General features: G+C 32.6%; 1 protein-coding gene and 1 non-coding gene across 2 annotated transcripts; one reads left to right on the top strand and one right to left on the bottom strand.

The window, feature by feature from the left end:
* The first annotated feature begins 28330 nt into the window (after window positions 1-28330).
* Trnah-gug lies at window positions 28331-28402 on the top strand. Its single transcript has one exon. It is a non-coding gene; the product is annotated as a tRNA-His (tRNA).
* A 17304-nt stretch (window positions 28403-45706) lies between these two features.
* Window positions 45707-57383, bottom strand: LOC124353022 (chromatin complexes subunit BAP18). Its single transcript, XM_046802811.1, has 4 exons — window positions 57008-57383; window positions 53640-53731; window positions 50504-50602; window positions 45707-46199 (listed from the first exon to the last, which is right to left on the bottom strand). Exons 1-4 carry the CDS (start codon window positions 57023-57025, stop codon window positions 45968-45970), a joined length of 441 nt encoding a protein of 146 aa, XP_046658767.1. The 5' UTR covers window positions 57026-57383; the 3' UTR covers window positions 45707-45967.
* Window positions 57384-72089: the final 14706 nt, after the last annotated feature.

Below are 72089 nucleotides of genomic sequence, written 5' to 3'. Positions count from 1 at the left end.
ATAGTGAAACAAAACAACAACAAGGTCCATAAAGTATCAGGAAATGTTCAGCCTTACCATTAATATGTGTGAACTAACCAATTATATACAGATTTTTTAAATTTTGTAAAATTATTTTCATTGTAAATGTGGTTAGGCAAGTTATTGTAAAGAGTAGGCACAATAAATTCCACCAGTCTCTTCCCAAAATCCGTTTTTATGTAAGGAACAATTAGTTTTTTTGTGTTTCTTAAATTTGCAGATGTAGTATTAGAGTTTACCATCATGTATTCGTCATTACCAAAGTGTCTCACGTATATCGTATATTTATAAAAATCTTGAGGGGTTAATGTATTCGCCCTACGTAGATTGCTAATATTTATATCATCTGGGCTGCGTGTAAACATCAGCTGTAGACTCCTGTTTTGAAGTTGGCAAATCTTATTCAAATGGCAATTCGCCGCTGACCCATACAGTTGTATTCCATATCTAATAATAGACTCAATTAATGCTTTATATATGGATATTTTACATTCTAAATTAATGGTGTTTTTCAATCTATAAAAACGCAGTCATACATGACAACATTTTCTTTTGAATTTTTTCAGTATGTTTTTTCCAAGTAAGACCACTGTCAATTATTATTCCTAAATAACTGCAATATTCTACCAGTTCTATTTCTTTGCAACTGCATACTGTTACTATTCCATTTGTTGAATTTCTAAAATTTGGACAGGAACACTTGTGATATTTTATTACTGGATTTATTGCTACATTTTTATTTCTCAAGTGAATGTGCATCATAACCGTCTTCTCCGAGTTCACGATCAGTTCCATGTCATGAAACCATTCACAAACCCGGCCAAAGTCGGCCTGCAACATGGATTGAGCTGTCGGCAAGCAATGATGACTTGCTACTAGTAGCAAATCATCAGCATAGGCCCATAATTTTACATGTTTTACAGTTTCAAACACTTTATTAAGGTAAATATTAAAAAGTACTGGCCCAAGATTGCTACCTTGGGGCACCCCACAAGTATTTGTTTTGTAAGTGCTAAATATGTTGGAAATTTTAACTGTAAACATCCGATTTTTCAAATAGGACTGGAACCATTGCAGCTGCAAACCAACCACCCCAATGCTTTTCAGTGTCTCAGCCATTTGCAATAATCAATTGTGTCAAATGCCTTTGACAAGTCAATAAATAGGCACAGTACGTGACATCCTTTATATAATTGTTTATTAATATATGTACCAAATACATGTAAGAGATCTTCCGCTCCTTTGCCTTTTTGAAATGCAAATTGGTTTTCATTAATTAAACTACATTCATTAAGATATTTATTTAATTTTCCGACAATGAACATCTCAGTTATTTTTTCTATGCTTGAAAGCAAGGCAATCGGACGGTAATTAATATAGGCTTCTCTGGGCCCCTTTTTGTATATTGGTCTAACTATGGAAGTTTTTAAATTTTCTGGAAATACCCCCGTCGAAATCGATATATTTATAGCTTTGGCCAGAACAGGAGCCAAGGATGCAGATATACTTTTCAGGTCTTTATACCTAATCCCGTCTATTCCTGGAGCTTTGTGCTCATTACAGTTATCAATAATACGTTTAATCTCTGTTGCAGTTGCCTTAGGTATATAGAAACTATGTTTTGCATTGTTACACGTACCAGTAAATTCTTTATTAGCACAGTGATGTTTAATTTTCATCACCCCTGTATCAAACTGATTGGCAAATCCGTTAGTTATATTTTGTACAGAGTCTGATATGGAACCCATTATTTGGTTATCGGAATTTTTATCTTTCAATCTGCCCAATAGTTTATTTACTCCATTCCATAGTTTCCTAGGGTCACTTTTAGTGTTCTGAAAATAATGTTTATAGTACTCATTTTTTCTTTTTGAAATTTCACTATTTACTCTATTTCGAAAGCAATTGTAGTTCCTCCTATAAACTAGATTTGTAGGATTCGCCTTCGATTTTCTAAATAGCCTATCTCTTTCCTTTGTCAGGTCTCTCAGGTCATTAGTCATCCACCCTTTACTTTTTCTTGTCCTATTTTTATTTTTTTTATTGTTTTGGGGTTTATTTATAACCTTACATTTATCGTATAATGCTTTCAGATTGTTGATTATATAGTTATAGGTTATATCTGAGTTCTCTATAGGCATATTTAATAAATCAATGTTACCTAATTCTAATTTCAACCTAGTTTCATTTATATTATCTATTTTGGGCAAAGATGCACTACAGTTTGTGATGGATTGCACAAATTTGAGTTTTACACCAACAGGATAGTGATCTGAAATTTTAGACCTAATAACGCCTCCAACAATTTTCTCGAAAGTAGAAACTTCTCTAATAAATATATGGTCAATGCAAGATGAACATAATATTTCACCTCTAAATTCTTCCCTAGTATCGTCGTAAATTACTCTATCCAGTCCCTTCGACAATAACATCGTTAAATAATCTAAAGCAGAATTCTCCAGGTCACCATTAATATTAATGTTTGTGTCCCCAATCATAATTATATTCCCATTATGATAAATTTTATCCAATTTAATTGATAATTCGTTCACAAAATAACCTACGCTAAAACCTGTGCTCTGAGTTGGAGGCCTATAAAGAGCTAGAATCTGCAAATTGCAACTAAAATTATTTCCGTAAGTATGTAATGACCCAGCAATGTTTTCAAATGATTCTGTATGAATGTTAAATTCGGTAAATTTAAGTTTTAAGGTATTATAAAATAAGGCTAAACCTCCTCCTCTTTTACCCACCCTACATGCACTAATTCTGCAGAAGTTATCAATGTTAAATTTGTCTATCTCAATTTCGTCACAAAATATCTCTGATAGAATCAGCACATCGAATGTATCAGAAAAGATGTTTAATTCTAACATGAGTAAATCCCAGTTTTTCTTTATGGACCTTATGTTAATGTGTACAATGGAAATACCCGTAAAATCACTATTGCTACTATTGCAACCAGAAAACCACTCACCAAAGCTATTATAGTTTGCAAAGCTTATATTACTATCTAAATCTATTTCTAAACATTGTGCCACTTGTACAAGATAGGCTAAACATATTTATTGGAGAATTTATTCGTACCTTTTTACACTCCTATCTTATTAAGATCATCTAGGCTTTTAATAACCACTATGTTTTTGTCGTTTTCATGTCTTTTAACTAGGATTTTTCCGTTCTGAAACCACACGAATTTAAAGTTGTGAACTTTAGCTCGAGCTTTAGTCTCTCTCAACAGGCCCTTGTAGAAATAACTCAAATTCTCGTTAAAGAAGATCTTATTGCCGGTATTATTTTCCGAAAGACGAGCCCTTTTCCCTTTCTTCAGCCATATGTCGCGATCAACATTTGACACAAATTGCACAATGATAGTGGGTGGTTTACCATCTAACCTTTTCTGAAGTCTATGTAGCTTATGTATTTGTTGTGAAACAAAAGGGACACCAATTTCACTCGCCAAGTCTTTTACCACTTGAGTAGTATCTTCTTTTTCTAATACTCCCCCTCTTACGGGCACTCCCTGTATTTCGAGGTTAACACGGCGACCGTATTGTTCGAGATCATTAACCCTATCAGTGAGAGCTGTAATATATATATATATATTAGATTGTATTTTGGCAGTTATACTGTTCCAAACTGAATTAGGAAGAGTGTTGGTGTTTAAATAGGTAATTCCGAGGTACGAGGATCTTTTACGGAGGCTAGGCACAGTTAAGACCTATTTACTACACCGTTCCAGAATTTTGAAGAAGTAAGGCAGCCAGCCAGCTATTACGAATAACTCCTTAGTGCGCAGATTTAAGCATCTGAAGCATGCTTTATTCGTCACCTTTGTTACAGTAAATAAGTATAACAACATTTCACTTCTATTACAGTGAATTTATTCATGGCTACTGATTCTTTTGCTCATAAAGCAAACAGAAATTTCTGAATAAACAGTTTTGTATTAATTATGTACATCAAGTTGCAGTTTGTTATATGTCATAAAATGGTTATATCCAAACTAGTTATTATTGCTCTTTTCCATATGTGTGGGTCTCTTAATGTTCACTAACTAGTTTATATAGCGGCGTTTATCACTGTTTGATACTTATTTCGAAGAGTATGGGGCCTAAATAATTAATTCCAGAGGTACGAGACCTCTCAGGGTAACTACCATAACATGACGGGACCTCGAGAGACAGATTTTCTTAATCTTGCCTCACCAAAATCGTTTATAAGATCCTTGCATGGTCAATGTCTGCTGTGTGATTAGTGTCAGAATGGGTTTACTTCACATTGGTATATTGGTTTACTAAGCGAATACGGTAAACATGTAGGAGAACATTTTTTAACCCTGAATTAGTTACCTGCCTATTTAGAACTTTCGACGTATAAAACCTTACGTAATCTATATTTAATACAGACATGATATAATTTATAGTGGTTTCTTCAAAAAGGTTTGTAGTGTATGTAATTTTTGTTGAAAACATTGTCTAAAACCTTCAAATATTATTAGTAGCATACTTGAACAATCAACAAGCTATCTAAAAATTTCCTTGCATAAAAGTCATGTTTTGATTGCAAAGGACTTCTTTATAAATGAAGATTCTCTTAAATCTGCAATAAGGACACTTGACGTCAGTGAGTGTTCAGCGGCTGAATCCTCTCCAGATTTCGAATGAGACTGAATTCTTATTAATTAAAAAGAAAGCAACTTTGCTATCCACTAATTAATGTACCTAATAAACCCGTTTGTAGTGCTTGTCTGTTATGGAGGGAATTAAAGGCTAAATGTTAATTCCTGTATCACAGAGTTTAAAGGAATACTTTTAATGAATTATGGCATATAAAAATAATGTACTGTAACAATCAAAATTTATTAATTTTACTAATTACTACTATTAATGGGTCTGCTAATTACTACTAATATCAATAGTTTTTAAATCGTAGAGGTTTTGTGTTTTGTGAATTTCCTCGAATCTGACCAGTTAGGATAATTTGTGTGATAAAAATATTGCAACTATTCTCTTTACATACTTAAAATATAAGTACATAAAATGCAAATTAATTCTCTAAAAAATATTTTTTTGATATGTAATATTATATTAAACTTATTACTTCTATTATAGTTTTTTTAATAAATTTCAATATTATACTATGAATGTGATAACATAAGCCTTTTTGGTTTAGCATGTATTTGCATTATATACGGAACTTAATTATACTGACGCCTTATGTACTAAATCTAGAATTGTTCCAAATATGCCTTTCCATTGTGGATTACATCCTCTATAGTATGGCAGGCACTAAAAAACGACATTTTATGTTCTTATTTTATTTCTTGGTGTTTCTAATTGTAAAATGTATGTTAAGTATTTATTGCATTAAATAACTTGTTTTTATTGCCTAATATGAAAAGGCTACTTTTATTGAATAATAATTATGTATATATTTTTTGTGCAACTTATACTCTATATTTGCCTTTATTTACTAAACTGTATATACTACATTAATTCCATATCTCTTTCTGCGGCCTAGTACCTACAATACCATTCCTTACTGGATTAAAATATTCACGTACAGTGACAGACCAATGAACCATTGTTTCCCGAATCAGCTGTTTACTGTAAACTCACCAACCAATCACAACGGTTGACTTATCAATTGACCACCTTGCAAGCGTAGGCACGTTTGCTCGTTATACTCTCGGTCCCGCCTGGGGCACTTATGTACTCTCTAGCCACTGCTGACCATACTTACTCTCTCCCCCATGTGTTACTCTCTCACTTAAAATATTAGTTTATTTCTATTTGTTGTACATTTACATTAACATTAAAGTCAGTGCTCTGGATTGGCAATCTCTACCAGAACGTCTCTGCTCCCGGACACCCGCGTCTAACGTGCTCTACAGGACTGGCCACAGTGTTATGAACTATTCGTTTGCGGTCGTATTGTGCGTGAGTGAATCCGTGAAGGACATCTTCCGTCTTCACGCCTGCCTACAAGACTGCTGCAGCCTATTTCCACACTTACTGATCACAACCTGGCCCTCAACAACAGCAGACTACGGTTAGGTACCTCTCATGAAAACAAAGGTAACTGTTTATTTTCTGCACTTTATTTGAATATGCACTGTCCATAAACTCATTATGTGTAACCTAGTGAACTCTTGTTAAAATCAGTGTGTTCGGCGTCTTCACTGCCTAGTGTGAAGTGGTCCTTCTTAATCGAGCCTCTAAAATATTATCTAACGGTTCTCATAACCAAAATTCATTCTTTTCATGGTCCTTAGCGAGCCGGATAATAAGAACTTTAGTCCATTGGTGAATATCAGTGCAATCTCAACTCTTATAAGCTATATACAGTGCATATTTCAAAGTGTGGTTTCAGGTTCTTTCACGATTGCAAAGTCCCGTGCATATCGATTTTCCAGTCCCCTCTCGTCATATCAGCTGTGATCATATCAGCTGTGACGTCTGATCATATCAGCTGTGGTGCTCTGTCGACTGCATTGTTTTGTTGACAAACAAGCTTTCAGACTGTTACAGCACAGGTGAACTGATTACTGTGTTTAATGGTTACCGCTTCTCAATACTTGTTGGTTATCAGCCCTACTTGTAATACTCATTATTCTAAGTAGGTTAAATATAAACAATCTTGGTTATTGACACTTTACCTTGAGCAGGACTTACACCCTTATTGCAAAATTAAATGTTTATTTTGTCAACACTATATTCTAGTCTCAGCTTAAAAAGAAAAAAAAGCTACTTACTGCTCACAATTGTTTATTATAATTTCTATTTGAACATTGCTCACGCATATGTATGCATGGTTTATGGTTACTGTCACAACACTACCATACTTTACCACTGACAGTTTACATGTAGTACGTGCTCATAATGTTTCCAGAGCCTCTGCTGCATTATAGCTGAATTTAGCTCAACAATAACCTTAATTGTTGATTATTATTTAATAACAACTTGTCTTGTTTACGTTTTTCCATAATAACAGTTTATTTTATTTTCTCAAAACAAAACTCTACTATAGGCCTATACGAGCCTACTCTACTCATTGCATTATTATTGAGTTTTTACCTCAAAAAACTAAACAATTGGTACCTGAAGATGAAATCAATGATTTCGAAATGTACATAGTAACAAAAATAAAAGTTTACAAAAAGTGTTAAAAGGTTTATTTATATTGTATCATAAATATTTTTAAATTGTGTTTCATTGTATTATATTGTTTAGATACTTCTTATTTCTTGGGGAAAATACTTCAGAGGAAAATAATTTAGTTTCTATTTTTATCACTGTCTCAGTTCAAGAGGACAATATTTTGTTTACTTTTCACCTTTGAAGTTTCACTCAAATTGATTAATTTTCTACAAACACTTTCAACATGGCGATGTCTCTTAAAGTGGCCAATGCAAAGCGAGAACACCTCTTTTCTCAGATACAAAGTATCTATGATTTAACTAAGAAGACTTCCGATCCAAATATACTTCAGCAGTTGCTTGTCAGAGCTAAATCTATTCAGAGACTTAGACAGGAATTTTCAGCGATATTAGACTTGTGCCACGAGTTGGAATTAAAAGTTGATGCCGACTATACACCTAACTATTCCGCATTAGCGAGCGTGGACGAGTTAGTTGATTACGTTTCTGCTAACGTGCTTATAATTGAGACCAAGAGACAAGCTAAAGCTAATAAAAGCGAAACTATTCCGCCTGCCTCCCCTCAAGTCAACGTCCGGCTACCGAAATTGGAATTAAAAACTTTCGACGGAGCTGCCTTGGACTTCTGTACGTTCATCAACGTTTATGAACAAGCCGTACACAATGATGTAATGAAATTTCAATATCTCTTGAGCGTATACACAATCTCCTGAGTACAATCAGAAGTAAACATACATTGTTGATTGGAAAGCCATAATTGGAATTGGTAATCAACATATTAAAGGCCGGAGTGGAAAAATACGAGTTTTGCGTTATTAACTTATTGGAATCGTCCTATAGAACAAAAACGTCGAGCGTCAGGTGACCTTTTGTGACCATGATTCAACCTCATGATGACGTCATCGGTTGCGCCGCCATCTTTGCAAACGTAAATGAAAAATAATACTGAAATGAGCAGTATTTTGATCCAAATGAACAATGTTTTTCTTAATTCGAGCTACAAATTAATTGTTATCGAAATGAGACGAGTGCCTCCGGCCATCAGCGCGGGCTTCGGCAGCACCTTGGTTTCTGCCAAAACCCGCGCTGATTTCAATGAAAGAAAAACATCCCTCGAGATAGTACCTATCAGTAAAATATCAAATTCTGGAGGGGCTGATCAGAAATATAAATTGAAATGTAATGCAAAGGCAATTATGTAAAGTGAAAAAACTTAATAAATCATGAAAAACTCTAACATAAATATATAGATGGATATTAACAGAGAACACTTGCCATTAGTGTGTTGACGGATATAGCAACAAATTTGGTTTGGCTGAACAGCAGCAACAAAAAAGTGGATTTTTAAAAATTGCAACATATAAAACTTTTTTTTACTAACGTACTTTTTTTAATTTTCCTATCGCAACGAAACAACAAAGTCTCCCGGTTTAAAAACAACACGCGACCGCAAGACGAACAAATACACACATTAAAAATTCCATGTTCAATTAAAAAGGAAATAATTTCTTTTCGGTTAAAACGTAAACTCTTTACGTGCCCTACTAAACACTCCGTCACACACAATTCACTAGGGTTGGTCGAACTAGTGGATGGTTGATTCACCTACTGAACACGATATCTTGGGAAGCACTGACTCTGCCTCTGAGAACTCAGGTAACAGATACGTTATCAGGCTGCTATCAGTCCCGGCCGCAGATAATATTCAAGTAAACAGATTATCCAGACACAACACACAAACTGAACATTAAAACATTAGAAACTTAACTACTTATGAATATACCCCCTAAAATCATGTTATTTGTTATTAAGTTCGACTCAAAGCCCACGGCATGTAAACTTGTGTCAAATCATTAAACTTGCGACAGTCATTACAGATTGGCTGCCCGTCATTTGGCAGCTGCGGGCTGTGTGTGTTGACTGTTCCATAGTTGGCAGGGTATTTGTCAACTTTTGTATTGCTCATAATTATAAATATTATAAATATATTGCACTATTTTAACTATAATCATATATACTGTATATGTTATACTATATGTTGCAATTCAAATATACCGAATAAAACCACTTAGGGTGAAAAACATATGAGTCTGTCTTATTGCCACACTAAAAAAAATACATATGTACCTCTCGGAAATTAACGTCGATCAAAAAGCGAATATTCCTGGCTCTTGTAATCCACTTATGATGTAAGGTATTTCCAGTGCCATAGTCGAGTTTCGCCTTGTCCCGATTGAGAATATATATATATATATATATATATATATATATATATATATATATATATATATATATACTTAGGACACATAAGCATATTACGGTTTTGCGGTAAATCCTATTTACTTTCTATTTATTTCCCGAGTGTTATATGTACATTATTTTTAATTAATGAAACTTTCCAAAATAATCATTTGTAAAGTTGTACGCTGTAAAGTATTATTGTTTTACAAACTTTAGTCTGGGAAAGGATTGATCGTTGAAAATTTTACTTTTCACTTCTCTGTTTTCCCTTAAGCCACTGTTAAAATGCCATGTCGCAATGGCAAGGAAGCCCACCAGTTTGGAGTACACCATAGCTTTGTTTATTAAGGTTGGTTTTAAATAATAACTCAATCTATTACATGTTATGAATACGTCACTGGTTAAAACTAGAGAAAAAATTAGATATTGACTTTGTATTTGGTATCAGCATTACACTACTAATCAAGTACTGCACAATTAATATTTTATAAAATTAAATGTAAAACGATATTTCAGTTCATTTTTGGAACTTCATCTGAAACTATCAACAGCTGTTTAGTGTAATATAATATTCCAGGTAACCTTTCTCTTCTTAAAGCATGCTCGAATATTTTACCAAAAAAATTGTGGAATTGCTCAAGCCGTTCAAGAGATTTACGCTGAATTTCAAAGAATTAAAAGCAATATATTTTGCGATTTATCTATGTACAATTATTGTTAGAAAACAATCTACAAGAATATTTATAATACATCTGTCATATTCAATTTGCGTAGTTTTCGTTGGTAAATGTGTGAAAATCAATAACTCCGCAACAGAGAGGTATTGAATATCAAAAACTATTTGAAAAGTATTTTTTAGTTACACTAATTTAAATATGTAAACAAATCATTTTCAAAATTGTAATTGCTTCATTATAACTACGGTACACAAAGGTTATAATACCGAATGCCAATTAGAGGTAGAATAGACACTGTTTACTCATATACAAATATTTGGTTTATGGATTAAATTACCAGACACCGACAGTTCATATCAAAGGCATTTCATAATTATAGGTCTCAATGTTGTTAGTAATAGGATGAGTTGACAGAATTCGCAAATTATAAGTAGGCTCATCAGGTAAATTGAATCCTAATATTTTTTATTTTGCATTTATATATTTTGGGTTCTTTTTATCTACCAAATTTACTGTTTTCTTTACCCATCAAATAGCATATCATTTTGTATTAATAACACGAAATTGAGTTTTATTTAATAAAATTTTACATGATCACTTCTAGAAGTTTACCGTAATATTAACTTGCAATAATTCCGGAGGTTTCTCGCTCAAAAGTGACATGAATACTTAATCAGTTTGCTTTTACCGAGGACTAACGTAAAGGAACTGATTCTAAGAGAAAAGTCAACTCGCTAGTTAACTTTAAGTGAGTTTATTAATTATGTGAACTGAAAATCGCTAACTTAGGGAACAAAATATGTGATTTTTTCGAGTTAAAATTCAAATCCAAGGATTTTTATAAATCTTTATAGTTGTATGCTGACACGAAAAAGAGGTTTTAATTATTTTGACTAATTGCACGAAACCAGTGCATTGTTATATACTGTTATTTAATTTTGGCGTGATAAAAAAATTACATTATTGTTTTTAAATGATTATATTTAACTAAATTTAAATTCTTGCGACTAAGATACAATGTTGCTTTTTAAAGACGTATTTTGTGTGTTTTTAATTTCGAAAATATTAACCACTGTTGCATAAATGTGTAACATAAAATCCATTAAACTATAAAAAATATATTTTCCATTTTTTATGTATCGGTGAGCCTTTTATAAGTCCTGGCCATTATTATCCTGTAAGTTCAACAGTATTAAAGTGACTTTTATCCTGAAAAAGTAAGAGTTAAAACACAGGAGACTTGCAACAAGTATTCATGAAATAGCTAGTAAATACAAGTTCTGTATATACATTGCAAAGGAAAACCAATTGTGACTATTGTGAAAGAAAAAATAAAACTGCAGACCAAAAGTTATAAATGTTCATATGCATTGACATATGAAAATTACACCAACATACGATTTTAATATCGCCTTGGTCAATTGTGTTTAACCAGATTGTTACAGTGAGGGATTCGGGCTGCCAAACACAAAAACATGTATTAGAATGATCTATATACTTGAGCAAGACGGTAGCAATGAGTCCAGTCACCATGTTCATTCAATACGAAAATTAGATCTCAAATGCTGCAATTGTAATCTTCAATATAATTAATAAAACACAAACATAATAATTAACATCGAAAAAAATATAAAAACCGTTATGTATGAATTGCAATATAATAAATGCATTTTAATATGAGTTTAAAATCCAAAATTGAATGATCACTAATATGCACTGACAACAACAAACTTATGAAACATAATATGAGAATTTTTCCAGTTCCAATGAAAATCCAAGAATAAAAATCGTATAAAAATGCCACCATTGAGTGCTAACAGTTGACAGGGAATAGATAGTTTCATTATTTTGTATAATTTTTTTATTGAATTTGTTCTAAACTGTTGCGTTGGAAACCAAACAAAACCAAAAAGTTGTAATGATGTTACTGGAATTACATATACATCATATGCAGTTTTAGCATCAATTAAGTAAGCTTAAGAACTAAAAACTCAAAATCACCAAAAGTGAAATCTTTAAAAGAAGTTTTTTTGGGTCAAAAGATAATCAAAACATAATTCGATTCTTCTTAAAATTAAAATAGATCACACGAATATAAAATACATGAACTATATTATTCCATGTACTATATAAATTACATGTCCACAGTCTATACAATAAAAACATTTGAGTATTGGATACCACTATATAATCTGTGACTCATGAAGGCAAACTAAATATAGAGCTTCAAAACAACCCTTCACGTGAGACAAAAAATATAATCAGTATAGGTAATACAGATGAAATTAAATTAAAACCTTTGAAGGAGCACAATAAAATACTTTTGGTCCAACTAAACAGTGATAAATTGTGCTCAAAGTGAGGCAGTAATTCGTAAGGAATTTTCGGAAGAAATTCAAAGAGCCCATTGTGCTTTGCGTCTTTAAACAAAAAACAAAATCCTTTGAGGAGCACAATAAAACTGTTTTGGTTAAAGTAAACAAAGATAAAGTGTACTCAAAGTGATACAATAATTCGTAAGGAATGTCAGAAGAAATTTAAAGAGCCCACTGTGCTTTGCGTCTTTAAACAAAAACAAATCCATTAAAACAAATTTCTGAATAATGTAAATGACATACTTGCTCAATCTCTAAGTACAAAATCTTGATAAAAAAATTCGGTGAGCATTGCAACATATGAAATTGCGTTATTTTAATAATTTACTACAAAGCAAATTGTAATAATATTTATCGGTTTCCACGGTTTGATTCAATGCTGACTCTTGTCTTATCAGCTAATAGCTATTAGCGATTGCGCTGAATCTCTACTTTTTACTCCATCTGTAATTGATGTATAAAATGCAAGTTCTTTTACGTAAAAACATTTAACAGATGGATTGTTTAAAATAGTATTGATTTTTTACGTGACTGTTAGTGCCTAGTACACCAAACAAATTCAAGTAAACAGACATTATTGAATAATGTATTATATTAAATATAATCCATACTCCCGAAATAATAGTTTATCGTAGCTTGTAGTAATATATTCCGAGTTTAATAGCTGATCACAATGTTTACAGTAGGAAAAGCTGACCATTTAATTGAGACGAAGTTTTAATTATATTGAGTGACTACAAATATGGACAATCACTTTCTGTTGGTCTTAAACTGTAATCAGAACTAGTAACATTTACTCGACAAACTCATAATGAATAACTTTGAAATTTAATCGCTTTACCTATGTGAGTTTCTAGATTATTGCTGAGGCACAAGTTCTTTCTCGTGATATAACATCACATACAATTTCAGCACATTTAAAAAGAATTTTTTTTTATTCATCTATCCATGCACGCAATCAAGTATAACAGAGACGTTTTAATGTTTTTTTTAATTGAACAGTAGTACAGACCGGAAATAACACACAATGGGATTGTGAAGAGGGTTTTGTGCTGGCTACGCTATGCCCCTTGTGACATTGTCTACAGGTCAGGGGAGTATTGTCAGAGCTGATAATCCCATTGACGAAAACAATGGGTGACGTAAGGGAAGGCAGAGATCAGCTGATTACAGATTCGATAATTGTCTATCACGTTCATAACAATCGGAGCAGCAAAGCTCCTAGAGCTAGCGTTAAACTAGAGTTATACTAGTAGTTCTCGGAACAGTACCAATAGACCATTCTCTATTAATTAGAAAACAGAGAGTAAGAAAATGGAATTGCTATTTTACATGCGTCTATCCTGTTTACAGAGGATTCAGCCACTTGAAGATGAATTCATCCTAGATCAATCCGGTGTGTACTGCGTTTAGTACACATAATTGGAGCATATACACAAAGACGAGCAACGTTATCTGACGTTTAACGTTTGTTATCTGCTTCAAATAAGAATGACAACTCATCCCCACTATAAGTTGGAATATCAGCGGTCATAAGTTAATTCAGTTTTTTCATTTTCCACAATGCGGATTTAATTATTTTTTTCCTTTTCTCTGAAAGGAAACAGTAATTTCTGAATATATAGGTTTGTATTAATTATGTACACCAAGTGGTAGTTTTATACGTTATAAAATGGCTATATAAAACTATTTCTTATTGCTCTTTTCCAAACGTGTTCTATCTTTCTATATATGTTTTTCATGTTCGGCAATGGATTTGCCGTAAGGTAAATAAAGACCCTTAGAGATAACAGATAACTCATCACGCAGGATAAATTGGTTTGTTAAAAACTCATACCCGGCATCTTAAAGAACATTTTGTATTTTAAGCAATAAGGAAAACATGAATTTGATGTAGTAATTCAGTAATTTGTGAAAAAAGCAAACAACGCATAGTTTTTTCATATAATTTAAGCTTTGTGATATTAATTTATTGTATATGTATAATCCATATATTTCCGCCATACAAGCGGTAACCCCATGAAAGATATTGTTTTCACAATGTTGGGCAAGCATGTGTGAAAAGAAGCTTTAAATAAAAACTTTACTAAAGTAGGTTGATTTCTCTCCGGTCCACTCACATGTAGGTATGGGAGATTGTTTTTTGGTAAATTTTACATCCGATGGAAACCTTTCCGCTAACGAAAACCTTTTACTTTTATATTTACATCTAAAGTGCTATTACGTGCTAATTACAATAGATTGGTCGATTGTCCCTAATAGTACTCTGATCCTCTCATGAAGTAAATATTGTATTACGACTGTACGTATCCAAGCAATACTTAACTAAGAATGGGAAAAGCTATACATACAATAAGTTAGAATATCTGTGGTCATAAGTTAATTATATTTCTTTTACAATCTGAGCCAAATTATTTTATTTAATGTTAAAATTGATTATTATGTTGTTATGTGTACTTAAAACCGAAAAAAACCTTACTTTAGTTGAGTATAAACCAAAGAATACTTTATTCGTCACCTCAGTTACACTAAAACAGTTTTAAAATGTTTTACTGAAACGTGGATTTTTTCATGGTTACTGATTCTTTTGCTCAGAAAGAAGAACAGAAATTTCTGAATATACAGTTTTGTAATAATTATGTACACCAAGTGGCTGTTTCTTACATATTATGAAATGGCCATATCCAAACTATTTAATATTGCTCCTTTCATTAATCCTCGCATTGTTACAGTCAGCTATGTGACTGGAGACAGAGGTGGGTTTTTACATTGGAATCTCAGACTTTTTAATAAATAACATAACCCATATAAAGCGATTTATACCCAAATATCTTTTTCTTAATCCAGAAGCGATTAAAATGCCTATTTACGCTATCCGTCTACAAGACTTTTAAACCATATACAACGTACAATTAATAGATACACGATAGACCTACTAGCGCATTCATCATAAAGGTCTTAGGTATATCTAATCTGCGTTGAAGACATTGCGTAAAGAGGGTTTCTTGAAATATAACATTAGAATACTTTTGAATAATTAGCCATTCAAAATTCTCTTACCGTAAAAGTCATGTTTCGGTTGCAAAAGACTTCTTTATAAATAAAGATTCTCCTAAAACTGTAATAAGGACACTTGACGTCACTTTGAGAGTTCATCGCGCCTCAGCGACTGAATCCTCTTCAGATTCGGAATGAGGCTGGATTCTTACTAATTACAAAGAAAACAACTTTGCTATCCATTAATTAATGACAGTAGCAAGTCCGTCTGTCTGATCTGGTCTGAATTATAAACTGAATATTAATTTCCTGTTTGAGATTTTAGGTTCATTTTTATTAATTTATTTATAGTATAAAAATAATTGTTAAAAATCAAGATTTATCATTTTAATTATTATATACAAGTAAAATAACAATGTGTTGATACATTAAGTCTGCCAGTTAGGTATTTAAGAATAAGAAGAGAGCTTAAGAATATGATTCATAATTTTTTCAAATTTGATTAGTTGATAATTGATTTCACTAAATATAGTTGCAAGTCTGTACTAAATTAAATTTTAAGTATAAAAGGAATTCATGTAAACGCTCTACACAGATATTGTTCAATAATTTAAACCTATTACTTCTATCACTAAACTTTCAATATTATACCACAAATATAGTATGAGTGTCTATGGACGAAATATTTCTTGAGATATTGTGCCACCTGATAACTCTCAAGTTTGTTTATTACGTTGTATTTGATATCCCTGTTTAAATAATACAATTTAATGCCCTATAATTATTGAACATACATTTTAGGATATTTAGGTTTATATAGTTTAATATTCTATATGTTCAAATCTTTTATTAGTGAACCGAGTTAGTTTAAAAATGATTTATTTTTAGGTTTTCTCGTTTTCATTGTGGTTTCCCATAAGACCAATATATTTAATAATGATCTGCCAATTTCCATGAAGTGACATGAACCATCGTCAACTTCGGTGTTGCACGTGTATTATGCTGGAAACTTCTAGTGTTGGATTACCTGCGTTTCTGATTATTAGAACTTTCCTCCATTCTTTTAGCACGAGGTATAGGTAGCTCTCTTACCTTCCAAACTCCGAGTCGCCTAAATCTGTGGACTGAGGAATTATTCATAAAATTTGGCTGCCCCGGAACATGCCTGCCTGCTTTGGTAGTCATCGTAAAAGGTTATCGTACCTCAATTTATTATTTAGGCCCCATACTCTTCAAAATCAGTTAAGAATTGATTGATTAAGGAAACACGTAACACACATATAATTAGTGACAATAAACCACTCTATACTAATTAACCTTTTTCGCGATAACACCTAACATGTAGATATAAAAGTACAAGGTTTCGTTAAGCGGAAATGTTTCCATCGGATGTAAAATGTACCAAAAACAATCTTCCCAACCTACATGTGAGTGGACCCGAGAGAAATCAAGCTACTTTAGTAAAGTGGACTATTTATTTAAGGGCTCTTTCCACACATGCTTCTCCATCATGGTGAAAACAACCCCTTTCATGGGGTTACCGCTTATTGGTAGAATTATATTGGTGAATTTTCAAAATTTACCGTTACTTTATTTGATTTAACTAAATATAAACTTTATATATATATATATATATATATATATATATATATATATATATATATATATAAAACATACTGTGCTGTCATAGAATATTACCTCTTTGTATTTTTAATGACATATGTTTTTATTTAGTACAAAATTGTTTATGTTACTATTGTTATTATTACTTTTATTCAGTTGTGTGAGTCCGAAGATGTACTCATTGAGTACGAAAGGCCTCACAAAAATAAAAAACTTGGAGAGTTTGTTTAAATTAATATATCATTTCCAATAAGACAAGAGCTTCAAGAATGTATACATGTATTTGTTTTTTTATAAAAATAAAAATAAAATACATTTCTTAAATAAAACAAACACACATTAGCTTTATACGATGCTTTATTGATTGTTGTTTTTGTATACATTACACTAATGTTCAATAGTACAATAATTGTAGCTATAATTCTTGTACAAGAACTTCTGTACAATTTATGTCTAGCTTTAATACGTGTTAAATACGCCTGATTCACATTTTTAGCTAAACAATGGTGTTTAGCCAACATTGTTATTTGCAACCGTAAATGTATAAAAGATGACAGTATACAAAATATACCTCTTTATAACTATACATTCACAATTTCTATACAATCTCTTCTGGTTCATAGAATATTTTATTTGAATTTAATGCTTGTAATACAAAATACAAGAACTGCAGATGTAAGCGTAAAGTTGTGACACCAGATCTGTCACGCAAATGAAGAGCCATCAGTCTGTCTACTACACAGAGGTATTTACAGTCAGGGAGAAGTTTTCCTCGCCTGTTTCAGAATACAAGAAGTATTATGTATGTAGGGGCAAAAGTTGTGACATCAGATCTGTCACACAAATGAAGAGCCATCACACTGTCTACTACAGAGAAAGTTTATGGTCGAGAGATAACGTAAACGGGAAAGTATGGAGAAACAGTAGTGCTTGTTGCAGTAGTAATGAACCATAGTATTTCATTATCAAAAATTACTTTAATATCTTAATAGATGTGTTTGCATTATATTGTTTAAATTAAAGCACTAATTCCAAAATAAATTATAGTTGAGTCTTGTAAAGCCGATAATCCAATAATTATCTTTTTAATTAAAACTTTAAATTAGTTTTGATCTATATAATCAACATTTTTAGCGCTGCATACATTTTATACTTCCCGTACATTTATATGGTAGCAATATAATGAAATTTAAGTCTGGTTAACACGCGTAAATAAGGTGGATGTAGATATTTACATTGCAAACAATCACCTAAAACTGTACGTCACACACACACACACACACACAAACATTATGTACTGCACAATTCGAGAAATAATTTTAAGACTTCTATAATATTGTTAATGCCGAAAAATAATTTTATTAGAAATATTTTCTGTTCCTACTAAATGAGAGTTAGTGAACCCTATCAACTAAGAGGCTGGTAAAATTTGATATTTTGATTATATATTTTGTGGTAAGAAATCTCGAAACAGATTTCACAAAAAGACTTGAAGGTTTAATGAAGTTTCGTTTCTATATGATAGAATTTTCATGTTTGTGCATGTCAATCCGTGGGATTTTGCAGAGTTTTAACACTATAACACCGATTTCAGGTTAACCATGATGAGAATGAGAACACCATACAATAAAACAATTTTCAACAGAGTTCAATAGTTTGACGTAATATTGGGTAAATTTGTTTGTAAGACTTTCTTTAAATTTTATTGGAGAATTTGATATTCCATTGTATACATTTACTTTTTCTATATAGATAAACAAGATTGCAGTGAAAGTGAATATATGGAATTTGGCTGAGCGTTAGGAAAACCTAGAACTTACAGTGTTATACAGAGAGCGGATTGAGCTATAAACTTGAAATGTTGTAAGTATTGCTTGGCAATCACATGCGCATATACATTAGTGTATGTAGATATAATAAACCTATTGCTGTCAAAAAGAGTTGGTTTCCGATGTAAGATATTTCCAGTACCATATTAGAATTTCCCACATTATTCTGATAAGTGGAATATGTGTAAAAAGGTATAACCGATAAGCCTATTAAAAAAAAGTCAGAAAGCACCTAGGTCAGGCCGTGTAAATGAACGATAAGATGTATTTATGGTGCCTAATTTGAGTTTATTTTATTTTCCTGATAAAAAATATATACATACGTAGATCTCAGAAAACTTATTCTTCAATAAAGGGTCTACTTACGTCTCTTAGAATCTTCTTTTGTAAGATATTTCCAGTGCTATAGTTGAATTTGCCTTGTTGACACGATGAAGGAAATAAAAATACGTCTTAGGACTGAGAGCAGGAGTTTAGTGTCAGTACAATTTTGACTATGAAATCTTAATATTATAATTAAAATAGTGCTTAAATAAGATCATGCTGTCATAATAACGTTTTACATAGAACAGATTATATTTGATTCATATTACACACATTTATAGACCAGTAGGGTGTATCCAGGAGTGTCTTTCAAAGTAAGAAAGATATATATTCATTACGGGGACCCTAAGAATATCTGTGTAACATTTCAGTATAATCGGTTGCATACAGTAGTTTATGCGTGAAAGCAAAATAATAGAAAGGGCACTTTCCCATGAATAATATTATTAACCTGTACCGTTTTATTTTCTAGGCTAAAGAGTATATATAAATGATTCAAAAGTACGAGATTTTAAGTGGTGACATATATGGAAATTGGTCATTAAAAGTAGTTAAATTGATTTTCTTTTGGTGGTGTAGATATTTAAATGATATATTTATAGCCAGAAACAGACTTTTTGACTTAAGGGTACCAAATATATCCCCCAGGAAGTGACAACACTACAACGAAGATCCTTAAGGATACGTAATCGTTCCCTTACGTATAAAATATTTCCATGGTAATGATTCATTACAAAGTAATATAGATCTCTGGAAAATAATTTTTCCTACTGAGATGTTCAGAATTTGTTTCCCGAAGTGATTTGAGCTGTATATACCAAAATATAAAAGTATACTGTACATGAAACATTAAGTTTTTATTTTAATTTTCAAATAAATTTTTTGAAATATAACAATATTTAATAAATGTAGATATTACTGTTTGTAGCATATTATAATAGACCCATATATTGCCACACCTCAGTCATACCCAAGAGGAAGCCTGAAACTATCTTCTGACAATCATATTTAACTTTAGAGGACAGCTGTAAGACTTTTGTTGTTGTCATGTTGCGTTAGTAATAAAAGTATATGGTAAGACAAATCCAGTTTAATATAGAAATAACACAACACCTTAAAAAGTAACTACTGTCCTTTTATATATTTGCCTTAAATATGTATATGGGTACATCGGTTTTTACACTTCATCAAATACAGAGTTTGCCGATTCTACTGATTCGACTTACGAAATGTGAACAGCATTAACTTAGACTATACTGACCATAATCAAGTTCAAAGTTAAGGTGGTGAAATCGATTTGGGATTTAGAAAATATTTTAATGGTTCAATTTATAGCTTTTTAAAGACAATTATTCTGAAGTAAAACAAGTAGAAACCTTTATTTAGTCACTCAATGTGAAAATTACAGCAATTTAAAGTAAAAATTGGGGAAATTTTGTAATGAGGCTCAAACGAAACGACTGATGTAAAAATGTAAAATTTGCATAGTACGTGTATGAGTTATACTTTACAATATTGGCATATGTTACCTAAAAACCTTCTATGCTGTTACATTTTTAAATTTTAATTTGGGCCAGTTTACAAAATAAAAAAGTCCCAATTGAAATGCCTAAAATGTTACGTGAGCAAAAACATTGTTTACACAGTTTACATATTCTGGGAAGTTATCTTAAAGAGGTATAAATTTAGCATACAAATATTTTCCGAATCCAAAATTAATTCTATTACCTAGAGCCTAAAGAATACAACTTCAAACTGTAAATTCCTTTAATACTTTTAAGAGAAGTAATATAATAAAAATTACGATAAAACGGTAAAAAATCCCTGTAAAAATTTTATCACGTTATGATGTTCCATTTATTTAACAATCAAATCAAGTCTCATAACTAACAAATGGTAGACAGTTAAATGCACTGATATGTATGGTAACTGGATTAGTGTATGGATTCCGAAAATTACAGCATGCCGTTTCCATAAGTAAATGGTTGTTACTGTAAGTACATGATAAATTAACGTCCTCAGAATTAACTTGTAAAATGAAGTTACTCCAAGAATTTACGTGAACCCTGAGTAAAGGCAAACTGGTTAATTAATCATGTCATTTTCAAGTGGAAAAGTACCAGAAGGATTAATACCGTGGTTAAATGTTAGAAGATAAATATACTCAATTATGGCAGAAAAACAAACTTTTATAACGTAACTATTTCTGACTTTTAAACTTAATAGAAACGGAAAATTTGTAGATAGGAATGGTTCTTCTTCAAACCATAAGAAATAGTTTCTGGTGGAAAATTATTTAAAACTTCCTATATCTTCTTAAGAGAATAAACAGATTGTCAAGACAACGGACGTACACAATGCATATAGAGGAAAGTTTGCATGTATGTGAGTGTTTACAACATTTAATTAAAAACTAAAATGAGTTCAGAATCTCTTAATAAAAACATTACAATAATTTGGGAGGTGTGAAAACTTTTTAGTTCACATATCAACGTTGGACATATTGCCGATGTTTCATTTTTTTAAACATAGAAGGAAGGATTAGAACGCTGTTACTCTATAGTTTTATAATATTAGACATACATTTACTGATATTCTAGATATTAAAAGATATGAACGTTTTGTATCACAATTTCTTAAGGCTCCATAATCACTATTAAACGTGCAAAAAAAACTGGAATATCATATTTTGTTAAATAACTTACTACACCACGGGAAAGATTATTATCTAGATCTAGGTTTTTAGTCAGTATTTATTTATGCTTTAAGCCGTATTAATTATGGGATTTATTGATATTTTCTTAAAAAATAATTTGTACTTAATTTGTTAAATTATTTAGGGCGGTATTAACACAAGTAAGAAATAAGAAATATAAATGCATCAAGTCATGTTAGCTACCTTAACAGATTCAATAATGTTCAAATCGTCTTTGTTTAATTTCATGTTAATGAATAAAAGTGAATTGGGGGGGGGGGGGGGTGGGGGGGGGGGGGGGTGGGGGGGGGGGGGGGTGGGGGGGGGGGGGGGTGGGGGGGGGGGGGGGTGGGGGGGGGGGGGGGTGGGGCGGCATTTTTCGGGAAAAAATTATTGACCGGCCCATTTCCCCAAAAAACAATCAACGAGCGCCGGTGGTCACATTTTTCATAAACTGTCTATGTGAGCCGGCGGTCACTTTACAGGAATAATCGATGTGCGCCGGCGGTCACTTTTCAAGAAACTATCTATGTGAGCCCGACGGTCACTTTTCAGGAATAATCGATATGCGACGGCGGGTCACATTTCAGAAACTAATCTATTTGAGCCGGCGGTCACTTTACAGGATTAATCGATGTGCGCCGGCGGTCACTTTTCAGCAACAATCTATGTGAGCTGGCGGCCACTTTTTCAGGAACAATCATGTGAGCTGGCGGTCACTTTTTAGGGACCATTAACGAACGCTTGATTATCAAGGTGTGTTAGCGGCCACTTTTCAGTAACATTCAATGTAACATAAAAGCAATTTGACCTGTTTATATACAAAATCACTTATAATTTATTTTCAAGCAAAGATGGGCGTTAGTTTCTTATTCAGCTTCTAAAGTACTAAAAGCAATAGCTTACTGAAGTAACAAATATAAATTTGTTACCATGTAAACAAATACTGATTTGTTTTTAATGTACTATGTTTGCTGTCTGGTTTTTAAATTCAAATTGTACAAAGAGGATACATAATTGTTACGTTGTTTTTACTGTTAATATTGGATCATTTTTATTCTGACATTATAATGGAAAAGTAGATAGAATTATCTTTATATTGGTAATCTTTTTTTGTATTCTTATTTTTAGTCCATTTTTGTAGTTTCAGGCACCTCGGAGAGTGGCCAGCATGTAATTTAATGTAACTGAACTCAAAAAGTACTGTATTCAGTTTATTTTATTTCGTTAAACCTAATCACACTACTGGACATGTGATTACGCTATTCCTAAGATTTTATTTTTGTACTTTTTTGAAGGAATAAATCATTATTCTCAATCATTATTCTCAAATACGATTACAAGTTATACAGTATTAAACGCATTAATATATATTTTGGTGGTCCACAAGATGTTTAGTTAAATTACGTATTTATATTCGTTGTTGCGACTTAGCTACTCATATAAACAGTATTGCTACCTAGAGGTTATGATTATAACTAACAGGAACCTGCAGGTTTTCTCATGTTAGCAGCGATCCACAAAAAAAATCAGAAAAGCTTCGTAGCTTGATCCATACAGAGCACGTTGTATCATGTGTTACCACTTAAGGTCACGTTATTGGCTGAGTGTTAGAGAAGTTTCACTTGTGGGGCTGGAAAAATATTGTTTCTGTGTTTGTCTCCCTATTTGTGTATCTGTTCACCACGATACCTCAAAAACAAACTGATCTAAATAAACTTGAAATTTCGCATGAAGCTTCATTTAAAATAAAACTGCAACACTGAGATTGATTGTATGTACATGTCACTCCCTGGAATTTGGGCTGAGTTAGTAAATAAATATTTTTACATTGGACTTAAGGGCAACCCTGATGCTAAGAAAAGTCAATTTGTCAGCAGAGTACAATCATATGAGTTTTTAATGTGGCACATGGTAGATTATGTATGCAAAAAATAAATAAACAATTGAGTGAAAGTCAATGTTAAAAGTGAAGAGGTCTGTAGTATCGTCGGCTAGTTCATCGGAAATTTTATTATTTAAACACTGCTATGAAAACCTACAAATAACTATGAACAAAAATGTAAGTGCCAAAATATCTCATGCAAAATATTTCATAAGAGAATCACACAGAGTCATATGAAATACAAATGTGCATCATATAATGTGCAAAATTGTATAGAATAAATTGTACTCTAGATTATAATGGATGAAAATATTCATTATCTCCATAAAAACTCTGAAAAACATATAAGATCCTGATTTGACAACTGACTCCTCATACTTAAAATGGTAGATATGCAAAATTCTAAAACTTACTACCCTTCTAAATAAACTTAAGATAGTAATAAAAGAAATTCCCATAACCGTAAGATGATGTTAAAATATACAGGATTGTATGAAAGCCATTATTCTCCGGCCTTCAGTTTATGACATTTATATTTATGTAAATTTTCTTTTTTTATTCCCCTTGGACATCATAATTATATCATTAATATTATTGATCTTTAACAATTTTATCAAGCAGGTGAAGAATTATAATGTGGAGGATTTTATTAATTTTGTTTGGGGAAAAGGGCTGAACTTTGGAGTTCTACAGATTGTCTGTGGAATATTGCAGGAAACAGGAACATATGCCCTTTGTTCAACCTAACATTTCATAGTACTAGGTGAGAAAAAGTCATACTTGGTAATCAATCATGTTTGCTTCATTTCTTTGTGGCAATGTGCAATTAAATATCAAGTATTAATAATATAAATTGTGTAAATGAAACAAAACTAGATGAAGAGGTAAATTTAATGAATTTCAATTGGTAATACTCTAATTATGTTTTGACATATTGTCACATTAAAATAAACCGATGAATATCACATCGAAAATGAAAATCACCTTATATTTATCAACTAAAATCCGATATAGACCTTGGTATCACAAGGGAATATACTACAAAATATTTGTTTCTCATAGCATTGACACAAAAACATTTAATTTCTAAGTAGAAAAGAATGAGATTTTGAAAGTCCAACAATAGGATTTGATTTAAGCATACTCTTACAATAGTAATAATATCCAAGGAAGTAGCCAGCGAGTGGGGTCTAAAGGGTCCGAACCCCCCCCCCAACTTTTTAAGAAACAAAATGGGGCCTTACTCTCTGTCCACTACAGGAAAAAATATTAGTTATCTGGACCTCCCTCCCAAATATTTTTTCCTGGCTACATTCTTGTTCTAAGTAGAAAGGAATGAGTTTTATGATGGTGAAAGTCCATCAACTGGATTTGATTTCAGGAAACTCTTACATAGTAGTACCCTTCCTAGCTCACCGGAACATTTGTTATTTAAACACTGCTATGAAAACTTAACTTAATGAAAGAAAAAAAATGTGAATGTATGAAGTGGCAAGATATCTCCACTTTATAGCCTTTAAACTTTGAATGAAACTTCATTTCTACATAGTAAATAATGGATTATGTGATAGTGCATTTCCAGCCATAGGATTTGGCTAAGTGTCTTTGAAGGCTATCACTCACTAGGCTAACACAATTTCTCTTTTATCTGCCAGGGCTACATAAACAATTTTTTCTGTATGATTGTCTGTCTGTCTATCTGCCAAATTTGAATTAAGCTAAAGATTTTAAATTTTGCTTGCAATGTTAGCAATGCCTGTTACACTACACATGGCATGGCACATTCTCCTACCTTCCAGTATTAAGAAGTTATTAAAATTGTAGAAAAACATCTATATATTAAATAATTGTTTTTCCTTTAACATTGACTACACAACTTGCCATGTTGCAAATATTACTAAAAAATTGTTATTATGCACTTAAATACTTTGTATGTGTATTAGAGCATAGTATAATGCTTTGTTTTTATACATTATATAGACATTTTCCATTGTGGTTAAACTATGCCCAACTTCAAATAAACTTTTTCAATGGTTAAATTTCTAGATTCCAATAATAAATCTATGGATGAAAATAAAAATCAATTCATATTTTGACATGTGCTTTTTACACTATTCAATTTGTGTGATTTATTTGACCTTGGAACTGTGAAAGCAATCAATTGAACTAAATGACCCTATCAATTTTGTCCATAACTGCTATATCAAGGCTGATATTGACATTTTTTTGTAAAAAAGTTTAGTGATAATAGAAAAATATAAAATTTGCTATTTTACAAAAACCCTTATTTTTAGGCTGTAAGTACTTTATTCGGACATACTATTATGTACATTATCTCTATTTTTGGAAATAAACATTTTATTTAGCTGAGACGAAATAAACCAGTACAGTACAATAACAGGTATGTTATGTTAATTATACAAATATTGTGTTTGAAACACGGTTTGTATTCCAGGGTCAATTTATAAATAGTAAAACTGTTATTAGTAATATTATTAGCTAATTCAGGAACAAGTTTGGGGGTGCATATATAATAACCACAAGGTGTTTTATAGGGGCCTGTTAGAAACCTGGGAGTTTCAAGATAACTAAATTTTACACTTCAATTCAGAAGAATATCTCACATAATTTTCAATAACTCATAAATCTTTGAAAAGATTTGATTTTTAAATAGGTCTTTAAATGGGTTGCGATCGGATAAGTTGTCTTAACTGTGATCAGATTTTACTACTAACCCATGTGTAACAGTCACATGCAAAATCGTGGTGAACTATTGTATACTTGTGGTATACTGTACTACTAATTCAACAATGATTCAAACAGTGAACTTAGATACTTAAAAATTACAATGTTTTGGCTTTTAATTTTAAAGTAGTTTTGTATACATACGAGTATACTAATCGTATAATAATCAAATTTTTAAATTATGCCATAATTTTTAAAGTTTAATGAGGTGAATATTTAGTACAGATTGCTATAGCAATGTCTGCATTTCTGTGTTAGAAATTACCATTTTTGAAGGTATGTTAAATTATAAATTTATTCTATACATAAATTCCTTTATTTATTAAATTATGATTATTAGTGGTCTAATTTTCCTCTTACTGATTCATGATCACTTTATATTTTCTTGTTCATTTCATGTAAGTAAAACCAAGGGTCAAACAAACGTTTGAATAAAACACTACAACACACTGTTCTCTGTTTGGTGGATATTAGTATTGATTTGCGTGCCGTCATAGTAGTTTGTTCTGTCGCTGGTAGAGCGCAGCATGTACCCATTCAAATCCGAGAACTTAGGCATATGTCCGCTAGGGCTAGTCATATAGCATAATCTGCCTACTGCATATCAAAATTTCCAGGATAAAATAATATTTATATTTTATTTGGTTTATACATAAGTTTGTTACATAATTGTTTTAACAGAAGTATAACAACTAGTAAAAGCTATCAATTTAGTTCCGTGAGTTATGGTGAAGGCTAAATAGTTAAATATTTTATTAGCTTCAACGTATTTAAAAATATAATAAATATTAGACTATATAATTTGTACCGTTACCTGTGTATAAAGTGTTTTATAACTACGTTTTGAGCTATTAACAATTCTTTGAATTCTCAGATCACCCATTGATTAAGCCAATTGTTACATACGTATAAGCTATAAATTAATGTAATTAATTCTCTTGTCTCATAAATGCTTGTCAAAATACAAAGCATAAGATTTCGCAATCTAATGGCGGAAATGTCTAAATACGTAACCGTAATACTTTTAACATAAGTCATAAAAACATTACAAGCTATAATTGTATAACAAATACAAATCAGTATATAAAATTATAATAGCCGTCCCACATTTATTCTATGGGCACTTCCTTTTCTGATAACATTAAATGCCTTCATTACCAACCTTAAAAGTGTTAAGTAAGTTAAATCTACGAGTACGCTTACTGAACTTAATAGTAACCACAAAGTATTAAATGCTAAGTAAGGATTACTACTACGAACACATAGAAAAAATCTATTACGAAGGTAGGATATTCTTCAGCCACAAGTATTTGCTTTAAGCAATCTAACTTATTAATCGTTACGAATTAGGTAAACTTTCATAACAGATTATGTCATATTCATTCACGCATTCTGTCAGGAATATGGGTGACATGTTTAGATAAATGCGGAAGTAATATTTACTATTACGTTTATTTGCCTTGTTTACACATATTTAACGCCTCGAGGATATTGCAATGTAGAGATAGATTGAGATGAGATAGATTGAGATGTAGAGATAGTGAAATTAAAACTAAAACGAATTAACCTTATTTGCTTCCAAAAATCAAAAGGACACTGTAAAATGACAAACTGTTGAAACAAATTCCCATTGTCCTGTAAGGTATTCGTGTAAAGGATTAATCTTTCACGTGTTAGACAAGAAGTGATATTGTTAGGTTGGCTGCAGTGGCCTTGTATTTGCTCTGTGAACCACTCCTCTCAACTCACTCACGTAGCCGTGATCGTCTAGTGGTTAGGACATTGCGTTGTGGCCGCAATAACCCAGGTTCGAATCCTGGTCACGGCACGAGTGATATTTTTGCTTCTCAAAACGGTTGCTAATAATTTTGTTTTGAATTTTTATACAATTTTTTAATGCAGTTGACATTTAATGTTCCATTTTGGATATTTATTCATTTTTTAGACTTTATAAATCATTGCAAAAATGTAATTAAATCTTGTTCATATTGTGTTATTAACTTATATTTTAAGATTGAACTATATATTTAAATTTTATACACCTTAAAATTAATTGTTATAATAACTAAACACTGAATGATATACTTAATTTAAAAAAAATACATAGTTCAAATGTTTCTTCTCTTTCTGTAAAGTTCCATATAAGTCAGTTTGCATGGGATGTTTGCCTATTAAACCAGAAAAATACCACATGGTTTTTTTGAAAATAAAGAGGCTGTACCTAATTCATTGTTATAAATCAAGTCTTTATTATCTAATGGGAAGCAGAATTGACAAGATTGAAACCTAAAAATAATTGTATAGCTTTACCAATGAAATAGGTATAAAAACAAACAAGCATCACAAATATTTGCAATGCAGTATAATTAATTTAAGACTGATTTAATATTTTTCTTGTCATGTCTACATAAAGAAAGTTTCATGGCTATCATTTTGAAAACATACATATGATGTTTTTATCGTTGAATTAGGTACTGATACATGTACATTTAACCAGTATTTAATGTTTTCAAAATTGGAAACTAAAAATATTAGGTAAATGATAATGAGAGATCGGATTTACAGTTAGAAAAACTAAAATAGTCAAATATTTCATTTTCTCCAACTATGACAAGTATAAAAACTAGAATAAATTACATAGTGTGCCATTACCTGTGTATAAAGTGGTATATAAGTATGTTTTTCCATTTTCTTAAATTTGGTGACATTGTAACAACGGTTTGTAGTAATAACACACTTTACATAGTAACAATTTTTTATTTAATGTTACTCCTTTATGGTTGCTACCTTTAGTACTTATAACTTCATTAATAAAAGGTGTACAGTATACAATAATTTTCAATACTTTGTCTTCGAATTTTTTGAAATACAATTTTTCTTATATAGAAAATTATATTTGTTTCTCAAGGTAGACCTTAGTAGTACTGGCTTTATAAACAAATGAAGTGTTTACTGCTTAATAATGGTTGTCAATGGTAGAATTGATTTTAATCAAGATGTGGTAAATAATTTTTGGACAAATGATTAAAAAACACATCTTTATTTTTCTTCTCTACAAAACTCTTTAGTTTTTAAATTTGGGATTAAGATATTGTAAAATAAAGCAACAAAAGAAATTGCACTCTTATTTAAAAACATTACATTTTACACTAACCACAAGGATGAAAACCTCAAGTGACAATAACAATCATGACAACTTGTTTTCCCCTTTTACAAAAAGTGGAGATTCAATAACATGGGTGTGCGAATGGCCCAATTTCTTTGCTTGCGTTCCAATCAGCATTTGGTAAAGGAGAAAACGCATCTACTTTGGAGGAAAAGCGCACATTCTTCTTGTTAGCTGGGTTCTCATCTTCGGCAGCAACCAAATCATCACGATGACTAGCAGTAGCTGCATCATTCATCTCTTGGGTGATAGTTGCTTGATCAACATTGAAGGTGTCAGTTAAATCACAGAAGCTCACTTCAAAGGTTAAAGTCTTTTCCATTATTTGTTCTGTTGGATGTGATCTTCGAGAGACTCTCAAGTGAATACCTTTGGAAGTAGCGAAAAGAATCGGAGTATTCACTGAAGATAAAGTCTGTGGTTCAGAAGAATAATGTTCTGTGGGAACATCCGAACTAACAGCTATCACATTTCTCTTGCAACAAAATACCAGTCTACTCTGCAGTCTCACATCTCCATCTGATGATAGTACAATGATAGGCACTAAGGCATTATACATGTATCGACAATACACAAATAGAGATTCCAGATCGTTTGTAACTACTACACGGATTGTGTCATCACCTAATCTTGGGTCTATCCAAGGGTCTGGTTCAAACATGGGGTCTTGGAAATGATTCACCATTAGAGAAATTGTCAAGGGAAGTAGAAGTAGAACTTGAAGAAATAAAATCATCAGTGAAATCTTGTTTTTTACCGTTGTTCACCAATGGAGTAACCGAATGAAGAGATTCTTCGTTTGACTTGGAAAAAATTGATAGAATTGTGATTTGTTTTTGATTGTCGAGATATTTTTGAACTGACAACACACACACATGAACACACACACTGTTTGTATACTCCATGTAAGTAAAAAAGCAAAAATAGTTAGTAGAGGAAATGAGAGATCCTTTGTGACAGGTCCACAAGTGTTCCTGAAACGTAAAAATATTAATACATTGAGTTGTTGTTATAGAATATATAGGTCACTTTTATTTCTCTTATACAAACCCCATTTCAGGGTATAAAGTTTGTTAGAACATCATAATCTTAACAAATTACTTGATCATAAACAAAGCATTTACAAAATACAACTAAATTATAGATACAGGTTAGCCTATAAGTTTAAAAACTAGGCCACAACTCTAGCCCAGGGGCTGTTTGACAACACTAACCACCAATGATGTAGCCAGCAAGGGGATTCGGAACCCACTCCCCGGATCCCCCAAATTTTCAAAAACAATTCAGTATTAATGTCATGTACAACTGAAAGATTGTTCTCAACAAAGAAATGGGCCAAGAACTTTTTAAAAGAACAAAATGGGGCCTTTCTCTCTGCCACTACAGAAAAATATCAGTGTCTGGACCCCCCTAAATTTTTTTCTGGCTACGTACTTGCTGACCACCCGTCAAGCTAGCAAACAGCTCCTCAAACCTATAATAACATTAATTGGCCAGCTATTTACGAAAGTTTAATTTTAGTTTTGGTTTTTAGAAACCAAGCTTCAAGGAATAAGGGAGCTTTAAAAAACTTCTACCTACAAAGCTTGGTTTTAGTTTCATTTCATTTTGTATAGTCTGAGCGAAAAAATGTGTTTGTTGTGGTTGATGGAACAGTTAGAATTTTGTGTAACTGAAAATATTTCTACATGATTCATTATACTTTAAATGATCAATATACCTAATAGCTGTTCTTTGTAAATGAAAGATTCGTTGTTCATTTTTTTTTAACAGGGATCTCATATTATGATCGATTACATAGTCTATATAATGTATGAATAGAAAAAACAAAAAACACTTTAATAAAAGTTTCTAAATTAGACAATATTTACTATAAAGAGTCTAGTTTATAGTTTGGATGAGATATAATTTATGTATTCCCTCAATTTATAAGTTACCGGTAATCCACTTTAATACCCAAAAGTTTAGAATTAATAAATTCCCCTACTTCACTATGCGCTAAAATATAGTTGTAGAGTTATCAGAAAGTAGGTTGTTTATTAAAAGAAAATTTAACAAATTTGGACAGTTTAATATCATGTTAATGTTTTTAAAATAGCCAAAAATCTGATTGACCCAAAAATATTTGTCAATTTATAACAATGAGGATGAAATAGGTATTAATAATTATTAAAGTTGTCTCCTACTTAATTTCTAGGTATATAAATAAAATTACACTGAAACGTAAAGTAGGCTAACGATTCTTTTCTGCTACTAGAATAGTTTATTGAATATAATTAGTTACTAAGACTAATGATTATTAGGTGTCCTGTGATCATATATGAGATTTCTCTTGATTGCACTAAAACAGGTGCATCTAAAGCCTCAACACTTAGTATTATTAGAGGAATCAGAAGCAAACCTGTTTGTCAGCTATAGATTTGAGATGGGTTGACGACCATTTATTCTTAGGCTTTTATTACTATGTGGTCTGAAATAAGATTATTCATCAATTTTTTAAGATCAAATACTATTTTCTTGAACTATTATTTAATCATATATCTAAAAATTAATTCAAAAGTTAACTAATACTGCATTGTTTAAACATTTGTGGATATCTGCTGTAAATCCCATTAAAGCAAAAAGTACAAATATGACTATCATCCGAGTTTTCCCGGTTCAAAATATGTCGAAAAATTACCAACACAATCCAAATCTTGAATTATTTTGAACTTGCAGTGAAGAGCTATTTTGAGTCAAAAGTGTTGGCTCAAAACTGGCAGGATCAGTAAGACCACGACAGCTGTATAAACCTGAGAATTTAAAAGTAGATATAACTGAAAGCACTGACCTGTTTGGGAAATAGTGGATGTCTAAGGTACTGAACAAAGGCGACACTAGAAGCAATCCCAAAATCCAAATGGATAATGCTCCTGCCATGTACACCTTGACTGCAACTGGGTGTTCACGGAGTGTGAAAGTCCTCTCAAGGCAAAGAAGACTGAGGGAAGCTGAGTGAGCGAAGAGGAAGATCAGGAAGACTACAGCGGAGGTCCTACAGAAGTCGGTACGTGAACCCAACACGAATCCAAAGGCGAGACTTTCAGTCATTAAACAATCAAGTAGACAAGTAGTACAAATCAATACGAGAACCTCGTGGAACGGCGACCTCCTGAGTCTCTTGTTGGACAAAATAGCGGTCGTCACGATGAGGTTGTAGCTGACGCCCAGCAGGAAACTGATGACGAGGATGACTGCAGAGGATAATGATGGTGATAGGTCAGCTGAGACAATGTGTAACGTTCCATTCTTGTTGTAGACTAAGGATGTTTTCTCCATCTACCGCTGCAACAAGATAAAGTAGGTACTTCACCTGAAAATAGTAAATTTTCGAATAAGTCAGAATAAGATAACTAATCATCAATTCCTCGCTATGCTGTCAGGCCATAAACAAAACTACCTGAGCAAATCACAAACTAGGGCCAAATCCTGACAACATGACACATTAACTAATTAAATACTTTTATGAAATACATATTCTAGGCATCTCAGAAATAAAACAAGTGTTCGAGCGTTCTGTTCAATTCACATGTTTTATGTAACACGAAGAACAAAATTGTTCGTAATCCGGAAAATCCTTTTGTTGATATTCTATGTTTACTAGTTAAACAATAAGCTTAGATCGCGTTGGCGTTTCCAAAGAAAGAACGTCATAGAATGTCGAGAGAGTGGGAGACGACGAATTTTTGTTACATGTCAGGATACTGCATTTTATAATAGTAATAGTATAACATATATATCCTTGCTAATTTATATCAACTATATAGACAGTAATGTTTGCTGGAGAATGAATTTGAAGACATTTTTGGGTATTCAAAGTTTTGAAGATACTCCAGAAAGAAAATGATCCTAACCTTAAATTTCCGAATACAACGTCCATTTGTGATATACGTACTAATAAAAACTGTAAATAAGGATTTGATAACGATAAATTATTAGGAATAAAGATTGATTCACAAAAGGTACTTGGTCCGCTGGGATTCGAACCTGGATCTCTTACTTGGCGGCATTCAATATTTAATATTGCTGTTTACACAAATTTAATGAATTATATATATATATATATATATATATATATATATATATATATATATATCCACAACTAAAGGTTATACTAGATACCCACCCTAGAAGATGACCCACCCTAGAAGAATGAACGGACAACAAAAACCAACGACTCTCCACTCCACTACCCAACCAACTAGACTACTTTTAACCGACCGAAATTAAAAACCACACATTTAAAAATTCCCCACGACCCAACGCAACAATAGCCCCATTTGGGGCTGGACGTACAAATGACCAGTAGCCATTCTGCTTGTTGCAGAGACGCTACCTCAGAAGGGACAAGAGTCCCGGCCTACCCTCTGCCTGCCTACGGCCAGATAAAGATTTTGCCTTATTTTCTGGGAAAGGCGGAAATAAAGCGAAACTGGTGTTTTTATGGCATAAATTTATGTGTTAAATTTATGGGATTTTTAAGTCAAATGAACTGAAAAATTGAATAAAATATGTCCCAAACTTTTAAGACCATATAACTGCAATATCACACAAAATATGCAAAATTCAGTCTCGACAAAACATACTTTGTTTAGATTTGAAAGTACATTAACTTCATTAAATAGATAATAAACACGCAAACTTTTTAACCAAAACTTGTAGATAGTTTAATTCTGAAGAGAGTTATGTATAATAGACCAAAAAATTATGGTTGCCTGTAAAGTCGGTTTTACGGGCGAAGATTTTACGTGACAACGTCTTTTTTCTCGGTAGAATATTTATTGATATGAATATTATTAAATTGCACAATAGAACAAGGAATTGAATGAAAATAAGAATTGCACAAATTTTAACTATAGAAATATATTTTGTTTACTAAAACATTGTACATAATTTGAAATTAATTAAAATTTGTTATTGTAAATGGTAAAGTTGAATAAAACATTTACTAAAATTGGAATTTGAAATTCTTGCTAAACACAGTTAAATTCTAACTCCGCGCGTGGTGATTAGTCGGTTTAGTTCGTTTGTTTGGTCGCACTGTTATGACAGGTTAGAGGTTATAATTTGTTATTTTAAATGTTTGACTAGCAATACGCGCTGTTTCTTCTCAATCGACTGAATTACGATTGATTGCAGAGTGATTTAAAACTAATAATTTTCTTAACACTATCAACATTTGTCAATAGTATGACATAACCTATAAACTCAGTTTCTCAACTTTTGTGTCAATCTAACAATTAATCAATCAATCATAGTTTACGATAATGAAATATCAGTGTACAATTATTTACCTTTATTGTTGTAGTTGTTGTAAAATGACGAATCTAAGTACTCCACATTTTCACGAATAAACATAGTTATCTGCTTTATCCCGTGCGGCGGACCCACAGTTATCTGCTTTATCCCGTGCGGCGGACCCACTGGACGGGCATCGTAACGTTACCGGGCGTTACACTTTTTCATGAGTGACTCCGAGCCGCAACCTAATTTAAGACGTTGTCACGTCAATAATAAACATACACAACGTTTAAAAAATTAACGTTAAATTAATCACATTTTAAACCAACGATGTCATCTTTCAGACTTTCCAGAGAAAGCGGTTGTCACTATTTAATATATCACTCAATTACATTATAAATATGTTAGTTTGGCCGAGTTTATCCACTAACTCACAGGTTTAGTTTCAGTCAATCAATGATCGCGTGTGAAAACCCGCCCAAGTAATCGATTATCTCGAAGCTGACCAGACAATTCGATGGCTTTAATCGAGTTTGATGACATCGATCACGCTATTTGATATATCAGTCAGTGACACTGCAACAACAATTGGGTCAGTTGGACCCTTCATTGACGACGTTTATGTACTCAGTTTTGATGCGAACATTCAAAGAACATCATATTCCAGTGTTTTTCTGAGACGTCTTTGCAAGCCAATGCTTAAACACGTTGCAGATTTTTCAGATATAAGAACTGACAGTAGCATATGGAAATTTAGATGCCGTATTACTAATATTATTTAACGTAAAAGTGTGTATATACACAGTTTTCTTTCTTCCACTGTCTTCCATCTAGCAAAGCCAACTAAAAGGGCCGAGTTAAAGTTTCGTTGAACTAAGTTGTTAACTTAGGCAACATCACCGTTATTATACTAATGTTGTTCACTATCCCAGTTTCTTACTGCCCATTGGTTAATGAAACATTTATATCAGAGACTGACAATTAATTATGTGTCTTCATTAGAAGAAACCACTCGCCACGTATGGGCTTTAATATAAAAGCATGCGTTTTTAAAAGGGATTCGTTTCACAGATATTTAAATGTCCCAATTATTGTCTTGGTAATGTGATAAGAAATAGTAAAACATTGATTTAAATTTAGTTTTCGAGTAATAAACCACATTTTAACCCATTCCGTAATTATTTTCTGCCCAGTATATAAGAAAATTGAAGATTTAAACTGAATGATGATTTTAAATGCATGTAAAAGTAAAGTACACAGTGTCTGATTATAAGTCTACTACAAATAGCGGTAGTAAAGTATCTAACTTTTACTATATGTGGCACCATTTACGAACAGGGCTAGTGAAACCAAAACTACTAACGCCAGAGACCCCGAGATCAACGACCTTTGTAACAATGCCAGTTTCCAATGTTTGGCATAGATTTGACAGTTTAATAGCTTTTTATGAAACTCATAAACATGAGTTGGTTGACTATCTGAAAAGTACATTAGATAACATAAGTGGCTCAGGAAACCGTCAATATCCACACTACTATCTAACAAGTTATTCTAATTTGGCTATTCAGTATAAAGACCGAACTTAAGCATTTCACAACAAAAAAGGTGGCCACGAATTTGTGGTTTAAATTGTTGAAAAATACCTGACAAACTCATTGCAGGCCAAGGGATTTACTAAATTAGCATCTGTATAAATACGAGTAAATAACAAATAATTTATCAGAAGTTAAGTAATTTAACATAGTTTTCAATGAAATCCAATAATACCTTACACATGTGGAGTTCTAGCCAACTAGAATGTTCATTCAGCAACAACGTGTCTTTACTAAACTTATTGATTTAAATATTTTACATAGTGTGTGGACAAATTTAAATATAAACTCAAGTCTTTTGTTCAGACGAGATAAATTATTTTTCTCTCTAATTTTTTATCTCAATTGTAAAGTAAGCACCCTTATTTTTCAATTCTAAAGGGATGTATTAAAATTGTAACTATATTGATTATTATTAAATCAATGTATCCATAATTGTATGCAATCCTACAAAAAGTTTAAATCACGTTCTCGTTGTCTCTAGGTATAGATACTTATTTAGACACTCCCTGGAAAAAAGCGATTCTATGGCAATGTATTTTGTTACTATTGCGATTAAGCCTCAAAAAACAATAAAGACGTAAGGACCAACGTTCTCCAAATAAAACATCTAAAGTACTTAAGAAAACCGGAATTCCCCTTTTGCAACAATAGAAGCGGAAGTAGCCTATATTCTAGGTAACATACCTGTTCGGCGGGGGCCATCATTGTGGTGTGTTGTGGCGCCAGCTGTTGCCAAGTAACTAGGTCGTCGATGATCAACAGGTAGCAAATACATCACAAATGGGTGCAAGTGTAATATAGAGCGCGTTACAATCCTACTGTAATATCATAACACTCACATACTAAAATAGTAGTTTGACATGCAAAATCAAGTATTAATGAATTCGACAAGGAGGATAACATTTGGGGAGAGATGGAAATCGCACACTAGTCCGTTCATAAACGTGGAACTAAAGATCAGAGTATGAAAAAAGACAGAACTTGACGCAGTAGTAACAGTCGCGATACAAAATAGACATCCACCTAAAACGAGACGAATAGGCAATGGTATCGAACACGAGGCCGTTAACAAACGCGGACATAACGATCGTAGTTCGAACAAAGGTAGAACTTGATGCAATAAGATCAGTTGGGATACAAGTGAACACACAAATTAACAAGGCGGCTAGGCATAAAAATAAGTAACATCATATGAACGTGGAACTGACGATCGTAGTACGAACAAAGGTAGAACTTGATGCAATAAGATCAGTTGGGATACAAGTGAACACACAAATTAACAAGGCGGCTAGGCATAAAAATAAGTAACACCATATGAACGTGAAACTGACGATCGTAGTACGAAGATGGACTTATAGTATCAAATAACGAATGCGTTAGTTTCACACACACATAATTGCAGGGATTAGGACTTTATCATATAGTATAGTATTAGTAATAATAGAAAGGGAAACGAAAAATACTATTCCAAACAACGTATAATACACTGAAATTTTCACAGAGTATTGCTTATTCAAGACAGATGTTAATCCGGTACTGAAAATGGCATGTGGTGGGCTAGCCCCAACCTTTGCGCTTGTGAGTGCGAGGCGACTACCTGGTACTTCAGTCTCAGTCAATATTTGCTAATACTAAAGACATTCGTGGTACTGGATTTATTTACATTGCATCTAGTTGCAGATTCGATATGGTAATTCCTTTTGTGTATATGAGCAGACATTACCATTTGGCACTCTTTGGGTGATTAGCTCGTTTTGTGCCCAACGATGAATTTGGTGCATAGTTGCTCTCAATTATTATAGAAAGTTTTTGAAACTCAAAATAGAAGCTTGTAGGACTACTGCTTAACTGAAGCTCTACATACAGTTTAAGAGAATATCGTAGACTAGAGAAAAAAACTGTGTTCTGATGGCTGATTAGGAAACATAATTATAACATTTTAGATAGATTTCAAATCAACATACAGCATTATATCGCCTAAACAAATTTGTATAGGAATATATCATTTTGGGATCAAATTTATGATTCAAATCAAAGCTTTATTAAAATTGGCAAGAACATTCTGGAAGTAAAAAATCGTTCACTGTCTGGATCTGACAATCTGATCTCTTCCTCAAGTGGATAACTAACTCAATTCATAACTACATCTAGGTTAAAATAAACAAATCATATCAGAGCTGCTTGGAACATTCTGGAAGTAAAAAAATCGTTCACTGTCTGGATCTGACAATCTGATTTCTTCCTCAAGTGGATAACTAACTTAATTCATAACTACTAAGGTTAAAATAAACAAATCATACCAGAGCTGCTTGGAACATTCTGGAAGTAAAAAATCGTTCACTGTCTGGATCTGACAATCTGATTTCTTCCTCAAGTGGAAAACTAACTTAATTCATAACTACTAAGGTTAAAATAAACAAATCATACCAGAGCTGCTTGGAGTCCAATCCAGGTTGTCACTGCACAGGTACAAGTCTTGTTTGTGTGTTTAACGATGGAAAATGTCCAAAATCATATTAGCCGTTCACGTCAATAACAAACTTAACAAAGTACTGCTTAAGCATACAGGCTGAGTGATAGTTGATCAACGTTAGTGAATAGATCACAGCAAATTTAAAAGATTTGCCTATGACAGTACCGTGCCGCTTTCCTCTTTGGCGTTACAATTTATTACGTTCTCTGTTACCGTACATCATTAGTATGTTTGGGAACTACTCTCTTATTCTACAAGTTTCTAGACGTGTTTAAGTACATTTCTGTTCTACAGGATGTGTTCTGTTATGAAATATTTTTTTTTTACTATCATCCTTATAGTGTCGTGGGTGTGTTCAGACTTCGTAGATGTATGATCGGAAGATTTTCTACTGAACAATCAAAGCTGGCTGTTCCGCTCATTTGACGTCCTGGATAAATAAGTAGTTTAAAACAACCCTAGCTTCCATACACATCTTTTAATTAGTTGTGGATCCCAATAAAACTCCTAGTTTTAATGAGTTCAGATTCGTTTCATGCTGAAGATAGGTAACCTCAGGACTGAAACTATTTCCCACACTACACTACTTACTTTTGATCAATTTATGACATCTACAATATAGATCCATGAATCTGAAGATGAATTAACATGGATATAAAACTAGTTTACCAACTTTGAAATAGCTTACTGGAGCATAAACAAATTGTCATCGTAATTTATGTAGACTTATGTATGGCTAAATAAAAATAGGAGCAGAACACCAATATGATCTTAATGATTATCAATATTGGCAAAATAGGAATAATTACGTTGGTTATTGTGTATACTTAATTTACAACATACATTTAACAATTCAGTGGCTGAGTCAGCTGATATAACTTAGTATTTAAATTCAATTGGATTAATGGAATGAAGAGTGAAAATCAGCACACATTTCAAAGGATAACATTTGTTGAATGGTATAAACCATTAAAAAAATCTAGTCTAGGAACCTGATAATGCAATTGTGAATTATTAGGCTAATACACATAGCCTGATCTTATAGTAGGCCATGTAAATTATTACTGCTGAACTACAAGTGTTGATCAGATAATGTAATCGCTAATGTTCCCAGCCAGTATTAGGTTAAATTAGATTAAAGAATAAGAGATTTCAAGATTTATAATTTTTGTCACAAGAAATTCCAAATATGAGAAAAGATTAGGAACTAAAAGACACCAAATACGGAACAGGATGGAAGCTGAAGATACATGGGTTTATAGCAGAAAAAACTAGATTGATACACAGACCGAACGATCCTATACAGTATAGATTGAGTCTTGGTGCTCCCAGACCAGGCTCTAGAAATGGATCTCCTACAAGCCTGGTGGTCCTTAAGAGTAGCTTCTACATTTAAAGGTTGGAATCTCCGAAAGAACAGTTATAATCTCGGAAGCTAATGGCTCATAAAAACTAATTTATTTCAAGAAACAAGAGCTTACAGAAACCGTATTGCTGCAGGCATAGTACAAAAAATATTCAAAAAGCAACCTTGAGTTCTGAATCAGTAAGAGTAGATATATGAAAGGAGCTATGAGCTATTTCAGCTTATCGTACACTAGTAGACTTGTTTTTTTTTATAGTTTTGCGTGGTCATGATCTATCAGGAGAAAATATAGGTGTAGAAATCCGTGATATACCTTTTGTATTTAAGACCTGTTGGTTAGTTCCAATTTTGGAGTTTGTGATTCGATTATTAGATGATCTGGCTGTGACATAACTAACACTTATCAATACAGATTTTAACATCTTCAGCAACTTGTATTAAGTATTAAAATGAATTGCGTGCTGAGATTCTAATATATTCTCATACTCTCTTATTTTTAGGATGAACTCATTTTCTCAATTGTTCATATGTAGACCTCAATGCTGTTTTGGACACTTGACTTTTGAGAGTCTACTGCTGGGATGTAGATGGCCAACTTGATAATTGATAGATTATCGTGATGTAGTAATTCTTTTAGAACTGTTGGCTTAAATATTCACGTTTATTTTGTAGTTCTTAATAACAAGGTCCGCTTTAGAAATATCTTGAAAATACCTGATTCGTGAGAGCATCTTACCAATGAATCCTAATTTTTCTCCCGCAATCTCTATTTAGTTATATCATAGAAGAACACTCATTCATGAGTCCATTTTGCAATACTATACCCCTTACTACGGATATCTTCTTCATCTCTTTTCTTATTAACTGTTACTATTTAGAGACCATTTAATTATTCATCTAAATACTAATAACACTAATAATACAATAGTAATAATATGATAGTATCATATTCCTATTCCCACAAGCCCTCTTTGAATAGTATTGAATGGTTTCATGGAAAAATAAAACCAATACAGAGATCAGACTCAAAAGTACAGAGATGAAATTAATGATATTATCTTACGAGTATAACATACATAATCACTTGTTTTACCTGCTTTTGTGTTCATTTAAGACAGCCTTATGTTGTTCTATTTAATACTTTTGACAAAAATGGGTTATATTTTGCTGATAAAAGACCATTGCAGTAAATTATTGTGTACTTCCCTGTTAGCAAGGGCACAAACCAAGTTTTTACTGTCCAAAATTTCTTTCTGTATGGTTTTTTTTTAACAAAAGGAAAAGAAATTATATATATGCAAATATTTCTCATTAAGAATGCCCTGAGTACACATTATTTCATATTCAGCTACTCAAAAAAATAATGTTTTTTAACTGATACATATAAATGTTAAAAACTGTTTTATGTACAAACGTGTACAATACCATGGCATATAAGTAAATGTTCTTTAGTACGTTTTTATTCATAACATTTTATTGTTTTATGTTCATCTAGTATTTACTATGAGTTTTAATAACATAATAAAGGAAAGTATAGATGATACACATTAGAGTAAAATGTAAACCTTAATAGAAATATTATTTAGAGTCCACAGAACCAGCTCTAGAACTGGTAACAGCAGCAGTTTGACTGTGGGACTTAAAAATCAAAGACACTGCAGAACTAAATTCAATAAAATTGATTAAATTAGTGCCTTATTTTATACATAAATGTACTTAAAATAATGTATACTTTGTGTGTAAATAAAAATGCATGACTTGAGTAAACAAGTTTCAATAATGTAATTACACTAATACAAAATAATTGTATGGACTAAAATTAAAACAAAATAAAACTAATGTAATTTTAAATAATTATATTGGTAGTTACTACTTAAATTCACAACTTGGGGATGTTTCAGTGACAGCAGTTTTATCAAGAATGGAATGTTTAAGGAATATAAAACAGTGGACAAATAATTCCTGTATCAAAAAGAAAGAATCAAGTTAAAATGCTTTAGCATAACGATCAGTTACATCTTGTTTCTCAATGCCAGTAACTTCCAGTTCTACTTATCAAAATAAACAGTTTAGAAAATGTAGTTCTAAATGGAACTGGTTTTGTGTTCACGTTGAAAGAAAATTAAAAGTATACATTATTATTGAGAAAAAAATGAGTTATTATTGATTATTAGAAAAATATTAACCGTAGCACAAAATGGTCAGTTGGAATGGACTCACCGGTGAATGTTCAAAAGTAAATCGAAATTCCACTTCTTGTTCTGACATGTTGCATGTCCACTGAAGAATCATTTTATATTAAAAGAAAAAGAAAATTGTAATTACTCACTTGTAGGGATATACAAGAAATGGTAAATGTATTGTACAAAATTGAATGGGCAAGATAAAATTATGAAATGAAAAAAAGAAGCAGTACATGAAAATATAAAAGTAAATAAACAGATGATTAAAAAGTATAGAGTTATTGATGAATTTTATAAAAAAAGTGGGATGAAATTGAAAAATCTAGTCAATGTGATGTGAATTACCAAGCTCTGACTAGATGTATCAGACATACCTCAAGGTCTCTTTAACTTGAAGTTTTCTTAATGACTAATGTGGTCAGCAGAGTGGATGTTAGCCATTACGCTTGTTGACCACTTGGCGGGCTTGCAGGAGATCCATAGTGATGGAAGTTCTTCCTAATTTCTGATGACTATGTTTAGAACCAGCCAACAAGGTTTTTGTTCAAGCCAACAACCTCTCCCTCCCATCCACTTATCGTAACCTTTTGAAAGAATTCTTTTGCCTTCCAGATGCTTGGCCGGACTTCACTTCCAGGAAAGTTGTCGAGAAACATTTAAACAACTCAAGATCCTCACTGTAGTAGCTCTCTACATTCGAGAAGTAATAATCCATGCAGTGAACACCGAACAAATTAGACACCAAGACCTACATCAACACAGCACTCGTAATGCATCAAATTTTAATCTACCATCCCGTAAGCTCAGCCTATACAGAAAAAAACCATCTTACATAGGAGCACTCTACTACAATTACCTACCGACTTAAAAAGAGAACCACCACACCGCTTCAAGAGAAGTCTGACTGAATGGCTATCTACAAAACCATTCTACAATGAAAAAGAATTTTTAGACTCACTTATTTAATGTAAACTTTTAAGTAACTTTGACGTCATGTACTGATCTCTATGATTATGTCAATAAAGAATATTGTCTTCCCTTCCTGGGTGGATGTAATGTTTGTCATTTATTATTTTGTTAGCCAGTGGTCTGGCAGTAGCAGTACCTAGCCTTTATCCTGGTCTTAGCTACAGCTGGTCTTTCATCTGCTGGTTCTAGAAGCTAACCTCATTTCTATATACTTGTATATATTTTCAGTTTTAGTCCAGTTGTTGAGGCTTCAGCCATTTAGTTTTTCAGCATGAAGTTTAGCTAACTCTCTTGGCTTCCATACTCAATAGAGTGAAGATCCTAAAAGTGTGGACTGGTTTATGTAAACACTTTCAATTCACATAAATCAGACATACAAACATAATCAATCCTTTTCAGTACATTTCAATACTGTTTGTTTAAATTTCAATTTGTACACATATAATAATTTTCACAAATTCTTAATTTTTATACAATTTGTTCTAAAATTATCGTAGGTATGGTTAGAGGGAAACAAAGAAAACAATAATCAAATAAAGTAGTCTTGATACTTCATGCTAATACGGGTTGATGATGCTTAAAACTCAAATTATTTGGAAATATCGACAGAATAACCAATATAGCAATAGCTTTAGATGGTAGGAACCATTATGTACCAGCTAAAAATATAAGTAAATAATCATGACAGAGGAATATGCAGCGAAAACCCACAGTGATGTGTAAAGCACACAATGTGATCGTTGCTATGTTTTGCGTAATTTTATTGGAACACTGCATTTCCTCCCCAAAACCGTAAAGAAATTCACAAACCTTAAATCTGTCAAGATTGAATTAATGTGAATTTTCTGTAGCTCAATATTCCATAATCAGAACTATACTGTAAGTATTTATGACTAGTTTGTAAGACAAGTCAATAGACAATATTTCCAACCTCAGTATTTCAGAAACTTCCTCTTATAAAATGGTAAGTAAATAAATGAGTATTGTATTTATTAAAACGTCTACTGCGGCACAAGTCACCGGTGACTCATAATACACGTTCAGTTGTAAACTATATCCATCAAGCCTAATCTATTTTACAGAAACATTTTTAACAGCTTTATACAGATTTCATTAGTGATTACAGGGAATTAGGAATTACATATGAGATGATGGATCAAGAATTATTTTGCTTAAAGTTATCTTTTGTGTGCGTCATGAATCATCCATGACTCAAACATGTGCAATTGTTTCCCTTTTCAGGGAAATGTCAGCTACTGTTATCTGTTACGTTATTACTGCATCAACCTCCAAGGTATAGGGTGGCCTTTGACACATTTTGGAGCTTTATTCAATAATAGTTTAGTAAAATATAAACAGTACACAATGGCCCTTCTTAATAAAACACAATCTGGTAGTTCTGCCAATTTCATCTGGAACGCTCTAACACTGACCTAAACTAAAGTATCAGATGCCAAAGTCCACTATCTTCGAGTCACTAGTGACTCATACCACAAACATAAAGTATATTTATGAGATAGCAGTGACTCTTGTTGCAATATGAAAATATTATGAAATTTAACAATTTGTTTAAACATAATGTTTAACTATATTGATAAGTTAAAAACGTGTGGAGCATGGACACTGCCTCAAATTGCAAAACCAACTTTGTCTACAAATCTCACCATTCTAATATCGGTCTACCAGTTTATGGCATACTAACAAAAATCTAAAAATTTTTACTCTAAATTAACTAACAATATCAGAAATTGTCTTGAAGGTCATAATTTCCCTTCGGTTAATGATGTAATCTCTATGTATTCCTCATCCCCTTTATTCTATCTATACAATGTTTATGATTTAACCACAACTTTCCTAGAAATTACTTATTAAATATTTGTTAGCCATATCGTTATAGCATTTCTGAGTACATTGTTTAAAGCGGATCAAGGAATTAATAATTAATTTGAAATTAAACTGTTTCCTTCTTAAATACATATAATTTCTTGTTTCTTCTATTGCACTTTCGAAGTGTTTGCCAAAAGAAAGTTCAAGACCCAAACACTAAAATCAGTTTTAACAGTTCATACGGGACATATATGGAAGAAAATTAAAATTAAATACTCTCATAACATTGTCTTTAATTTTTTTGACATTTGATACTGATTTTGAATGTTATAAATTGATTTTATGTATATTGCATCACTGATAAAAATATTTATATATATATATATTCAATCAAAACCACAGAAATAATTGTACAGCCTTACATTAAGTGATAAAGTCTCAATCTAGTCCATATATTAAATATAATATAATAATCTCTTGAAAACGAATTATAGTTCACAGCACTCAAAGTCAGAATCAAACCCAAAATCACTGTTAGGACGTCACTTCCTCCATCGCTCCGTCAAACTCCACTTTGACATCCTCGTGTAAGCCTTCAACGTCAACCTCAGACTCGGGGGCGTTGAGCATATTCAGTGTTACTTCCTGCACTGTCTTTGTCAGCATCCCCTGCTGTTGCTGCGGAGCTTGCACTGATGTCAATTGTCTCACTGGGATACCTGCATCCTCAAACGCCTTCTTCTTCAGGGTCGTCCTGATCTGTGATCTGGAACATCATTACGCTACTAATGTTACAATGTTACAAAGTTAATAAAGCAAAATTTACGAGCTTTGTCAAAAGTATTCTTAACATGACTATAAATAATAAGTTCAATTTTATAATGGCACACTACTGGACATGTTTATACTGCACAAAGACATTTAAATAGAGATGAGTCATTTGAAATGGTCCGACAGCTTACTTTTAAACTATAATTCTGCTAGAATACTTTCAATTGAGAACATACTTTACTTCCTTATGGTATTTAAAAGACTGGTTATCAAATGTTGTCTTTTTATAATGATAATCAACTATACAATTGATTATGAAATAATAATGACCCATATCTTAAGGTAGTATTTAAATCTTTGATTCTTATACAAAATAGCAATTATATTAAGTTTGGAATTAAATTTGTTTATGTATATTTTAGTTTAAATAATAAACGATCTCATTTAAAATCAGTATTGCTGAGATATAAAAGATTACTTATAGAAATAATTGCATAAAACAAAATTGAAAGTTTTACAGTAACAATAACAATCACATTTCCAAAATTGATTACTTATATTTAAACTCTGTAAGAAGTATATAGCATTTCAAATCACCAACCATTTTTATTGCGACAAAATACAACATGATTGTAGGAGGTTTCAGGTTCAGTCTTCAGTGCAGTTATTTGATGGGCATTCGAAAGGACATAATATTTTAAAGTATTGAACTGCCTTCAAACCCTCTTTCATTTTAGAAAACGGGTAAAAAATAAAACATTCTAGACAAATCTAGTTACTTGATAAAAAATCATTACAAGGCCTATTGTTTTATTTTCATTAATCTAAAAGTTTTAATATGAAGAAAAAAATAAGTATTTTTATTTTACATACATAGAAAATTTCAATTTTAAATTGGCGACAATTTTGCATATTAACATAATGAAAGTTTAGTAAATGGCTATACCTATGGATTTTGTTTAAATTTTGGGGTGGGAACTTGTCACTTGGAAACTCAGACGCCTGATTTTGTGAAAAGCAGCAAAACAATATTCAAATACGTAGATACTTTAAGCTGTTTAATAGTTACACATATTGTCTTTCTTCTCAATATTAAAAATGTTAAAAGTGGGGAGTTGGGGGATACAATTGTGTATTTCAACTCTTTATAGAAATACAGGAATTTCATCTATTGCTGAAATGGTTCTTGAGATACTGCGTGGGCAAAATAAATGGCAGATACAATAATTTGTTTACATCCTCTTCATTACAGGTTTCTCTTTGGTTAAGTCAGTTTCAGAGTACAGTATTACATGGCTAACCCATGTCTGCATAGTGTTGTGCCTCTAACTGTCAAATAGTACATACTTGCATGTAATGTGGTCATATAATTGTTTAATTGAAATTTGATGAAATATAGCAACAGAAAATATGGAAAACAGTATTACTGGCTTCTTCCAATCCTTGAGATATTTCAGATATGATTTATCCATTAGATTGAAAACTGAAAGATTAATTTTTTTTAGAATAGAATAAAGTACAAGAAGATTCTGTTACTACAATAGTCCTAATGGAACTCACCTGTCTGAAAGCCACAACAGTCCAAATGGTTATCATTTCATTCATTTTAAAACCTATTGCAACTGTATATGTACAGTTTTGTAAACACAAAAAAATTGCTACTACTTTTTAAAACGTATGAAATATAAGGGTACAAAGAGTTTACTGTTCATGCAAGAATTGAAAAGTTCTAGACATAATGCCTTGTAAGTGAACCTATCTATTTTCAACATTAACATTTTATTTTCTTATTAATAAATAATATTTTACTCTTTCCTGAGAAAACTTCATAAATAAAATTTGTAAACTTTGTGGAAATATAATGATTACATAATTTTTAGTTGTATGGTTTTATTTTTAAATAGGCCTGAATTGGTTATTCGATATAGTAGTATTTTGTAAATATGTGCGAGTTTCGGACTTATATAAACCCAACATTTCATTTATTTTAATATTCTTCTACTGTTCTTGTGTTGTGATAAATTAAATACAATAATATTTGTTTAAAGTTTGTTATTGACGATGGAAGGTTTAAAAGGATAATAGGATTTAGGATATCTGGCATTGTTATATGTTACAAAATATACAACACACTATTTCAAGGCTTGAAATCTATCCTCTTAGACAGGTGAGAAGACAATTATTACATAAAAGATAGAACATGCAGCAATGGACTTGAAAGAACAAAAGGGATTAAACATACCTGAAAACTGCTTGGAGTCCAGACAGGAGAAATGAACAGGCATTGGTCACTGCACAGGATGCAAGTCACGAGCACAAAAAGTCCAGAGCACAAACACACATCACACCAGCACAGGCGAAAGTGAGAGACTACCTAACCAGTGTTATGTGTATTTGTGCTCTGGACTTCTTGTGCTCGTGACTTGCATCCTGTGCAGTGACCAGTGCCTGTTCATTTCTCCTGTCTGGACTCCAAGCAGTTTTTATACAAAAAACCACAAGAGAGTGCAGTTGAGGGAGGAGCCTATTTTGCCCGTGACCTTGGAGCGGCCAACGAGAACTGAGCGACGTTGCCAAACTTGTTCCCCGCTGTAACCACAAGCCGCGCGAGTCCAGCGTTCTTAAAATACTTAACCGTTACGCTCGAAAGAAATGTTAGAGCTGTCTTGAATTAATTAACTACGTATTACAAAATGTAATTTTAAGGTTATTTAAAAAAAGTACATTTCTGTAGCTTATTTCCATGTTGAGTTAAATGGATTGAAATAAATTATTGTATTATATTACTCATATACGAAGATCGTAGGATTAAAATCTTTAGCCGAAATATAAATTAAAAAGAAAACATAAAAATACCGCAAAAACGTTAATTTCCCGTATTTAACAGTTAGATAATGCCATTATCACTGATATATAATAAGGCATTACATGTCTGCATAGTATAATCATGTTATGTTAAATGGATTTTCAATTTGGTAAGAAAGTTATCAAATACAACTGAAATATAATATATTTCATATTTATTTAAAATGTATAATATATTCATAAAGAACATATTATGTTCTTTTCCATAAATATACTTATTCAGTACATAACGGTGGGAATTGTTGCCGCAACGGTTTTGTTACGCACTTCGGTTCTTCTCATAAATTTATAACCATTTGAAAGCATTTTTCCAACCTGGCTATTAATAGTCTTGAATCTGTGTTATGTAAAAATTGTTTTCACACGTGGGTGATTTAAATATTTAAACTGGCCATAGTTGAAAAATCATTCAGCACAAGTATTTTTATAATATGAATGCACTTTCTTATACAGTTCTAAAGTAAGTTTTAAAAATAGTAGGCCCTAAAAGTTATTTAGTGGAAAATTTGATTAATTCATAATTTAAAAATATAATTGTTCGATAATTTTAAAATTGATTATATTGTTAAATTTTTTAAATTATTTTTAATCAAGCAACACGTCATGCAGTGTCCAATATAAGCAACATGTATACTAATTTTGTGTGTGTTTAGTAATCGTTTAAAATCACTGAAAAGATTGTTGTATCGTATGGAAATAAGCAAGTACTTTACTCTGACTAACTGACGGGACGATTTGTTTGTTTTAATCGATAGTTAGTTTGTAATAACATTAATAAACTATACAAGTAATTTAAATATAATATAGCAAACTGTCAACGCATTTTAAATATTGTTTTTTCAATTATACTGATAAGTTTTAAATGTTCAGTATCAGTGTTAGTTGTGATAGCGCAGCAGTTTATCAGCCACAATGCGCCAGCCGTGCCGGGCGGCAGCGGCAGTTGTGTGGCAACGTCGCGCAGGCCAGTCCATTCTATTGGTCGCCGCCAACTGCACTCTCTGGTGGTTCCTTGTATAGGTATGTTTAATCCCTTTTGTTCTTTCAAGTCCATTGCTGCATGTTCTATCTTTTACGTACTAATTGTCTTATCACCTGACGAAGAGTAATATTGGTTCTTTACAGCTCGTGATACGAGAAAAGAATGAACTATACATTGACTTGGTGTAGATTGAATTTAAATTAGCAACATACTTTGCCAGTTTTACAGGTATGCTTGGAAAGGAAAAGATCAGACCTAGTGTTATTCTTGCTATTCAAAACTTTCCTTATTTGATCAACCCTGGGCTGGATATACCAACACTTCTAAGTTATTTTTAAATGCCCATTCTGCTGCAATAGTTCACATAACTTTTATTCAGTACAATCAATTGTAAATTTGGACGGGTCAAACTAATATTATAAAAAAAAACCAAATTAATCACTGGGACTTACACTGTTCTGCCTTTGATGTGCTCACTGATTTGATTCAGATCATCCCCAAACTTTTTCACCGCTTGTCTCAGCATTTCTATTTCCTCCTCTGACCATTTACTGGTAGAAAAAGAAATCAAACATTTCCTTATTAAACACTTACACCTATGAGGTCTAGTCAAAAAGTATCAGGACTGGAGTTACTATAAATTAGTGGATTTCGAGACATATAAGTTCATCCTTCAAAGTTCAAAATCTTTGTCCAGTACCAATTCCTTTGCTCACAACAGGTTCTGAAGTTACTTTTTGGAATCGTGGAACCTCCATATTTTCAGTGGTATTTTATTACCATGGAGAACAAAAAGGTCCCAAGTAGAACTGCTGAGTTTTATTAGGCGAGTAAGATGGCTATATTTAGACTATTACTATTGTGATGTATTGTGTTTTTAGTGATATATGGACATAATAATCTAATATAAAACTTAAGGACAGTATTCTTTATTGACCGATTGAAAAAAACCTAACAACAGTGTTTTCAGCTTAATTTTTCCGAGCTTTTTGAAGTCTACCGATCAGTTTAAAAGTTTAACAAAAACATGCACAAAGCTCATTCACTCATCACTAAAAACATGTATTAATTGGGTACAGATATGCTGATTGATATTTTCTGACATGCCAAAAAGCAACAGTTACTAAAGCACATGGATACATGCTGCATGAGAAACACTGATATAAAGGAAGTATTACACATACATTCATCAACCTTAGCTGATTTTAATTTTACTGTATTGCTTACATCAGCAAACTTTAAGGGACCAGTCTGGATACATTTTGATTAGACTTTATGATAAATAGATGAATAAATAGTTATATGAATCTAGCTAACATATTAGTTCTTAGCTTCTATAACAAACCATACATTTTGACAGGAATGTCAAATGATCTTAGGGGAGAGATAAGAAAGTGATAATTATGAAAGGTATCAAATTTTCTCAAATGCCTCTGGTGACAATCATATTTGGAAATTAGAACCAATTATAAAATCACTATCACAGTGCACATATTTAAATATATTTGAGTAAGCTGTTTGTACTGTAACATATTTGTTGTACTACTTTATTTAATTTTTTCTTACTAGAAAAAAACCCTAACCCTAAGTGTAATATCACTTATTCCCATATACAATTTTAAAAGAAATGACCTACGAGTTACTTAACATGTACAAAAGTATATAGATGTAAAACATCACTACTCTGTATTGTAACTACAACATTGGGCACAATATCTGGCTTTGATGTCATTTGGTCTAAAATATTGGGCAAAATATCTAGTTTTAATCTCCTTCGGTTAGCAAAATTGAGGAACTACCTAGCTTTAATCTCATTGGATCTACAGTATTGGACACTGCAGGTGTCAGAAAATTCTTGCACCGTAGAGATTCACACACAGTGCACTCAAAAAGTTCCAGGACTATTACTATAATAAATGTTGCAGTACTGAAAAGAAGAGAAAATTTATTCAGTGATCTACATGCATTCCTCCTATCTACCCACTCATTACATCAATCATACAGACTTTAAAGGATGCTCTTAAATTCCTCTGGAGGATGCCAAAACTAATACTTCAAGGCAGCTTTAACTTTGGGGAAAACACAAAGCCTGCTGGTAAGTGATCAGTAGAATAAGGGAGTGTTCAATGACTGTAATGTTTTCCTTTGCCAAAAACACCCTGACAACAAGGTGACCAAGCATCGGGATAACAAGCCACTGAGGCTGTCTCTGTCTCAAAAGTGTAATGTTGAAGCTAATATTATCCTTTCGCCATGCATGATATAAAAATCTGGAGTGAGGATTTGGGTCTCATACCTTAGCTACCAAAGGGAATCATCAGCAGGGCTCTCTAAACCAGATTAATAAATCTCTCTATGTAGTACCGATGACTAACCAAATTATATAACCTGCGTGAAGTTTATCCACAATCTTATAAATGACGATTGGGTGAATTAAGATAAAGGGGTCAACATTATGGGAAGTAGTACCCTTCCTATCATCTCTGTGTTTTTGATCACATTGAGTCTACAGTATTTCTAATTCTTAACTTCAGCCGCACAATGCATCTCCCATAAAAAAAATAAGGATTTAACCCTCTTCTCTGATCACCATCATCAACTGCTATCATTGCTCTTTGCCTTTTGCTGCTGACATCTTATTGATCTCTTCATTCAGAGTGATTTAGTAGTTTTTCATCACAATTCTATCAGGCTAGTGCTGCTATCTTACAAAACTAAGGGAACTATTTGTAACGTTCTGCAACAACTGTTTTACTGACTTCATGGTACTTCGACCTGGAGAGGGTTTATGGAAAAATCAGACAAATACACTTCTATACAGCACCAGACTAGCTCAGTACGAGGATCTAAAAACACGATTTCAGTTTGAAAGTATAAAAATTAAAACATACATAAAATAAACTTAAATATTTGAAAGTTTTTTTTATTAACGCTCAGTACTGTGAATAATAAATTGTTATTTTAAAGCTCAAAAAGTTACAAATATATAAGTATTTATAAATGATTGTGATGAATGACTGAATTTTCTGGTATGGTTTAAAATCATGGTATAGGTCTAGTACTAATTATTTACAAAGAATTTCCACTGAATTTTATGTCTCACGGCTGTGGAATTTTCCCAAAAAATATTGGTTGTGTTGACAACTGAGTTATTATAGCTTTTAAAAGTGAGTTGATTAGGAATATTTTATTTACAGAACCATGTTGTTATTCACGATATTATAACGTTGTATAGGTTAATTTCCTCATTTCAAGTTCATTAGGCTAATAAACTCTGACGAATGTCAGTGATATTGATAAAAGTATATATAATCACAAATCATGGAATAATTACTGCACAAACGATATAATGGAGGTTATTATACAACGCTTTGGAAGGTATGCTTATCTTATCCTTCAGATATACTTGATTAATACAATCTACGTAAATAGTAGTGTAGTGGTCACCCAGAATTGTTCAATGTTGTTGATTTGTGGATTGTGACCAGTATAGGCTGTGTTTTCCATCCATCAGAATCATTTTACACAAAAGGGGGAAACTTGACCATGTTCAAACAAACTTTTTTGTAAAATGTGATCGAAACCTACCCAGCAGGAGAATCAGCTGTTGGGTGCAACTGCAGAGTCAACTCTCCCAGTTTGTTAAATGCTGCTCCTGCGGCTGTAAATATTTCTCCAACCTGTGACACACACAAACATGTTTTGATTTACTCTTCAAGCCTACAACTTGCACCTGTTTACATAATTCCTGCAATAACTGTAATGTTGTAATTTCATTTACACACAATGCTATTGCAATGTTTAAAATGTTTCAAAAAGACATGAAATAACAACAAGCATAAACAAGTGATACAAAGACCAAAACATCTTGAAATGGGAAATTGTTCACTATTAATAAATTATCAGGTGATACGTGGAATTTTCACACCCATTCCTGTATAGCTCTATTTAAGTTGATAATAAAATAATGGGCTGCAGTATGGTAAGTGGCCACCATCACCATTGAATCATAGTACCCAATTATCAATTTGATATAGCTAAATGATCAAATTCAAAAACATTCTAACTATAGTTATGTACAATCAACTATTGCCATATCTTTCCAATGTATTAAATAACAAAATAGTTTCAAATTAATTTAAAAAAAGTAAGATCATTTATTGACTATTGTATTTGAATAATGGCCACAAGTACAATGGGGATGTACAAGCTGTATGTGTACGTGTTTGGTATTTGAGTTACAAGTCATCAGGCATGTTTATCCTTCAAAATATTCAAATACAGTGTTTTGTTTCTTACATTTTATAAATACACATTGCCTATTAGTCTCTTTTTCTTCATTAAAACTATTATTTTTAAGATATAAAAACAGCTGACCTATACTGTATTAAGCCTCAGCATCAGCTATGCCGGCTTCGAAGTGCACTGGTTTTTGTTATTATTACATTTTTTTGGACCTCCCCGGGATTCGAACCCATGATCTCTCGGTTAGAGAGCAAAGACTATAACCACTAGTCTATGGAGGAGTACTGCCTATAACATAATTTGGTTTGAAATTTTGGTTTTGGTAGCTCAGATGGTCAGAGTACGATAAGCGGAACTGGTTTTTATATCGCTTGTTATAATCATTGATACTTATACATCAAATAACAGAACTACCATATATATCAATGTATCTAAAATTCTAAATTAGTAAACATTTTTCACATTAATAGTTAATAGGAACCATAACTATTAAACAAACAATAAAATTAAGACAGGGTTTACAGATAGGGAAGGATAACAAATAAGGAGGGTAGTTAGGCTAGAAGAGGAAGAAAACACAGGGTTACCAATATTCAAGTGAGGATTTCAGCAGGAAGAATAGGTCTCCCTACTATATTATAAGGTAATGTAAGAGTTTTTAAGCTTTTTTTTAGTGATTTTGGCTACAGTTTCTACTTCCATAGTGAAGTTTATTAACAATTTCTTCCTTGTTATTTTGGTCCTGTTTGCCATTGCTCAATTTTTTTGGGCATTTCAGTCACTGCTTTTTCTAATCGATTAGATTTGGTTGCATAACCATTTCAAGAAATATAGACTTTGTCCTTTCTCTTTTTTTTATTTGTGTACTTCAACACACTTCTTTCTCTTTTTTGGTGCTTATGAGTGATGTCTTTCTGCATATTCAATGTAAAAGTTAGTGTTATACTTATAATGCTGTTATTGGATGGATGGAGAATGGACAGAAAAACATGTTATATTTTACTTTGTAGGCCTAACATGAATATAAGTTCTTTGTATACTTCAACACTACCGGCCACTGTCCTGCTACATAGAATAATATGGTTTGGTGAGCGTAATATTTTTAGTTCTCAAGTATTAGTGATTAGCCTTTTGGAATTTAATATTTTGCTGATTGATAGCCTACTATCTCAAGGGATGTTTTTAGTTTGCCACCATCGGCGTAGGGCAGCACCTGGTGGAGGGATTAGCTTAGTCTGTTAGCCTGTTCAACTACTATACCTAGTTCCTTTTATGTGATTATAAAAAAAATTGGTTATTATAAAATTGAATTTGTTTCTGTAGTTTTTAAATTTACTTTTAAAGAATTTTACCTTAAAAAATAGGCTAATGTGAAGTGCCTATTTGTTTACATTGACTGTAGTACAATACGCAGCCACCACCACAACCGTATAGATATTTATGATTAAACTAGGCCTACCAAAACCAAAAAAGTCAAACTGAATTACGTTTTTTAGGTATTTCAAATTACGGTATAGTTCAGCTGTTTTTATATGTAAAAAGTTATAATTACAGTAATAAACTATCAAGGCTAGGCTATGTGTATTTGTAAAATATGTAACAAACAAAGCAGTGTAACATTTAGTTACTTTTTAGTATTTTGAAGGAAGTAATGTCTCACAGCTTGTAAGTGGACACAAATAACTTGTCATTGTCACTGTAATTGAGGCCATTACTCAAATACCATAAAAGTGATTTTACTTGGGAGTTAATTTGGAACAATATTGTTATTTAATACATTAAAAAGAATTGGTATTTATTTACAATACCGTGACCATGAAAAATGGACTTTTTTTCATGGGTTGGGCATTTATAGCCAAGTATTATTATCACAGGTGCATATAAACTGGGGGAAAGTATATTATTGTATTATATTGATGCCTTTCGGGCATTATTGCGTTAAAAATGGAAAATAACCGACAAAATTTTGTCGAACAACACTTGGAGGGTTAAGGATCAGGGGCATCACGTGATCTGGGATTCGACTTTTGCAAGCTCGAGTTAATTTTTTTTTCTAAAAGAGCAAGCAATGCGCAGCGGGCAGGCATCGTTGACAGAATTAACGTACTTGTCAGCATCATTTCAGTAAAATTGCCAGAAATACTGTCAAAAACAGAGTTTTCAAAAAATCGTAACTCCTTTGATTTTCGTTGCCGACGAATTTTTTCTTCACTATTGTTTTCAGGAAAAATTGTAGTTTTCATGAACATACCTTTCCATGGTCACGTTATTGTAAATTGATACCAAAGAATTAGCAATAATTAATTTTAAGTAACTGTAATCAGTAACTAATGCTTTTGTGTTCAATTGTTTTAAAGGTGTTTATGATTGACAATCTGGCTACAGTATAATAAGTGGTTATCAACACAATCGGATTATGGGGAATTTGGTACCCTCATTCCATTGAGGTGGTGACTACTTACTGCAGCCTAATGTTGAAAATATAATTGTCAACTCTAGGTTAGTTTCATGTTTAGGCTACCAGTTGTAATTTTAAGGTTATGTTTTCAGATGTACTTTCGGCTTTATTTAAATTCATGACATGAAATATTTTGAGCAAAAAATGTATGTATGAGACCATACATAAACTTGTTGACATTTCAAACTATAATGTCAATAATTCCAGAAAATAACATAGGCTTAGGTCTACATCTAAAATATCTAGAACTTACTTTACTTGCTGAATTCATTGCTATCCAGTTGTATTTTGAGAAAGGTACATGTAAGAACAAGAAGATTTACCCAATCAGTTGTAGTTCATCTGCAAAATTTAAATCTCAACACATTATAGATTTTACTATGCCACTGTTCCTTTCAAACACCCTAATAAAGCACTAATCAATATTTATTACTTTAGATATTTGGCGGTTAACTTAATTCTTCACTGCTTTTATGTATCTTACATGGGGCTACTAATTTTCAAATAAAAACAGTATCAATGTATAAAAATGTTATGCTTCAAAACGTAAACAAAAACAACCAATACTAATATTGTGTTCTTATTCGTCTCGTTGTTTACAGCTTTACAGATCAATCAACGCTGAGCTACAGGCATACAAACATTTTTGATTTTACACCTGCCTGCAATACAACTCGATAAGTATTGCCAACTTCCTCGATATTTGCATAGATGCAGGCTCTGATAGTTTACCATGGTGTACTACCGTACGTGTTGTATATATATATTTTTTATAATTTAATTGTTAATCTTCAATTTAAGTTCGATTATTTCTGAATTAAAATTTGAGCAGATATAGTAAATTTTGTAATACATTCATGTTTTGTTAGTAACGAATCAGGATGTTTACATAAAACCTCTGGCAGGCCGTCTGCTGTTTATCTGAGAAGAAAACAATGTCGTCGACGAATGGTTCTGTTTGTAACTTGAACGTTGCGAATCCTTCTTAACAACCCCTACAGCTTTGTAGTTGTATATGTCCTTCTTCTTAATGCGTTCAGTCTTAAAAGTCGGTTGTCTGGTTTCACTTTTAACCTGAGGCCAACCCTGACCTCGCCTTCTGTTGTATCTTCTGGTCTCCTGAAACCGCTGAACATCTCTTATACCAGTAGTGTTGTGAACTCCATACAACTCAGCAACAATTCTCTGTATGATAGCTCCTACTTCACTAATAATAGTGGCTTTTCAGGGTGTCAGATTTCGAGGCATGGTTTTGGCTCATCTCTCTAGACAAGAAAAAATGTTCCTAATTGCTGACTCTAAAAATATAGGAGCGTTCTGACAGATCTAAGAAATGGTGTAGATTTAGCACAACAGGACTTATGAACATGTCTCTTAATTTCCGAATAGACTGTGTTCCTGTTCAAATAAGATACGGCATTAGGTAGTAGTTAAACTCACCAAAACTTATTCTTTGTCAAATGGGTGTTTAGAAAAGTTACACTGAAGTAAACATGAAAAGTTATTTTAGCACTGGTGTTTGAATTATGTGCACAATGTTAGGTGCTGGGTTAGCGTTATCCAGGAGTATATTTATAACCACTTGTTCTTTCATCTGGCTGTAGACAGAGATCAACTACGACATTCAAGTTGTAACAGATTATAGGATTTGATCAAATATAATCTCGTAAATAGTGTTAGGATATTAATTATCAACCCTTACAGCACATCAAAGTGACATACACATGATTTTATTCAAGAGAATAAATTTGACCAAGAATTCGAAAGATTATGGGAACATGATTTTAAAACCTCTCGCTTTTGCCACTAACAAGTTTTTGCCTATAAGATACTGCTCAAATGTCATATTTAATGGTACATACCCATTTTAATAGAATAAAATCTATTAAATTAGTACAAAAATAGTTTATTCATTCCGAAATATATCTGATTAATATATTATACTGAACTATGTATATTTATATATTTTATATATTATACATTTATTTATTTTATTATATGTAACATATTTAATTTATGTTTTATTACATTTCATCTTCAGTTCATCACACAAAACTCAACCTTTTTATGCCTGGTTTTGTTTAACATAATGCGCAATTGAGCTTTTAACTTAAATCGATTGTACTGTTTATGAAATCGGTAACGGGAGTTCGAGAAAAGAGGGTGATGGACTAAGCACGTCTAATCAGATATGTTAAACCCTGGGAACGGAGTTCGCATGGGAAAGGTTAGGCTGTAAGCAACCGTAATTAGACTAAGGCAATAGAGTGTAGAATGGAGATCAAACTGCTATATAAGAAACAATTTTATTGTAGCCTAATTTGATTTGTGAATGTTCGATTTATCTGCAACCACTTACTCCTTAGTGCCGTGTCTGGAATCTGAAGCTGTCACGGACTTAACTCCTAGAAATGTTAGAATCATGTTCTTTTGAGGAGATCCAAAAAAGTCGGTGACGAAGAAGCTCAACCCAAATGAACCCTTTACATAGTTTAGACCTCAGAGAAACTTAGACAAAATATAGTGTAATCTAGGGTAGTCTCATTGTTTCATCAGGTGCACAGTTGGGTGCACTACGAAGTCTTCGACACAATCTCTAAGTACCACGATGGAGCAACCGAGTTTTCTACATATAATATATCAATGAAATCTGATGCTGCACAAAGAGGGATGTGAACTGGAGCTAAACTCAACATTCACATTGAATCAACCCTTTCCACCATAGCTACGTTATGTCTAGTTTGGTGTGATTTGAAGAAAGGTTTGAGAGTAATGACCCTAAATTGTGTTTTAGTGGGTAGTTTTGCAAGTTGCTAGTTACTCTACACATCATGCTTAAGCGCATTTCAACTCATTTAACGCGTATATATGCTTCTTAATAACATCGTTATATTAGCGCCCTAAGTATAATTTGGTGGGAACGGTTACAAATTATATTCTTATAAAGAATTGTAAGCCTATTAAATTATTTTATTAAACTGTTAATATACTCTGTAAAAATCTACATTATCGTTCTTAAGGAAACAATTATTGTAATTTCTCCTAGCTTCCAATCTACAATTATGATATCTACAGAGTGGGGCAGAATGGACTCTCTGATACGAGCGATGCACACTTTAAGTTGTTCAATAAAATTTTCAAACACTCTGTCCAGCATAGCTGGCGTTATTCCAGTGACGACATCAGCAATTGCTTTCAAGGTCCTTGGTCGAACTTGAGGTAACCCGAAATAAAATCACATGGGCTCATTTGGGGAAACGAGGGAGCCACGGAACATCTCCTCGCATTGAGATCAGATGGCCAGGAAACTGTTCTAGCAGGATCTGGCATGATCGACGGGCGGTATGAGCCGTTGCACTATCATGTTAAAACCAAAAGGCTTTCATATAATTTTCCTCACCATACTATTCCATTTTAGGGAATAAACAATTCTCCAACATCTCACAATAGCGCACAGTGTTCAGAGTAACAGTTGCAACTTCAGATTCAAAAAAGGGCCAATAATGCCTATAGAGGATACAGCGCTCTAAACTGTCAATTTTTGTGAATGATGAGGTCTTTGGTGAAGAGTGTGTGGGTTTTCAGCTGCCCAGTACCAAAAGTTTTGCTTATTTACTGAGGCGGAGAGGTGGAAATGCACTTCATCGCTAGACCATAGAATAGTGCCGGCTTGCAAAGAGGCTAACATTGCATTTCAAGCATCTGTACGTTTCACCCAGTCTTCTGGGCCCAACTCTTGAACAGACATTATCTTATGGGGGTGTAGCCTAAATGAAGGTTACAGTGTAAAATTCGTCTTATCGTTCTGGTCTATATTCAAAGAGGAGCAGAATGTTTCCGCGCAGAGCGCGATGGGGATTGTTCAATAGACGCTTTCACTGCCGCAATGTTTTCCAGTGTCCTCACACTTTTTGGTTGCCGGCCTGGTTTTCTAGGAAATGTAGATCCTGTCGCCCGTACACTTGTAATCCATTTCCTTAAGGTTTTAGCATCAGGAATACTGACATGACGAGTCAAATTAAACCGCCTACGAAATGCCCTCTGCGACGTCACTAAACTATCGTTGTTTTTGAAAAAAACGCTTCTACGACAAAACCACGATGCTCGCCAGTCCACTGCATGATGACAACTAAAATGACGTCTTTTCCCCACCAAACGCCACTACTCCCACTCCACTAACTGGCCTGCGCGTTCTTCGGTGACTGATTGAAACTAGTCCATTCTGCCTCACCCTCTAATATTCTAAAAAATTACATAGTTCATATGCCAATCTATGCATTAGTAATCCAATCGGTTTTAGAAACTTCTCAGGTACAAAATAGCAAAACCAAATATTACAATACTCAGTTTGAACATATGAAACAGTTTGTAAGTCATAAAATAGTGGTACAATAGAGTACTTTAGATAGATATAGGCTAGATACATGTACATACAACTAGAAAGCAGATTATTAAAAGAAACAATTGTGAAACCTTAGAAGGAAGTAAGGTTTTCTGACAGTACAAGTAGCAACAGGTAAAATTCTACATCTAGCAAAAAAACAAATTCTAATCTGCTATGACTTTCAACTATAGCCATCACCACAACTCCTTTTTCTGTTTTTCATTACGGTATTTTTTATTAACTTATCAAAAGTAATGTTTAATTTTTCAGTTGTTCGCTATTTTATAGGCTCTTTTTAAAGTCTTAAACTCATAAGAAACCATCCAAACAAGCGCTATGATATAGATATGACTAATACTAATATAATTAGGTAGGACCACTTTTATGTTAAAAATCTTTTGTACAAGGAGGCAGTTATTAACAAAATGCACACTATAGATTTTCTGAGGATGCTGCAGTACTAATTTAAGAGCCTAATGGTATAATCTGATAAACTCTATGGATTTCATATTGGACTTTAATGGAGATAATTGGTAGCTACTACCTATAAAGTGATACAAAGAGCACTTTAAACCCTTTTAAATTTTCCTAATCTACACAAATCACATTTAACAATCGACGGCCCGATATTCAAACGTCTACAAGAACTTAGACAGCTAATTTTAAAGGATTGTTATTTGCTTTGATGACAGTTTTCTTCATTACCCTGTTCTGTCTCTAATATAAAGTACTAGTTTTCTGTTGCAGTAAATAATTAACCAATTATGTTGTATTACTATAGTACTCATAGTAAAACTGAAACAATTGTACATTAAAATGTATGAATTCAGTTTAGTTTTTATTCAAGTGAAGTTTATTAAATAAATATCAAATCTATTTTAAACAAAATTGTTTCAAAGTATTATGTATGAGTTGTTTGTTTTTAATAGATTTTATATTACACAAATACAGACAAAAAGATGGGGCTGGGTATGCATTTTCAGATTTTATGTGTGATTCTAAGCTAAAAATGAAGAATAACTTTTTTAAAATTTCCACTTTGTTTAGCCGGTAGCCGCCATGTTTTTATTAACAAATTATTTATCTCTAAACCTAGTAAAGCTAAAGAAACCAAATTTGGCACATAGGTTTGAACAGGTAATAGAAAATAAAAAGACAGTGTTATCTTTTTTAATATTAACAAATTGGCGTCTGTTTTAAATTTTGCGAAGTCAAATAACAAAAAAGAAAAAAAACAAAAAAAAAAAGGTAGTTATATGAAATGTACTAGACACCAACTATATTTGGAAAATTGTATTGCAATTCCAACGGTACTAGTTTCAATGGAATCTGTCAAGGCAAAGCGAGCACGACCACTTTAAAGGTGCGCTTGCATATGCTGTGAGCAACAAAAATTTTGTCTTTTGATAGATATTCGCTGTTTTACAAAGAAAAAAGGAAAAAGTGGAAATTTGAAAAGTTATTCTTCATTTTTAGCCTAGAATCACACACAAAATTAAAACAAATACATAGCTAGGCCAACCTTTTTTGTACACTCTGTATATAATCCGGCGATCTAAGTAAACTAATTATCAATCAGGTAATTTTAATTATGGTTGAGAAGTTATTAGATTGTGGTGAGATTTAACATTCAGATGTCCATCGGTGTATGTTCATTTCCTATATGCAGAACATATCCTACAGCACGTGCTATTTCCTTGTTGTCATCACGCCCAAAATAGTGCCGGACATCCTTTACTGATGTATAGTGATTACCCTTTAACTAACGTGGGGGATACAGGTTATCACCGTCATCACTGTGTAGCAAATTTGTATCTTCGGCATCTTTTCTGTTTCTGAATTTCTAACGAATTCATCATTTAAAAAATAAAGATAAGGCGTTAGAATAGTCTGTTCTTAATCAAAATGAAAGAACCTTATCTTCGTTACATAAATAAGATAATAAAATTGTCGGGATATTAAAAAAAAATTATAATATCAGTACGGTATTTAAACTAAATAAAACTTTTAAGAACTGTTTGAGACAAGACTAAGAAATTACATGTGGCTATGGCTCAGTTTACAGTAGGAAGACAAAAAGTGAAGCACTTACTCGAATTAGTGAACAGATTAAGCAACAAAACGTAAGGAGGACCTCCAAAATAAAAGGCAGTTACAAATCAATTTCATTGCTGCGGCTTCGCCATCACGCTTGTACTCAGGAATTTGCTCCATGAACTTGTCCTGTCTTTAATTAAATCCTTTAAAAAACCTGGCTGCATTATGACGAAAAATGAGATAGATCAAGTGAGGTACTAGCTGTACCACATTGCATAGTATTTAAAATATGTCTAGTTAGAGTATAGGTTTTAGATTCAGAACTTAGAATAAGACAATTTGTTATAATTCACAATAGTTCGGTGCATGCCTCTATAAAAATCAATGAAATGATTTGATGGAATTGGGATTTGTCATCTGATGAGGCGATTGTTTCTTATTGGTGGGCTGACAGAGGGTGTTATTTTATCTGTCTGTCCGAAAACATCATCTGGAAAACTGACATAGTAGTGCTACTCTGAACCTTGTATCATCATGATGTAGTCCATGAGCGGTCTCATTTTATCGTTAACCGTGGTGAAGGATATCTTGCAACCCCCTTCTACCCCTTTGGAATTATCAGTTCCGCTCTGAATCTCGTCTCGGTAAGATCAGTCGCTCAACAAACTATAGATCTCGTTGCCCTCTTTGTACCCGTTGGCAGAAGCAGTGCCACCCTGGAACTCGCCGCATTATAAACTAGTAGAAGCGGTCTCATTCATTCTATTCAAGGTACGTAAGTATAGAAACCCATCTTGCTCCTCCTTTTTGACGTGAAACCCGTTAGTTGTAGAAAGTCTTGTGGTAGTTCGAGACAAGTAACCTCCTTTTGCACCGATTGTCCCCCCCCTCGATTTCAGTGACTGTTTCGTGGAGTGATGCATTGACGCCAACTACCTGGATATCGGTCGACTCCCTAGAAGCTCTGACCCAGCGACTCGTGTGTCTGACTTTAGCGAGAGCAATGTTGGTGAGTTGGCATCAATTTACCTTTCTTCCTCCTTTCTCCTGTCTCACAAGTTTCTAAATAATTCATTGCCAACCGAGCCGTGTTTGTTTGTGGGTATGTAAACATTATTCAGAGATATTACAAGAGTTAAAATGTGCGCGTAGCACCACGTGTGAACGTGATTTGGGATTCTGTTGGCCATTTGTGCGAGTCAAACGATTATACTGAGCTCTCATGTTGGATGTGCCATCGAATGCATTTTGACGCAAACACTCAAAAGTATTTGATGGTCCGTCAATACTCCAGAGAGAGTCTCAAACAATGCCTCTCTTGTAGTAGAAACCACAGTAGTCTCCAACACACTTCATGGCTTTTAATATTCTTCCGCTCGGCAATATAAATGATAAGCCTTGACTTAGAATAATCTATATTGAATTATATTAATTTAAATTATAGTTTTGTTTACTCACGACGGTGTTATTTATGCTGTAAAACAGGACATAGTTGAAATCAAGTTAACTGCTCAATTTGTTTAATCTGATTGTGTAAAATTTGTTAGTTTATAAACAGGAGAGCGCCAAAAGTTTCCAAGCTAGAGGGCGCACCGGGATACGCTCCCGTGTCCCGGCCCAGCAAGAGCTTGTATATAAGAACCATATTTACAAAATTGTAACCAATTATAGTACATTAAATATTTCAAATCAAAGTAATTACATTTGAATCTTAACTAAACTTAATTATACTGGTATTTTACACTATAAGTGATATACCCCCTACGCCCTACCTATTAGTGGTATATCTTATTAAGATTTACGATTAAAGATGAAGTTTTAAACTATTCTTAAGGGTGCTCCACTATCTGGAAGCATTTGTATTACGTTCCCCTAAATTCAGCTAGTTTTCTTAAACTCAGGACAAACAACGACAGTACCACCTTCTTGAATAATACGAGTATTGCTTCCGTTCTTCTAAGCTAACTGCAAAAAACTAATTTTTAATTGTTGTTTCTTACCTATTTGTAAGAAAAAGATGCGCAATTTTAATAAACATCGTTTTTGTGCGTGTGTCGGGTTTTATTTCAGTTCACGATTGGTAACTATTTTAATCGATTGCACTTCTTTACTAAACGATTTGACAACGGTAGGCTACTATTCGTAAGCACATTGACCACAGTTTTTCGGTGAATTTTAACTGATTCTTTTACGAATTTGAAGTAATTTTGCCTTGTGGACGAGGATTCTGCTCATGTGTCCTCTGGATATAATGTCTACCTCCCGAAGATGGCCCAGATAAGTACTGTAAGATATTCTTCCTACCCTCTATAATGCATATTTTGGAGATGATCCGTGTCTGTAAGACTTACTCTATACTCAATATCAATACTCTATACTCTTACTCAATACTCTAGAGAAACCAAGTATTGTTGGTGCTGGTACTATATGAGTTGACCAGTGTAAATAAATGATACATTTGCAGTTGGTCGTCCTGTAACAAAGATAGAATAAGGTTTCTTATATCTTTAAAGATTTCAATATCCAGAGTAGGATGATAATTTCTTAGGGTAGTTAAATCGGACGTGTGAGAAGTTTGTGCCAAATGTTCTGCTGCTTGTAGCAATAGTAATTCCAACAATGGCTCGGTGAGGTAAGGGGGTTATGTTGTCTGGATTGTAACCTTATGGATATTACTGGTCATTTCCTTATATCATGGAAGCAAACTATTACTGTTATTTTGGTATGTCATACAACCAAAATATAAAGAATAACTAACAGAAAAAAGGTATTGAATTCAATATGCTAGTTATACCTCACTGTAATATTAATAGAAATAATAAATAACATAATTAATTGTGCAATTAAGAAAATGATTTTTTTAATACTATTGGCTATGGTTTGTACAAAATTCTACAAGTTTAATAACACGACCAATTATTATTGAGATTGTAAAAAAATACTGCATTACAATAATTTATAAACCAATAAACAATCCAAATAAAATAGTGACCGTAATAGATTAATAAACTTTAATATTCTAATGTTTTATGATATAACCGAAGTAAAACTGCTTTCCTTTGATAAAAGTCACAAATAACAACTGAAGTAAAAAGTACAATATATTATAGATAGAAGGGCTCAATAATTCCAATCATACTATGGAGTATTTTGAATTTTAACGAAACTTACTTGTATGGAAATACATTTGTCATTAGTTTCAGAAAACATAAATATTTTAAAACCTTTTCATCAGAAAGACAAACTTTAAATATCATACATGTGTAGAACATGCACTTGGTTCCCAAGAGATCAGCTGACAATCAGCTGTCTCGTGTAACGTCCAAACAGCTGTCAAACTGTTTGGTGACGTCATCAATGTGGTTTGGACTTACTACTTTGGTCCATAAATGAAGAACGTTGCTGCAGCTGCGAATTTTGCAAAAATGCGGTTACCTTAGGTAGTGTATTTTCTATAGATTAAAACCTATTGTTTTATTTTTCTTCAAAACATAACAAAATACAATTTTTTATTTTGCTACACTGTTACTCCAATACTTCATCTACACTATTAACCTAGGAAAATAAATATAAAGGTTTATTTGGATGTCCACCACGCGAAGTACTGAACTGAGTAATTTACATTTTTGCACGAACCTAGTTTAAAAACTGAAAAAACATATAAATATTTACGTTTCGCTGTGACAGATATGCTCGGCTCCACTAGCAGTAGACACTTCAATGAAAGGTGCATTAAAGTGGTGATATATTTCAATTTGTTTAAATGTTCATCTGAACTTACACAATTATAATTCTATTGATTTATACTTATTTTTAAATAAACAGAGAGTAAACAATATGAGTTAAAAAAATCTTCTTCAAACAATAATTTTGCTTGGCAATAATGGACAAACATATTGCTTATGTTAACCATAATGGTGTTGCACGTGCTAAATTAAAAAGAACACACCCGTATTAATAACCTTTAGCACTACATTAATAATTGCTTAACTCCCATGAAATAATCAACAAAATACCACAGAAATGTATATTGACGATTGTATAAAATACTAACATCTCACATACTAAATAATCGAATACTATAATATTTTACAACAGCCCGTGTCATCCTTCTGATACAGAATAAATTATATAGAACACACACACACATATATATAAATAATTTTGATATACGATTTCAAGGTTCTATCAGATTGGCATTTAAGATCTGAAACCACTGACAATGTAGAGAATACTGCAACAAATATTTTCAGATATTAGTTTGTTCTTATTTCATCGGTGGTCACAAGGAAATGGTTATAGTCTCCGACTTTATGGTTCCACCCCATTGACCTCAAATGTTAAAATATAACTATAAAATCAGCAGAAATGCTGAACAAACGTTATTGCATATGTCAAATAGATGAATTTTCCTCGTGGTTTCTCTATTAGAAAGTGCCTTTCTGAATACATTCCGGGTACTGGGAAACTATTTTATACAACTGCTGAACTTTCAGAAACTATCCAATCATTTTGAAAACATAATAGCCTTGTAGTGGTTTCTTAGAAACTGTTGACCTCTCTGAAATCATAGATTCGCCACGATGAAATTTATAGGTATAATTAACTAAAATGACATAACTTTATAAAGTACCGTGATATTTTGTGCTAGGACTTAATGAAGCTATCGCTAGGATTTTGACTTTAGGGTTTCGCCCCATTGGCATTGTATTTAAATAAAAACTATTTAAATCTCAAGAGCTATTATTCGTCTGATGTCATGGAAATCACGCATACATTCACGTTACATCATAGGCCTTTTCACATTACTCCGTACATCTTTAAAACTAACATCTTGCTCTCTGACTTTAGGGCTTCGCCCCATCGCATGGTTCAATAGCAAATTCCAAAATCTCTAGACGAAATTCACCCAATATCGTGGAAATTACACAGCTATTCGTTATACGACATAGGTTTTTGTATTACTTTATCACTTTTGATAGTAGTAACATCTTGCTCCCTGACGTCAAAGATTCTATAAAAACTAATAAAATTAAACAAATTACATAACTAAATATCACAACAATAAATTGTTGTAGTATTGCAACAATTAAAAATTACTACTGTACATAGTGATCAATTAGAAACTTGTGCTCACTTATTTTTTTTCTCTGCGATATGATTTCCGCTTTCAAGGCTTTGCGTTATTGATCTTTGAGAGTTTAAAGAAATCACTTTACTACATAAAGTTTTGAATCAAATGCTTTGGAGATTTTTCAGACACTCGTGGTGCTCCATAAGAAACGATTGTGTCATTGACTTAGCCTCACTAACCTTTCAAGATAATGGTACAGCAAAAAAACTACAATGGTCACAAATACATCAGAATCCAAATAGCTGTATACTTTGCAACCGAATTCGCGTTACCTCACGAAGGATGCTTAAAAAGGATTTTTTTTCTCTATCTTCGAAGACTCGACATCGGATCTTTAAACTTAAATTATTCGGAGATTTGCAATGGTTCCGAATATGGTTGTGTCTTCTTTCAACCATACTTTACTGTATCTCAGGAATGGTTACGATACCATTTAAAATGTAATGATCTGTGTCACTTATGTTATAGCCTACTTCAGGAAAATGAGTGAAAATTCTTGCATACCAGCAAACTATGTTATTGGTTTAAAAATAGTTTTTGATAATACATTTTGAAAAAAAACCTGTTTTTATAAGTTCTTTTAGTTCTATTTTTAATACGAACACTGTGGCAGATTCACTAGTGCATTAGTTTCAGCATGATTAGTCAAGATCACAGTATACCGTATAAAACCTCAATGGAAATGTTAATATATAGTTTTTAATGTAACTCGTTCACATTTCTACGTGATCAAGAATTTTAGTTGACTACCATTTAGTTATACTTGATGAGAAGAAACAAATAACTAAATAAAAATTGACTTTCTATTTTAGACAACCCATACGAAGAAACGTTATTTAAAGCGATTCATAGAAATATTATTATTATAATATTATTTACTAAAATAGTAAAAATAATAATAATAATAGTTAAAATTTATAGAACATATAAGTCGAACAATAAACGATATTTCGAACAATAAATATTTCGGGCAAATACTTTTTCGGGCAAAGTATAATCCCCAATATTCTACCAATGACTAGGTAGGTAGCTGCTTGCAGTGTCAAAGTTTTACAATGGTCAAACATTAAGGGACAGTCACACTCGTACTTCTTGAACCTGTTTATCTTGCGATGCCATCTCCTTGGCCAAGTCAAGTATACATATTTTACGCTTTTTACAATTTTAGTGCAGGTGACTAGTATCTTTACCTGATACAGAAAAAAGTTTTGGGTTACTTTAGAAAATTCTTAGGTTCCACGTTATAAGATTCATATCAAGTTATGAATACTAAGTACACTCATTTGAAGTTACGTAACGGTCTTTATTACCCCACTAGTATGGTACAAGTTTATAAATGTTTATATTTACGTAACACTTAACACACGTAACAATTAAGTATCGTGACTCACACGAAAATATTCCCATGAAGGTTTATAACTTCCAGTTAAACATACACAGGATATGGCAAAACCAACGTGTCACTTAAATCAGGGCATCCATATAAATGTCCAGTAGCGGGACATCACTAACCGCAGATAGAGTTATTGGGGTGCAAGGGTAGATCGATAGGTTTAGTCTACTGCGAAGGATTACTTTTGGAGTTGGTGGGGCTTCTTAAGTGTTAGTGGCAGTTGCTAGCCTGGAAAAATGGACGTTCTACTCTTGCACCGTTCTCTAGAGAGGTTGGTACAGAGCTGGCCTCCCCTTTTTCCAAGGTGAAATGACCGAGATTAGTGACCGCTATCCTTAGTCATGGATCTCGACAGGAGGCGGCCCCTATCCTGAAACTTATCCATCCTGAATTTCTTGCCCTCAGGAAGCAAGCGCAATGTCCATTTAGGAATGCAAGTGCAATGAGAGGTTTCTCAGCTTCTTGTCACAAGAGAAAAACATAGAAACCCGCACAAAAATTGTCCAAGGGCATTTGAGACCAGCTGTTCTCGCTACGACATTTTCTGAGCTAAACAGATGTAGTAAACTATGGACGTTCATATATGTATACGGTAACACTGATTATGTTTTTTTTTTTATTTCAGGAGAATTTGAGTCGGATCAGTAATTTTACGTACTAATAAAACTGGCAACAGAGTTGGGAGCGATTATGCGAAAAATGCGCACAGCAAATGAAGCACACGTACAAATTTGCGAAGAGACCGCGCAAGGATCAATGTAAAAACGTTACCCGGAAATGAATACTTAAAGGTATGTCACACAATACAATAGCTCATGCACATTCCTCCTGACCATCCACCACAGTCCACCCCACCCTTCAGGAGTGTCATCACGTGGTACAATAGCCAGGGACATTTCCGATCGGTATTTTCCGACCTCACATCATGTTCCACATCCTCCAACTTTTTCGACATCAGATCAAGTTTAAGAAAGGGAGAAAAGTACCTATCTGAGATGCACCTAGCCATCAGTATGGACTTCGGTGGCACCACACTCCTAACTAAAAAAGAAAAGCATCCCTCGAGATAATGCACAAATCTAACCAATATACGTAATATTCTTTATTTTCCTATATTATAGACCATATGGGGATAGATTAACTTTGTTCACAAAAGTTAACTGTGCACTTTCTTCTTAGTGCCTTTTTTCGCGACATCTTGGGAGCTGGGTGTAGACGGGGGATTAAGACGCTCGAGCCGCCATCGGTTTATTTCGTGCGAGCTGCTTTAATTATTTGTTTTCTAGCAGAACAAAATATATAGTTTAGCAAGTGTCAAAAATGCACTTAAAACATATGAATTAGTAAACAGGATATCAACAGCTGAAGTAGTTATTAATACAGAATATTTATTCTTTATTCGAACAACGACAAACATACAGTCTATGCCTGTTTAACGTGAATTATAGTTTCAAGAATAAAATTAAACGTCGTTCAGGTTTTGGAACATTGTGAGAATACAGTTGGTTAATATTTTGAGGAACAAAGTTATTCCAAGTATATAAATTAAACAAATTTATACACACAAAGTACATGAACACTAAGTAAGTAGATAATTAAATATTATGATCTGAAACGTAATGTCTTCATCAGCTCGGAAGTTCAGGGAAGTTCGCGAGCAGCCTGGGGATGTAATTAATAAACCTCTACAGTACACATCTGTGTCGAGTTGATTGTCGCCTACAAGGGTTCCGCATTATCTTCACTAATAACCCCTTCATACAATCATGTACAGTCAACCACAACAATAACAGTGTTGGGAAGAAATGTTGCTAACAGTTGTTATAATAATTTAGTACTTCTAACTTAACTAAATGGTCTTAATTATATTATAGAAATTGTTTATGCAATTACTTTTGAGTTAGTCTAATGAAGGTCAAAGATGATGAAATAACTATTTTAGTTTCATTACATTGCTCTATCTATACTTGGGCTATTCTCATTTTTTCATATTTTTTTTTTGAAAGTATTAAGAAAATTCGTATTATGTTATGAAATCTAAAAATATTTAATTCTTCTCATTTTGTTTGGTTACGTTGAATTACCTTTACCTATAAATAACTTATAAAGGTAACAACAATCATCCGAAATGAAAAAGTGGTTTTATCATTGAGTTAGAAATGCAAAACAGTGTCACAGACTGTAACACACAAATAAAAATAATCGTTCCTTGGTTAATTAGTAACAAAATCCATGTTTATGAGATTTTCGATTTTTTATTAGTTTTAACTTGTTAATAAATATTTAATTGTTGTTACGCTGTAAATAGCTGTTTTCCATCGTTACAAAATGTATTCATTTTTCTCATTGTTGAAACTTTTCAGAATTACAGAGTTTTGCTTTTTCAT

The sequence above is a fragment of the Homalodisca vitripennis genome, chromosome 1 (genome assembly GCF_021130785.1).
Source record: "Homalodisca vitripennis isolate AUS2020 chromosome 1, UT_GWSS_2.1, whole genome shotgun sequence".
Lineage (NCBI taxonomy): Eukaryota > Metazoa > Arthropoda > Insecta > Hemiptera > Cicadellidae > Homalodisca > Homalodisca vitripennis.
The sequence above is the reverse complement of the archived record's forward strand: the minus strand, read 5'-3'. Positions and strand labels throughout refer to the sequence as shown.

Excerpts from the sequence above, each read along its gene's own strand:
- LOC124353022 (XM_046802811.1), bottom strand. Across the intron at positions 50,603-53,639 it reads ACAGCTGATTCTCCTGCTGG|TAAATGGTCAGAGGAGGAAA; the intron begins GTAGGTTTCGAT and ends TTTTTCTACCAG. Across the intron at positions 46,200-50,503 it reads CACATCAAAGGCAGAACAGT|ATCACAGATCAGGACGACCC; the intron begins GTAAGTCCCAGT and ends ATGATGTTCCAG.